This window comes from Amaranthus tricolor, chromosome 1, assembly GCF_026212465.1.
Source record: "Amaranthus tricolor cultivar Red isolate AtriRed21 chromosome 1, ASM2621246v1, whole genome shotgun sequence".
Classification (NCBI taxonomy): domain Eukaryota; kingdom Viridiplantae; phylum Streptophyta; class Magnoliopsida; order Caryophyllales; family Amaranthaceae; genus Amaranthus; species Amaranthus tricolor.
Window position 1 is genome coordinate 37938485 of NC_080047.1, and position 65116 is coordinate 38003600.

The window sequence follows — 65116 nt, forward strand, 5'->3', positions numbered from 1 at the left end:
TGCCCATTACATACCTCTATCAATAAAGAAAGACATGTAATTATCCCTTTCATATATGCATTACATGCATATGAAAGCACATGAATCTACAAAATAAAATGTTGCATCACAAACACCTAAAACAAGTTCTAGAAGCTTTAGCGAAATAGAGCAATGCTCAACTGAAAAGCTCACCTAAAAAACTAGCCTATTAAATAAGAGAGCCTATTTGCCTATAAACCTCACACCAATTGCACTTTACAACTGATATGAGACAAGTTCTATACCTTGCAATGGACTATAACAATTGACCCCCCATAAGGCCAACGTCCTCGTTGGTCACGGCTGACTCTTCCAGTCCACCCAATCCGCAAGCCGCTCACTCTGCCTCTCCGAGTCCGGCTCTGATACCATTATTATTGGGACAAACAGGAGAGCTCACCTAAAAGACTAGCCTATTAGGTGAGCGAGCCCATTTGCCTATAAATTCCACACCAATTGCAATTTACAACCGATGTGGACAAGTCTCATACCTTATAATAGACCATAACTCATACAAACCATGGAGGCGCTCGAACGAGTGCACCACTCCTTGAATATATTGAAAAATGTCTCTTGATACTGTCATATACTAATACCATATCGCAAGATAAAACAATATACAAATCAAGAAATATACTGCATGTAAAGGCTAGATACAAATATTACTTGTAAACTATTTACAAATATGCATATGTCCAGATCTCCAAGAGCAATCTGTGTGAAACCTATGAGCAAATGCTTGAAAAGTAGTGGGAAAATGGAAGAAGAACTAGACAAAGCGATAACATTTTTCGTTCAAATCTTTGCTTAATCTGCAGCATCTTCAACTCGTTGTAGGAACTCTAACAGACTCAAAGCTTTTTTTTTGGCTCTATCAGTGCCATTCTCCGAGAGTTCTCGCAGTGCTTGTTCGGCATTCAGCTCCTTTGCAAGTTTCAAATGCTTGAGATCACCCATACACAGCGACCAAAGTATAGCAGCCGCATTCTCTCTGTTACGAAGAGATCCGGTTCTTATTAACTCGAGCAACTGAGGTATTGGCTCGGCCTTTCCAATCGAGACTTTTCCCTCCGGATGGCTTGCAAGCACTGCTAGTATTGCTAGTGCCTCATCAAACATTCCACTATCAACTTCCATGATAAATCTCATTAGAGGGTCCACGATTCCTGCCCTCACGGCCCGCACCTTGTTGCCTTGGTAAATCGAAAGGTTGAAAATTGCAGTAGCGGCATCTTTCTTTCCTCTTGGAGTACCCTGGATAAGTAAATCAATCAGAGCCGGGATTGCCCCGGCTGATCCTATTGCCACTTTGTTCTCATCCACAACCGACAAGCTGAATAGTGTAGCAGCAGCATTTTCTCTTGCCTCCATGCTACCATTCTTCAAGACATTTACTATATCTCGTATTGCACCAGCGTTCACAATAATACCTTTGTTCGTATCATTAATCGAAAGATTAAGAAGTGCTGTGACAGCATGTTCTTGCGTCCGAGGATCAGATGAAGACAACAGTGCTACTAGAAGTGGTATGGCTCCAGCCTCCGCAATAGATACTCTATTGTCTGCGTTCCTTTTTCCCAACAGCCGGAGCTCCCCAGCAGCAGCTCGTTTCTCTTCTATGTTTCCATTGGCTAGCTTATTTAACAACGAACCAATATCTGGTTTGTCACAGTTGGAAGCAGGATTTCCAGTTTTCCTGTTTGCGCTTGCTCCTTGCGTTATTGGCAAGTCCACCCCATTAGTCTCACACCACAAAGTAATAAGACTCTTCAAACCATAATTTGGTGTTAATGTTGTATCCAACAGTGTCTGTTGTGTCTTGGGACATGTCTTGTGACCAGCATCAATCCATTTCTGGATGCACGATCTTTCATACGTCTGCACAAAAAAATATCAACAAAAATCACATGTATTTGACTCTTGTTGAACAGTCCTCAAGGCACTGCTTCACGACCAACAGAGGCCGTCTACAGAAATTAGATGGTCTCAATAACCAAGACAAACTAAAATCCCATTAATGAATTTTTAAATCAACAATCACGATTCATAGACAAAAACACAAATTAGATATTAACTACTATTAAAAGAAAGGAGGCCTAACCTGCCCGGTTGAGACAATAACAGGAACTCTCATTAGCTCAAGTGAAATAGGGCAACGGAACTCATCTGGTATAACAGGAGATCTGTGCTTTATCGTGTCCTTATCAATATCATACATGTCAATTTCTGGATTCACAGTTAGCAGATAGTCATTAAGCTTCTTAAATAGGGTGGAGATCATCGCAAATGAATCACCAAGATCACTACTGCTTGTAATGATCATTTCATGAAAGGCAAGTGATTCTTTCCGCAGATCATCCATAGTCAGAAGATATAGGTTTCGTGAAAATCTTTTAAGAATTGCAGCATCAGGTTCTGGTTTTTCCAGCACCGCTTTTATGTCCGTCTCTAATTGTAGATCAGAGGATTCTGCTTTAGCTTTTGATCGTCGAAGTTGAGCATGAACAAGGTCAATCTAGATGAAACCAGATCATTCCACTCATAAGCTTCTTAGGTGTATGATACTCACTATTATAGCTTTCACATAAAAACATTTGCATCAACAAAATTACCTGTTCAAGAATTTCCTCTGATAAATCAAGCCTATGATAAGAAACCTTACTTAGTGCTTCTTCAATTTGTCCTGTTATGTGAAGAAACTCCATTGAGATTTTTTCCTTTTGCACAGCCTAAATACATTCAAAAAGTTGTTCTAATTAATCAACATTGTAGTTGTAGGGCATAATGCTAGAATACAATGATGCAAGAACTTGCTTTGAATGGTGACAAAGATAAATAATGGCTATGAAGAGATTTTCCTACCAAAATTACTCTAACTGATAATCAAAAATAAATTTTATCAAGAAAATGTGATGATTAAAGTAGAGCAAGCACTACCATTAAGCTTGTGAAAAAATTAACTTTTCATAACCATTCTCACCATTTAATGACAAAAACCAAACAGACTTAAGTGCTATAATATATTAAAAATCAAAGTGAGAACATTTCACTGATTTATTCTTGTTAGCTTTTATATTATTTAATTTAATTCTTATTTGACGCTACAGATATAACACACATCAATAAAAGATAGTCTTAGAATTCAAAGTCTAAGTTGTGTTTGCTTTACGTGTTATTTTCCATTAGTTCACACCAAGAACACAATCATACAACTCTAAAATGACCATAACCAGAAAGCTAAGTCACTCAAGTTCGAGTCATGCATGATGAGGATATTGGTATAGATTCCCTACCTAACACTTGTTGATCAAAAAATAAATTCATAACATCATATATTAGTGAGCAAACCCTATTTTATTTCAGGTAGGACTCTTGTATTTTTAATGCTTGGAATAACTAGGGTCAATGTTTTGGAGGATCATAAGTGTGCACAAGCAATGATATTATGCAGTATTCTCATTTGTTGTGTCGTGTCATGGGCAACAGAATCATACCTCATCTTTACCTTGACAATCAATCTTATTCAGATCCTTATTCAGATTTGTCAAGGAACTCAACCAAAATCTTAAGCTATGGTTGAGGTCCCATTATATACTCTAACACGCCTCCACACACGAGAGCCTTTTGGGCTAGAAGTGTGGATCCAACACAAGTCCTCCTCAAACCAGGCGTTGAATATTCCACTATAAATGAGGGGTTGTTGAAATTCGAACCCGTGACCTTTTGTCACGTTGGCTTCTGATACCATGTCAAGGAACCAACTCAACTAAAAGCTTAAACGGATGGTTGAGGCCTCATGTGTTATATACACTAACAACACTTGTTCCCATGTGTTCCTTACTCTACATGCATGAGCCTTTCACAACATTTGAGTAATAATTATTGAGTGCAGCCTCTTGATCACTCTCCAATTTGGGAGGAATCATAAAGGATTGAAATGTAATAAATTCGATTCAACATCTTCAATTAGTTCTTTTCCACCATGGCTATTGAACAGAGTATATTTGGTAGTAAAATGTAATTAGTTATAAATGGGTGTTTGTGATAGTCTTAGTAGTATAGAAGGGGACATAATGTTGTATTAGAATTGATGAAATAAAAATGAAGTAAAACAATCTTCTCCTCTTCTAAATTTCTCGTCTTCTCCCTCTTTTCCCTATTCACATGGCTGCTTGAGATTCAACAACCATAACATTGGTATCAAGAGTCATTCTTTCCTTGGCACTAATATTTCTCTTCTATTCTTTTTCTTTCTCTATCCTATTGAAACATTCATTTCTTGACATTAAATACTACAATTAAATTGCATACAACCTATTTGTGAAAAGAATTGCCATGGTCATTTGAGTTCTTGGAGTTTTTCCCTAAACTAGAGATTTTTTTTTTAGTGGTTGCAAAGATGAAAAGTGAAGAGTTTTACAAAACCATACAATTTGAAGAACCAATAATCCCACAACTTGAAGAAGCCTAACAAAAGAAGGTTATTGAATCTTTTAAAAAACTTTTGAAAGATGAATGTTTTGATAGTTGGGATAAATGATTGTGTGAATGGTGTAATGAACCAATTCTTGATCATAATTGCCAAGATAATAGTGAGAATTGGGGATTTATTGTAGTATATGACGAAGCAAATGGTTATGTGATTGCATTAGAGATATTCGATAGCATGATTGAAGTAAATACCATTCAAGAATTAGCAACGTGTGATTTAAAAATTGATACTCAAGAATCTTTAAATGTTGATCATATGAATTCATGTGCAAAAAGTAAGTTGGGTTCCAAAGGCTTTGTTCATATGGATGGTGATTTGGTTAATTGTGTGATTAGTGAACATGATTTAGATAAAAATCATGAATGTTTTGTGGCAATTGAACCTGAAAGTTTATTTTCTACATCTGGGAAAATTTTTGAAGTTCATTCAATTGAAAGAAGATACGAGATGTACAAGAAAAAGAGAAAAATTTGGGCAGAATATACTAAAATAGTGCTTGACCCACCTTGGTCGTTAAAAATCAAGAAACGAAAGATTTCTATGCATGTTTTTAGTTTTATTCATGAAGTGGTGAATAAGTAAAATAAAAAGGCCTTGTTACTTGATTATTATCAACAATCCGAGTCTCAAAACCACAATTTTACTCTTAAAATTCAAGCAAGTGTTGGGGAAAATAAAAGTACTGTAGCACAATTTTCAACGCATATGATGCTGCTTGCTCATATATTGGTAAAGAAGATTCGACTAATAATGAGTTTCAAATTTGGTGCTCGAACTCATTTTGCATGGAATCAGAAATTACCAATATTAATCTTACTTTATTTCTCACTATTTTGGGCATTTTTTATAGTGTTTAGTTTTAGTTAAAAGTTGTCTTGTATTTTTGTTTAGATCTCTTAACATAGACTTAGGACAAGTCTCTTGAATGGGAAAGTATGTTATAGGTATATTTGATAGTAAAATGTAATAAGTTATAAATGGGTGTTTGTGATAGTCTTAGTAGTATAAAAGGGACATAATGTTATATTAGAGTTGATGAAATAAAAATGAAATAAAACAATCTTCTCCTCTTCTAAATTTCTTCTATTCTCCCTCTTCTCCCCCATTTACATGGTTACTTGAGATTCAACGACCATAACATAGTACCTGTATCATCTTTCGATTACATCATATACTATTACAGTTATTGCTCTTGAATTATCATTTCACCCAAAACCAAATCATGAAGCATTCTTTGTTTTGACCGGTGACACTCAGCTTTATTTTAAGTATGTCTACAAGGGTTGCGTTTCAAAAATCACTCAACATACTAACCCTAAGAACAATCGGAAATCTAAGTTGAAATCATTATAAATTGTTCACAAGAAAAGAAGCCATAAAATCAAAAGTAAACAAAACAAGAAAAAAAACCCTAACCTGATAGAGTTTGCTGGATTCCAGAATCCATTTGAGCAGCTGTTTGGCTGAAATTAAGGCAGTTAGAAGAGATTGAAATGCTTGAAGCTGATCAAGAGTGAGTAATTGGAGTTGTTGATCATCTCTATCAAGCAATTCATCAAAAAGAGGGCTCAAAAGCTTAATTCTCCGCCTCAAATTAGAGTACATAAGCTTAGAAGTATGTTTACATTCAGAAAATGAAGAAATTTGTTTGATTATCTGATTTGTCTGGGTTAATGTTAGTGTAATACTGTTCTTGGTTGAATTTGGTAATGGAGGCAGAGCCATGCTAGAAATTTGATATGAGAAATTCGGAATGGAGTTGAAGAATTAGCAGTAAAAATCGCAGGGAATTTGGAATTTGGAATTTGGAATTTGAGGAAGAGAATAAAAAGTCTTTACATTTGAATTTGATTAAGAATTTCAAACGCCGTGTTTAAATTTAAATGTAAAGATAAATAAACTAAAATTGTATGTCGTCGGTCAACTGAAAGCTGCACACAATGGTATTCTTTGGCTTGCTGTCATGCGAGGTGGTTTTTTTTTTTTTTTTAATTTTTTTTTTTTTTTTATTTTTTAAACTTTTTATGTTGAGTGTGTTTGTCAAATTAGCTTAAATAAATTCTTATTTGAGACTGTCTTTATAGAAAACGCATCTCAAATAGGCTAGCTCATTATTACTAAAAACAACTACCAAAAAAAAGCACGTTGTATAACCTTATTTTGTGTTTGTGTTATAACCTATTGAAGTTGGTATTATAATCTATTAGAGTTGGTATTATAATCTATAAAGTTGGTATTTAAAAATGGTGTTATAACCCATACAATTTGGTATTTGGAGTTGATATTATAATCTATTTCGAGTTGGTGTTATAACCTATTGAAGTTGGTATTATAATCTATTAGAGTTGGTAATTAACCAATTAGAGTTGGTTATAATACCAACTCTAATAGGTTATAATAGGTTAATAGGTTAAAATGCCAACTCTAAATACCAACTCTAAATACCAACTTTAGTAGGTTATAATACCAACTCTAATAAGTTATAATACCAACTTCAATAGGTTATAATACCAACTATAGTAGGTTATAATACTAACTCTAATAAGTTATAATACCAACTTCAATAGGTTATAACACCAACTCTAAATACCAACTTTAGTAGGTTATAATACCAACTCTAATAAGTTATAATACCAACTTCAATAGGTTATAATACCAACTCTGAATAGATTATAATACCAACTCTAAATACCAACTTTAATAGGTTATAACACCAACTCTAAATAACAACTTTAATAGATTTTAATACCAACTTCAATAAATTATAACACCAACTTCAAATAGGGTCAAACGTGCACGTCAGTTTATAAGTTTTTCTCTTTTTTAATTGTTGGGCTTGGGCCTGAACCTGGAGAGACGTCTCTTATAAAAACGGTCCCTTAGGGGAGGCGTTGATCAACTTGTTAGGCAATTTAGCTAGTCAGGATGCAAATAGAGGGTTGGGTGGTTAAACAATCTAATGTTAGTATTTGGTAAACATTCTCCTTAAATTGTTTTTGATGGATGATAAGTTTTCTCCCGAGTTTTTACAACCACCAAGTCATCAGTCTCAAAAATATTGTGAGAAATTCTAAATTAAATAAAATAGAAAAATGACTCACAGACCATATAGTAGAGGATTAAGAAAAATGACCCGAAAAGCTTTGGCTAGCTTAAGCTTTACTTATACCAGAAATTCCATTTTGATGACTATCTTTTGTCTTTAGGAAATGCAACGTGCAGAATGTCCAACCCTATATTCATACCTACTTAAAATTTTTATTTCCAGTTATTAGGTCATTTATGTTTCGGATGGCTTAATTGCTACTTCCTCCGTTCCATTATACTTGCTACTAATTGATATTTTTTCACACAACATATCACAATCGGATGTGAGTATTACACAATGAAGGAAGTATGTACATGGACCATGGTTGTACGATCATAAAGGTGGCCAATGGCCTATGCAAAGCAAGGAATGTTCATAAGGTGCGTAGTTGGAACTTGCAATGATCGATAACCGAAGTTTGCTCAGCTTCAAAAAGAGGTCGAAATTGGCGTTGCTTCGCATCCAAGGACAAGCTTTAAGCTATTCTTTTGAGAAATTTGTTTTGTAACAAAATCAAAATTACATCCACGTACGCCGTACTATAATAGGCAAAAGTCCTTTACATAATTGCTTCAACATATGGACAGAAAAGAATGAGAAGAATTACAAATTTTCAGCTATTCATCTATATTTACATTCGGATTTCGGAAACAAATACTTCAAGAGACAAAAGTATAATCGGTTGTCGAGAATTACTAGGGATCAAGTTCAACTCCATTTGAACTTGGTTCTTCATTTTCATGTTTAGGATTTTCTTCTCCATTATAAGCACTCTGTTCCGTGAAAATGTAAAAATTCCAGGATGAGATGATCGGAAAAGGATAGGAGTATTATTTAATAGGAAAAGGGAAAGGTTTTTTACTGGATGCTTACCTCTCTAGGCGGATCGACTGGAAACAAGTTTATTTTGCTAGGATTGAATGGTAATCCACTGCACAACACATTGGCCAGCGTCGATTACTATCATATACTAGTACATAGATAAGTGAATGAAATCCATACATACAGTCGAATCCTATATGAGGGATATTACTTATTAGATGCTCACGGATTTCACATTCAACAGGCCTTCATAAGGGTAGTATATTGGCAATTATTTTACTTCCAATTCTTCATTTGCGTTTCTTATTTATGTGTATGCAATCAGGGATCAAATGGTCAATCGAAAACAACCTTTCTCATTACAAGGGCAAGCTTGCGTAAATGCGCCCCTAAACCCCACTAAGGTGGGAGCCACTTGGCATTGGGGTAACGGTATGTTGTGTGTATATTTCCTTTTGACATTGTTATACATCATTATATAATTTTCATGATATGAGTCATGAAAGGCAGATAATAACACTCAACAGTCAACACTCTGACTCAATCAAATGAGCGGCTAAAACTTGCTATGCAAATTCAAATGTAGCATCTTTTTGCAACTTAAAGAAAGAGTCAGCTCAGTTTCAACAAAACAATTAATACTTAGGAAAATTATGCTGATTTCCTTCTCACTTTTCCAATTTCCCTCAGCACGAAAAGTAAGTTGCAACAATATCAAAGGATGAGTTGGAACATACCAGTTAGCTATAGCAAGCTGCCACACATATGGAATAAAGAATTCTTCAGGATGATTTTCTTGTTCATATGTGAAGCGCAATTGGGTGAACATCTGGAGAAAGAAAATAAATGCAAGAGATGAAAGGTAGGTATGCATAAATGGGTTTCCTAAGATGCATATAAAATAAATATATAATAAAAACAAGCACGCAGAAATGTTAGTTAATAGACCTTCATTCCTTCCCCACGCCACAATCTGCAGTTGTTGGTTATAACATGAAGCACCTTTTCCACAGACCACTCACCAGCTAACTCTTGAGCATCCATTCGACTGTTGAAGAAATCTAAAACCTACATTTCAAGGAAAAACACAAGTCCTCGTTTAAGAACCCAAGAAAAAATTCATCCAAATTGATTTATTGAATATAGAGACGAAGATATAAGTTATTTGCAACAGCAAAAGATTCAACTTCAGTAATCATCAAATCTTTAAACTTACAGTAAAAATGTTTTCAAGCAGTTCATTAAATCGTGGATGATTCCTGAATGGCTGAAATACCTCCTGTCTGTGCATCACAGCATATACAACCTGAAGAACGTAATTAGCAAAGATTAGAAAAATAATATTTGTACTGTACATGATTTAAAAAAAAAGTAACAGATGATACCTCTGGATTCCGGGGTAGAGCATAGGTCAGAATTGCATTTATTATTTCCAGAACAATCCGTAAGAAGTCTGTATAAACATGCAACTCCATGGACTGCAACAAACATTTACTCTCTTAGAAAATATACATGATAAAGTTGACTTGCTAATCCATAACTCAGAAGTTACAGAACAATATACAAGAAAATTACCACATCTTCCAGAACATTGTCACCTTCTACAGAATTCACTTTATCTAACGGTGTCCTGTCATTTTGTACTTCTGTTAACTTGGTGTACCTGGTTGAATTTCATATGTCAATAAAGCATAGAACTAACACCACTAATGTCAATTTACAGAAAAAAATTAAATAAAGAATGGAAGAAAGCAAGATAGCATACTTGCGAGAAAGCATATGAAAGAGGCTGACTAATCTTTGAGATGCATATGCATCCAAACGGTGAACATGAGGAGCCATATTCGCCAATGTTGCCAGACAATTTGTGTGAAGATAAACATCCTGCAAGCAAACCAAGCAAATAAATTTAGACAAGAAGAAAATCCAAGGTATTTGTGGATTGTAGACATGACACATCACTTGATGATAACAATTTTCTCTTCTTTGACCTTGAAAATTTATAAGTGAAATGAGGGAAACCACAAGCACAAAATTATGCACCAGAAGAACCATTGATTGTCCTTTAAAAGATTAAGAGAATGCCAATCATGCAAGACATTCAAAAGTCAAATCATGGGGTTTTTGCCAACTACAACCTTTTATAACTTTTGTTGATTAGGAAGTTTTTTATTAATAAAGAAATATCGTCATACATCCATGGGATTAGAAATCCTGAAAAACAAATAAAGATATATACAGTATCACATTCCAATTACTTCTACGTAAATCATTAAGAGACCAATGATGAAATAATCCGTGCACCTTAGCCAAAAGTGACGCCAAAAAGACCTTCTCCCATAGCACGTCTACTTGTAGAAATCGACCATTGAAATATTCCATTCTAACCATATACACCATAGAATGGCAAAAGAACAAATCACCCACTCCTTTTTAAGATCATTATCCTTTCTCATACCACAATAGTTAATTAGAAGAATATCTCTAAACAAGCTTTACCATAGCTTTCTCACCATCTTGCAATGAAGGAATAAATGATCATTATCTTTTCCATTCTCGCAAAAAAAAACACCAATAAGGGTTTAATGCCTTGTACGGTCTTTTTAATTGAAGGTTCTCCATCGTGTTAAACTTCCCTTTGGCTACTAATCACAAAAAAGCATTTGGGACCTTAACTTTCCAACTTCGTTTAGCCAAAGGAAAATAAGGAAATCTATATGGACGGGAAACCACGTTTGCATAAACACTAAACCGACCACTATATTCACCAACTTCAAATCCCTCCCTAATGGCTCATGCCTAATAGATAGATTTCAGGCAATCTGACCATTACCCCCCACCCAAGAATAAAATTCCATAATCGAGGTGTTATGTTTTAATGGAAAATGATATAATCTAGGGAAAAGTTCTTTGAAAGAATGTGCCTCTAACCAAACATCCTCCCAAAATATGATAATACTACCCATCCTAGCTTTAAAAGAAGTAAAAGATAATATAAAGGAAATACCTATGAAATTTACTTCCAAGGACTAAGATAAATGGACAAGCTTTCACTTCCAACTAGTAAGCTTTCACCAAGGAAGAAGTAGCAGAACCAAATTTACTTCGCATAATCCTAAACTTCGATCTAACTAGTAAAGTTAGTCATATCCAAATATTTTAGACTAATAACAAATTAAATCGTTAGAACTCCTTTTACCATTTGCATCATTCCCTTATGTATCTTTGAGTATTCAGATGGCCGAGTTGGACTTGTGGGCTCGCATGAAACCCAACAGCTAACACTCTCATGGCGGGTGAGGGCGTGATGCACAAAATTTTTATCTCATGAAAAAGAAAGCATTTGTTTATAACTATTTATGAGATGTCAGCATCAAAAGCACATACAATAAAGGTCATGCAAAAATCAGAAAGAAGCAGTTAAAATTCAACACCAACAATGAAACCAAAGGAGCATCAACAGTTAAGTGCTCGATAAAAGTTCAACAGTGTTGAAATGTAAGCTTGATCGTATGGTTCCACAATTATGCATCCTTAAACATATGACATGCTGTTAAAAAGTTTCCTAGAGAGTTATAGATGAAGCCGAGACAACAAAGAAATTTTGCTTATAATTTCACGGCCTTTCAGCTACAAGTTTATAGACCCACGAAAAAGCAAAGCATTTGTTTATAATTTTACATGGGATGTCTATGGGAATTCCATAACACTGCAATTCCACCAGCAACAAGTTCATTTTGACAAACCAATAATTGCCTACCTACAAACAGCAATAGCAAATTGCGAACAGACTCAATACTAGGGGCATCCACACTGCGGACATTCTTCGGCTATAACCAGTGATATGGGCAACAACTAACATCAAAAATTAACTCAACATGAAACAATCATAAGGGCATTGTTACAAAGTTCTTTGCAGAAAATCAAACCAGTATGATGCGACAGTTGAGTGAAAAACACAACTCTGCCAAGAATAAACTAGAGAAAACTTTCACAAAATTTTTCTCAATTGCTTGAAGATTACCGAAATTACAAGTGATTAACTCGAATTTTGATCAAAACAGTGTTGAAGTAATTGGCCAAGCTTATGCTTTGTTTATAACATATTTTACGATCCAGTTCCAACTTGGAAACTCCTAAAAAAACATTATCCAACCAGCAATTGGATTCTTAATTTAAAGTGACACTGATTAGGATAAGGAAACTAACTAATCTTTGAACTAAAAGGTCATGCCAACCAGCTCACGCCTAAAAACACTCTTAAATCAACATACTTGGACGTCAACTTAAAATATCATCCCTAAATAGAGCCACTGAGTAACAACTTAAAGTGAACAAGCATGTCCAGAAGGAGATAAACAATAATTAATACAAGATAGTGCCTTGTGCAAATGCTTCTATTAACAAATACACAAAATTATAACAGCTATGAATATGTACCTGCAACCGGCATAAATTATATTTCACAGTCCTAATTAGAATAACCACCATCAAAGATCCCAGCGATGTATGGTTAAGGCGCCGTTCCTTGTACCAAGGTACACTTGGTAGCATCTTCACCAACCAATATACAGAAAAGGGAAAAGAAAGAAACAAACATTTAAAGTTAGGACTGCAGGAAGAAATAAAACATATAGTCAAGACGACAATACTGCTAGAAGAAAAAGTTGGAGACAGCAGGGCCAAGACAGGGATTCTTACCAATTTGTGAACGCTAGCATTGAAAGTAGAATCCTGACTGAGAATAAGAAGAATGATCAATAGCATGTAAATCTGATTTGATGTCCTCTTTGGAGTGTTGTACAATATTTCCAAGATGGGCATCAACTGTCAAGTCATTAGAAAAAAAAATAAATTAAAAGCAAAACATTGGACGCACAGTTAATCTATCTGCTGTAATTAATAAGCAAGATCACAATTTACTCAATATAGTTTGAGTTATAATATACTAGCATATGTTTAATGTAAAAGTGAAACTTGTATCACACAATCATAAAGCACATGATTAAAACAATCAAATGACATAGCGTATGAGCACAATAATCAAATTCTAAAAAGTAAAGCATATCGCCATAACGTTTGTGAGGCTCTAAATATGATAAATTATGCAGTTCCAGATGCACATCATACCAGAGTATCAAGATCAGTCCGTACTAGCAAATATTCGAGGAAGTCTGCATTCCCATGCACCAAGGAATAAAGTAACAAAACTGCAGCTTCATCAGCTAAGCACCTGAAACGAAAACAAAGAAAGCAGAAGATCAACTAATGACATCTGCTGAGAGAAGAGCTTGAAGCTTTCAAACTCTGCTCAAACCGAATAAGTTTTTAAAAAGATAAGGAGAATGTTCTCAATTTTGAAAAAAATTTCCACAGCCTTGAGGTTTGACTTTGGTTCCCTCTAGTTTCTCTAATTCTATATTGGAGTCAATTAACTCTATTAAGTAACTGATCTAAGGTAATGTACCTTCTTGTGAGCTAGTGTATGTGCATCATATTGTTTTTAGTCCAAATTGAACCCAAATCCACGCCTACCATTTTAGAAACATAAGGATGTTGAGGAGAACTGGAAGAAACCATAATCAAATCCAAATCCAACATGAAATCAATTATAAACCATGTTATTACTCCTTTTGGCCAAAAGGTAAAATATTTGAAGAGTAAGTTAAGGTGCTCATTTCAGGTTCCAGAACAAATCCAAACTACCACCACCATAAGACCTTTTTGTTAAAGCATATACAGTCCGGTGACAAGAACACAATGTTACAACATTAATCCATTGTGTTGAAAGAGGCTCTTGCTAAATATAGAGCAAGGCAAATTGAACATATGCAGCAATAACAAATACCACGTATAGTTCTTTCATACAATTGCTTGAGAAGAGTTCAAAAACAAAAGGGAAAGAAGTTTCAACTAGAGAGAAGGTAAGCTATGGAAAGACAGAGACACTCACATTCCTAAAGTATCATAGAGGGAGGCAAAGGGTACCCTCACACATGGGCCGCTATGAGCATTCCCCTCAATATCGCCTCGATCAACTGTAAGCAAATGACTAAATAAATCAAATCACAAAAACATGTTTGATGAATGAAAAGAAAATATTTTGAACCACTTACATTCAACATCCTTTGCATTTTCTAAAGCCTTACAAAATGGATTTTCACAAAAAAGTATCTTCTCCTTAACCAAATTATCTGAAGTAGCATTGACATCTTTTTCACCATTGAGAAGCTCATCAGTAACAAGACATTTGCGAAAATGAACAAGAATAAGAAGTACATGAAGACTGCTCCTGGCCAACACAATTCTTGAGCCTTCATTGTTTGAACCAACAATAAGATTTAGCGGCAATAACACCAAGTTCGCTGCAATTGCAAGGCCAAAAAGTCAGCAAAAAAAAAGGATACAAACAGAGTAGAATGTCACATACACTACAGTTTAAATGGGGTTGTACCCCATCTAATATAGAAGACTAACCCAACCAACTGAGCTACTATCAATCTTAATTTTTTTATTCAATGTAAAAGTTATCTATTTTTTCCCCAAAATAAGGATAGCACTAGCTACTTCTTGCTACAATGTAACATCACCAATGAACACGTGTGGTGGGGCCATAGAGTAGCAAGAATATGGGTGATCAACTTATATTGTTGGTGGTGTCAAAGTCCATTATGCAATTAGGTGAGTAAAATGTAACATAAGGGAAAGAGCGACAAATTTGAGTCTTTTTAAGAACCACCGACTCAGACATACAATGGAGCGACAAATTTAAAAGAAAAAGATTGTATTGCAATAGTTAACCACGATTACAGAAAAAGTGTTGCTATTAGAAAAATGAGAAGATCAATTCAGAACAACCCACAGTATAAAGTGAAAAGATCAAGTAAAACTGAAGGTGGTATAAATTATAGAATCATCCTCTTTATCTTATCGTTTTACTTGTCCATTCTTATCGTTTAGAACTTATTGATATCTAGATTCTACACCTAACAAACAGGTCATTAGGGCTGCGTTTGCTGATTTCTAGAACATGTTCAAATGGAATGAGATCTAAATGTGTTTCAAGTCATCTCACATTGGGTATGTTTTCGGATAGGTTCAATGTTAACTTCTAAAAATATTGTTAGATTAAATTAGTTTCTATAGTAATTTGTCACAAACAATGATTAAGAGAAACATAAAATTAGATATAAATAAATGTTCTATGATAACCTTTTGAAGAAAACACATTATATTTACACAACCCAATTGGACTAGAATTTTCAAGTTAGATATTCTTTTACTAGTAATTTTTAGCTAACATGAATAACGTTTTAAAAAAATCACAGTTATGTAGAATCAATGCAAATTGTAAATGGTAGTTAGTATTTATATTACATAAACCTCATTTAATAAAATTGAATTAGATTGTTTATTTGACATCCCCGACTCGAGTACACTTCAGTCTTTAGTCATAATTTAGCCCATATAATTATAAATAGGTAAAAATAACCTACTCCTTCCTATTCACTTCAGTGTACTATTAATACTACACGTTTTCCAATGCACTAATCCAAACCTTAATATCATTGATTGTAAATAATTAAAATTATAAAAAGTAGTTATGAATCAAAAAAGATCTCACTTGACTATGTTTTCGCTTATAGATTAAGAATAAAATACAAACTAAGCGTAATTGCCTAATTGGTGCATGGTGCAAAATCCTAAATGAGACATTTAAAGCGAATTGGAGGGAGTATTATATAATTACAGAAGGATTTATTTTTTCAAGAAAAATAGAATGGTGCAAAATTAAAATATTTTGAGATATAAGATGAGTGATATTTGCTTATTATTACTAGATATATTTAAGAAAATTCCGTTGTTTAATTGTATGAATCAATTTTCATTTCTCCAACTAAATTGACAACAATATTTATAATGTGGAAGTATTTGCACATATGATGAAATAGGAGAAGTTAAAGTACAAGCTTTTTGGAAACTTCACAAAACCATATCATAAGTGAATCTTGATTTAAATAACTTTCAAGACGATTTTCCAATGTTTGAGATGACAGGTTATGATATGACTATTGGCATATTATTAGTAAGTTAATCAAAACAATGTGAGTTGTTTGTGTAAGATATAAGTTTTGTAGATAACAAGAACCAAACCCCATCACAAGGGTTGGAAAAGAGAGGCTTCAACCACTACGCTAACCCATGATTCATTCTCTTTGATGATATAATTTTGTAAATTTCAAGCAATTCAAAAAAAACTCCTCTTTGAAAGTGAAAAACCTTCCTTTCCATCTAATAGTTCCATGAAAAATCATATGTTTTCTCCCTAAAAACACAAAAGGTGCACAAAAACACGTGCCTTGTATAGCTCCACCCAAAATAAGAAAAACAATTTCGTAACGCCTATCTTTAAAGCAAGTTGAAAGAGCAAAGAAGATATCAAAATGAAGAAATAAGGAGATAATTTCGTGCACACTTTTAAAAGCTACATTTAAGTGAAATGTTTGGATAAAGAGATAATTGGGAGACAAGTCAGGGAAGAATCAAACATTAAAAGGCAGTGAGAATGTGGAAAAAAACAAAAGAGGCAAAAAGTTGAAAGAGCAAAGAAGATATCAAAATGAAAAATAAGAAAAGCTTTAGGGAACAGATAGTAATCAATAAATCCGTTTGAACTTTGAACTCATGATTCGATGGAATCATGTATTGGTTGCAGTTTTTAGGTCATAATGATTGATAGTTAAATAACATGTCTATGATAAAAAGAAAAAAACAAAGAATTGCAAATTGTATCCCAAATTACTCTTATAGAATGAAATTTGAAAATCATTATAAGAACCTGACAATCAATATTTCAATACCATCAGGATCATAAGATCTTTATGAATATTAAAATTCTACTAAGGATTAGGATTAGTGGCATACTTCAGGATCATACGTTAGTAAAATCCTAATGAAGAATATACCATGCATCCAAAAAGAATTTGAAGTTATTTTCATATCATAGAAATCAATCATAATTACCTAGTTCCCAAATTACCGTCTACCCAAGGGTTCCATTAACTGAATAACAATGAGATGGGAAATATGCAACTAAGCAATCATTACCAGCAGCAGATCCAACTTTTTGTAAGACTCCAGATTGAATCCCTTCTGGATTAGAGTAGGATGCACCACTGAAAGTACTTTGTTGTTGTGAAATATAATTTAGCAGCAGCTTAGAGACCACCAGTGCAACCAGAGAAGGTTCCTGAAATTATAGACATCAATTACATGATATATTATTGGAGAGTTGGAGACTTGATCAATTACAATGATAAGCAAGAAGCAATTGATTGTCACCATCACCTGGGACATAAAGGCATTAAGAAAAGGATGGAAATCTTTTGGTCCAGGGGATGGCCCACAGAGAAGCTGAGTCGACATGGTGAGCATCATGAAGTTTAGTAGTTCACAATGAAGCAAATATGTGGAAGGACTTGCATAACAAGAGCAGCCATATCAGGATAATGATGAATACAATTGAAAAAGAACGCAAATTTACTTGCATACCTAGTCTCAAATGTGCAAATAAAGCTAAGAGCACTGTGGATGACAATTTGTTCAATACTTTGATCTGCATTCACAAGAAGAAAAACTGCATGAAGCATGCTATGTCTTTTTCCCCAAGCCCCAAATCCCAGCAAGAGAATAGCATCAATTTTACTTTAAACATCTTAGACATAAAAACATTCTACAAAAGATAACAAAGTGAAAGCCACAATCTATGTTTATTTTCCAGCCTAATCCTACATAAATTCCTTTTTCCAATTTATTTATTAACAGCTGGCATGGAAAATCTAATAGAGACCAAATCAAATTCATTGCTCAATACTAGTAGAGATAACCAAAAAATCATAGTCCTTCACACACATATATAAGATTGTGCTAAGTCGATGCAAGAACACAAAAGCATCCTCACTCAACCTGTTCCGCCAAGGTATAGGTCAAAGGTAAGACCAAAGTGCTTCAAAGCATTATATCCAAGTCAAACTCAAGTCCGCAATATTTTCAGTTAAATTTGCCAAGACGTGATCTTGAAATGCAATTCCAAGGCTCAAGTGATCTTTCTAAGGCAAAGACATAATTAACTTAATAGAAAATTTCTTAGTATGATTAGCTTAAGCCTTAATCACAGCATGAATGTGCTGATAACCGTGAAATTCTTTTTTTGGTTGTAAACTGCCTTTAAACTGCAGGGATGTTGGTTAAAGAGTAAACAACCTAATCTATCGCTCACCCTCCTCCTTCATTTGGGCTAGCGCATAGTGTTAAAAAAGACCGCATCACATCACATCGGATCGGTTACATTGGAAAGGTTTTCAAAATAAAAGAAACCAATATTTTTTGTATAACAAAGGTGTAAAAAACCCGCGTTTTAAGCCGTATCAAGGGATATCTTATGGTTTCAACCGATATTTTGGTGTTACGATAATTGCATCACTCCCGCTACCGCATCATCATTCCACTGCCGCGATCGCGACCGTTAGCGCATTTTTACACTATGGGCTAGCGTTAAGCGATAAGTTAAAATGGCATTATATCATTGTGCATGTATTTAACTAGTACAAACACTGCATAGATCGTTACGTAAGCGATAAGTGAAATGGCGTCAAGCGAGAAAATATTATACGAAAATTTAATTCTAATATCTTCCTAAATTGTAGAAAAAGGTTAATTCAACTACGTGTACTCTAAATAATGTTCATGTCTTATAACTAAAATCAATTGAGACTTTAATCATTAATATTCCTATATAAATCATCGTTAAAAATATTTCTATTAAAAATCACACAAGAAATCACACTTCAAAAATGATTTTTCTCAAAGGAGGGGCAGAGAGGGGGCAAATCACCCTAGAATATACCTGAGTAAAGAACAAAATCATTTACAAAATAAGACTGAAATCACACTAATAGTTAACAAGCTTAATGCATGAGCCGATCACCCATATGAAATTGCAATATAAGCACATTAAAATATACCTTTAGGAAATCTACTTGGGAGCTCACTATCATTCAAAGCAAGGTTCAATTCCTCTATGCTTCCAGTCTTGCTATTTTCTATTAAATGTGTCAAAAATATTGAAGACAAGTATGTTGCATTCAAAGCCTTTGTATAAGTGATGGATGGAGCATCCGAGCTCATACAATCTTGCAAACAGATTGCAAAGTGGAGCAAAAGCTTCACAAGATGCCTTGTATCATGATTGTTTTGCGCTGCATGAGAATCAAAAAGAAAATGAGCCTGTAAGCATTCATTTTTGCCCTAAGCTGTCAGATACTTGTGTAAGGTAATTAAATCATGCTAAATATTGTGACTACAACAACAATAGTTACACCTGCACATAATAGATGCGTGTTTCATTAAATAACTTGCTAGGTCTAAAGGATAGCTGAATAGCAATTCATGCGACAAAAGCAACCTATCAAGAGAGATTGTCGAGAAGTATACTTCCACAACGCAAAACTGCAACTACGAGATCACAACAGTAATAAAACCCTTCTTTTAGATGGAAAAAACTTAGAGCATTTATGGTATTAAGCAAGCATGACAAAGACCGAAACTAGATAAATGTGAAAAAAAAAGTCAATGGTCCTCTAAGAATTAATTATGTTTACCTAATATCAAGGTAAATATTTTCATTAATGGTTCCACATAAAATTCACTTGGAGACGATTCTTTAATTGAACAAGCGAGTGTCATATATGTTAATTACCAAAAACAAATTTTAAACCCTCCACTCGGTTATGTACTTATGTAGGAGGCTTTCTTATGAAAACGAAGGCAGCAACAAGCGCCCATGCATTACCAATGTGTAAAGTGACCATTGTAGCAACATGTGAGATAACGGTTAAAGTTTGCGTCAACTGTAAAGCTGTTTGTTCATGAAGCAACATTGTAGGCACAACAAACTACAAAGCATTTCAACATTGCACAAATAACACAAGACTAAGATCTAATAAAGGTCCTATAAATGATAGAGTAGGGCCGTAAACTTGGGGTCAGTCTAGAATCTAGTGTCAAATGTAAAACAGTGTTGATAAATTTATTTGAAAAGCTTTTTACTGTCATTTGACCGCCACGTGCTCAACTCACACTATGGCATAATGATATTGCAAGAATAGCGAGGATGTCGAGAAAGGGAAAGAGAAAAGCAAGTAAGTAGAATTATGTATCAACAACTCTTGAAATCCTACTTTTAGAAGGAATGTAATGGTCAATTAACTGTTGTGGAGACAAAAGGAAACTTCAAGAAAGTTTTATCAAAATAAAAGTAGGGAAGTTGGAGTCTCTCTTAGCAACAAGAGATATAATAGCTCCTAATAGTATCCAACTATTTCAATAAATTGGAGTCTCTCTTAGCAACCAGAGATATAATAACTCCTAATAGTATCCAGCTATTTTAGTATCCAACCAATGTACTTAATAGACACTTGTCCAACAATGACGCATCTGCTCCTTCAGCGTGCTATTTTGTCTATTAAAATTGTATCCTTTTTTCATTTAACTATTAATTTTGTCTTATAAACCATAATAATATCTTTGCAACACTTCAAAAACCTTTAAACCAATTACAATTGAATTTATAAGCAAGCTTTAACCATATGTGACCATGTCCACATGATTGCATGACAGTCTTTCCACAAGATAGTAAAACACGCTAGAAGCAAGCAAATAAGTGAAAGTTGTCCTTTTCAAGCTTAGCTGGTTTGAACAATTGGAAAATGTTCAGAAGTGAATATTACTCTTCAAGTTAAAACAGGCTAGATAAGACTTTATTGCAAAATAGCAAGATTTAGCATTCATTGAAAATTTGATTATTCCTATGAATCTTTATCTACCAGTGGTGATTGTTAAACATATATACTCCTAGTGATGAACCTAGATGAACCCTTACTTTAGAATTCATGATCATGCATGAATAAAAACCTCTAAATTTTCTATTAGTGGAAGTGATTGTCAATCCTTGAAATCTTAAGGGTGTTGTTGACACTTGAAAGCTTTGAAGACCATAATAAGGGATCACTTGGTATACACGGTGGAAATGGAATGGGATGAGATGGGAAAACTTAAAGAAGAGAAAGGGCAATGATAAGTTTTGATTAAAAAAGGAGGGTCAGGGCATAGGCCGTTAGCAAGAGGATAACAAATATATAAGTGGTAAAGCTTCAAAAGGAGAGGAAAACGAAATCATATCACAGGTTCAGAAGAGGTAACAAACCGGGTCTTTAGTTACCCTCTTGAAACATGAACAATCATTCCACACTCACAGCAAACAGATTGTCACATAAATGCTTATCTGATTGCATTTTCAACACATTAAAAACTCAATGCAAAAAAAGGCCTTAATTTAACCCCATTCAATTTTGAAAACCAAAAAAACTACCTCTCATTTAATGAGTTATAAGAAAGTTTTGTCATCTTGGAAAAATACTACTCCACCCTAATTCACAAATTCACCACTTCACTAATTCACTAGCACACTGCGAACCAAAACAAGTAAACAGGGTGCAATTTGAGCTACATTTACAGAATCGGGAATTCATAAACGATCACGCTAGTGAATTAAGCGACATTGTCTTGGAAACTGCTACAAACTTTCCCTCAACTCTCCAGTACACAATTACAACGAGCGACTTACAATCCTCTAACCACAGAATAGATACATGGCATTACCTAATTTTGAGAGTTCACCGACCAGCCAAATATTGTCATCAAATGAGCATAACCACCCTTATTGGTAATCTTACATAACTCAAAAACCTAACATCAGAAGCCAGATGTTGTAATCACATGAGCATTATAATTCCTGATACCAATCGATCAAAAGAAACTCTACAACCCTTCTCGTATTGACAACCGGAAGAAAACCCTATCAAATTTCCTATAAATACTATCAAATTAATCCGTAAAACAGTAACAAATTCAGAAAACAGCATCACAAATAATGTGATAAGCAAATCAATGGAAAATGTATTACCCAAAGAGTTGCAAGCTTGACGAACACGGTCAGGAGACCAATGGAAATGGAGAGGAAGCTCCAGTAATTGATTCCAAAATTCAGATGTGATAGGAAATGATTTCTCGCCGACAAAAGTACCAATGATATATTCTGCCGTTTCTTGGGGAATTCGCGGGGTTGATGGCACAGAACCCATTTGATTGATTGATTGATTGATCGATCGAAATCTAGAAGGAAGTAAGTGCAAGTTACTAGTAATGCATTGCAAGAGGAAGAGAGAGGAGTGAACGTATGAGTTATGAGTTTGGACAAGATCAGAGAAAGGGGGAGAAAATTGAGAGAGATTGATCAACTACGTCAAAACGAAGGAATTGAGGAGAAAAAGAGGAGAGTGCTTGGAAGTAAGGTATTACTCCATGTCTCCACGTGTCCCTCTCAAAATGCACCGTTAATTTTTTTTGGCGAAAATTAATAAAAACGAAAATTGAATTGGAGATTAATAAGAATATTTATAAATATGAGTTGTCAGGACGGAAGGATCATCAGTTTGTGAAATTATTGACAAAAAGAAATATATATAAAATTAATAAAACAAATTAAAATAAAAATTAATGCTAATTGTGACTGATAGAAGAGTATTAATAATACTTGTGTAATGCGTAAATTTGGAGCAATGGTCGATAATCCCACTAGGCACCAACCAAGTACGTGTTGAACTTTGATTATGAATGAGAGGGTTGTCACAGATGAAGGAGAATAATTATATGGCGTTGAATTTGAAATTAGGAGTTCAGTTTAGTCATGTTATCTCGCGTTAATTAGTATATAATAAATTCCTTCGCTCTAAGCTGATAACGCCCCAGTGACACTCAATGTGTGTTTGACATTGCTTCCCCACGTAAATTACAACGCTCGCCTAATGAAAAGCAAGATATTATCATCATAAGTACCAAGCATATTTTTCATTCTTTCAAATTTTGTGTCACCTTTTAAGACACCAAACTCTCACAAAATACAAAGTAAGATTCTAGTGTTATCCCTAACTCCTAGAGTGTCGTCCATCGACCAATGTGGTGATAGAAGTTTTGTTTTACAAATATGTTGATTCTTACTCTAACGATCTGTTTGGTAAGTGGTAATAAGGTGGTAATGGGAATGGAAAATTAGTGTAATTTTAGTTGAAAAATTTCTTTGGTATCTTGATGGTCAACTTCAATCAGCTTATTTTCTTTATAAAATTCATTCCAATGCATTATCATTGAAAGAGATGGTGATGAAAATTTGTAAATAATTCTTTTTTTTTTATAAAAGCTTCATTATCATTGTAGGTTGACCATCCCTACATGTGCAACGTATTATATAAACAAGAAAATCCAAACATAATGACAAAACTTATGAAAGAATCTACATTAAAGAGAAATACCTTTCTCACTCCTACTTTGTTGTGATTAATTATTATAATTTATATTAGTTAGTTATGGAAATATTAAATGGTCTCCTTTTTCAGTTGAATATTTCTAATAACAAATTGCGTCTTCTTTATTTCTCCTCTTCAGTTTCTGTAACCATGGAGACTTCGAACATGGTAACAGAACCAAAAGACATAATTCCGCTGCATCTTTTCATTCTTTCTTAAAAAAGTTTTTATTTTTTTTTTACTTCCCTTTCAAGCCAATTTATACATCTTACACATAAGGTGTTTGTAGAAAATACTCCTTTTACAAAAACTTTTCGTGTACAGATTTCTTGATTCTTTTTTTTTTGTTTTCCATGCAAATAAATGGTGGTTCTTACACTGATGTAACACAAAATCCAATCCAAATGAACAAGCAAATTACAAATTGGTTTCCACGCAGTATTAAATGGGTGTTCAAGGTCAAGTTCAAAAGCCGTTGGATCCCTTGAACGGTACAAGGCAAGTTTAGTGGCCAAAAGGTGCACTCAAAAATATGACAATGATTATTAATAAATATTTTCTCCGTTGTCAAGATGACGACCATAAGATGTCTTTTAGCTATTGCTTTTAGAAAAATTGGTATGTTTGCCAGTTTGATGTGAATAACGCTTTTTTCCACGGTGATCTTCACGAGGAATTCTATATGAAACTTCTTAAAGCTATTCCTCAATAAGGTGTGTAGATTGAAGAAGTCTTTATACAAATTAAAATAAGCTTCTACACAGTGATTTGCTAGGCTTGTGAACTAAGTTAGTTCATCAAGGTTTTAAGCAATATATAACAATTATTCTTTCACATGGAAGGTTGTATTACTAATATCGTGGCTACATATGTGGATAATATCATTTTGAGTGAAGATTGTATTCAACAAATGAACAATTGAAAGCTCATTTACACAAGGTATTTAGTACCAAAGACTTAGGTATTTTAAATTTCTTTCTTGGGATTAAGGTAATTTATTTGAAGAAAGGTATTGCTCATAGTCAGAAGAAGTGCATTATTCGGTTATTACGAGATTACGATTACGCCTGTATTTGACCAAGGGCGGTGGGGCAAAGGTCTAGGGCTTCATATTTTAAAAATTTAACAGGTTTGAATTTAAATATAAAAAAATAAAAAGATAATGAATTAAGAGTGGTAGTGGGATTTTTATTGGCAAAGAAATTAATTGTCTGATAAGTACATTAAATAAGAAAGACTTTTACACATCTTTCTCCAAAAACAATTAGAAACTATTTCATCTCTTAAAATTTGAAATTGAAATTTTAATTTGTTTTATAATATTTAAAAGGGCAATAAGAGCTCCTATTTCTAACCTTGCCCTTAGGCCACCAAAAGTTCAGAAATGGGCCTAGTTGTGGTGTTTAGTCCTTTAAGCATGTTGTTACCCCCTTTCCACTCAATTTAAATTTACGTCATGATTCTTCTATGCCTTATCATGACCCTAATTTGTACAGAAGTTTGATTGGAAAACTCAATTTCTTCACTCACACAAAAACCTGACATTGCTTTTATAATTCAAGCGTTAAGTCAGTTTATGTAGTCCCCTTATTGATCATTATAATGCTCTTCTTCATATCTTAAGTATGCTTAAACAACCATTGGTCATGGTATTCTTTTGAGAGCCATTGACCAATTATCTCTTCAAGCTTTTTTGGACTTGGATTGAGATTCATGTCCTAACTCACAGAAGTCTATCACTACCACTGGGTATGTCTTATTGTTGGAAGGCTTACCGTTCGGTTGAAAGTCCAAGAAAAAGGCTAGAGTGTCTAGGTCCTCTTCAGAAGCCGAATATAGAGCATCAGTTGCAGCATCTTCTAACGTAACATGGGTTGTTCGAATTTTGTAAGAGCTTGGATTATCTACACTTAAATCAGTGTCTCTCCACTGCGATAATTAGTTAGCTATTCAAATCACTCATAATCTCGTGTTTTACACGAGCACATCAAAAACATATAGATTGATATGCACTTCAAGTGGGACAAGGTCTTATGCAACTTATATATTTACCTACTTCATCATAGATTGTTGATGTCGTGACAAAGATCTTGCCCTCTTCTCATTTCCAACAGCTTTTGTCCAACTTGGGCACTTGAAAGTCAACTCCAAGCTTGAGAAGGGGTTGTTAAGACTACTTAATTTAGTTATAATTTTTATCCATCAGTTATGGAAATATTAAGTGATAAGCTTGTGTGACATCATATGAGGACCACACTCGTGTTGTATATATATATATTAAGCTATCCTGTTAAATACTTTTCAATTGCACATTTCTAATAATACAAAATTGCTTTTTCGTTTCCTCGTCCTCAGTTTCTGTAACCATGAATAATACATTTATACTTCTAACATACTTAGCTAAAATCACTTTGAAAAAATGTTTTCTTTAACACCCTAAAACCTTTATCCTATCAATACATACTCATCTTATGATGTTAAACCATCAATTATTGTCAAAAATGCAAAAACTCTTCCTCCATTCCTACTCCATTTCGAACTCTCCACCCACATTGCTTTTCACATTTATTTTTCGATTTCCCTTTCTCTCCTTTCCCTTTCCTCCTAAACAAATAAGAGTTTCTTGCTTTCCAATTTCCTTCCTTTTCTTTCCCTTTCCTCTACTTCCCTTCATTTTATGTTTCTTTTTAAAGTTGCTAATTAAACATAGCGTTAATGGCTGTTTAACAAAAAAACCAAAATGCTAAACCAAAAAAAAAAAAAAAAAAAAAAAAAAATTGTCAAACACCAAACTCTGACATGGATCAAACGTAACATGTTCAAGCTTCCGATCTAATGGTTTCAACGAATGTAAGAGCACAATGTTTTCCTCCATATATATATATATATATATATATATATATATATATATATATAACAAATAAAAGGCTCTTCCTATTAGAAGCTAAAATGTTGATACCGACAAATGAATGTGGGACATAGGTCGTAAATACATACACAAACAATTACACAATTGCCCAACATCTCCCAGTAGTTAGTGTCAGTTCCCTAAAAATTTTTTACGGGCTCCAATCACTAAAGCTTTCCTTAAAACCCCAGAGTTAAGTCCACAAACAACAGCCACGGTTCCTCCTATTATAACCCATTTCCAGCCTATGCCATGCTTTCTACACATTTGAGAATCTACACTCTTAATTTGTTCTTCACCAAATACTCCCTCGGAAACAGATTCGCCATCGACTGAAATCTTGGTGGTTATATTCGCCATCGAAGCGCACCTAGAAAGGGATGCCCCTTGTTTCCTAGCATTTTGGTAAGCTCTCATCCCAGCATGTAATTTCTTAACAGTTCCCCACATACCGTGCCTGACACCCAGTTTTGCCACATCTTTAGGGATACCCATGTCCTCGTAATGAACAAGGGTTACTTCACACGCTGTCATTGATCCATCTCCTTTACGAGATTTCACTGCAATACGTAAGACCATCAATATGTCTGCATTAGATAAATATAATGGTATGAAGTTTTTGCAAGAACTTATAGTACAACTTACCAGGCTTTATCGCCCAGCTAGAAAAATACTGTTCCACGCGTCTTGGCTTGTCATGCTTGGGTAAGCTTGGATATGGGACCCCCTATAAGTTTTGCATCAAGCAAATAGTTATCATTATTCAAATAGTTTCATGCATGTAATTTAATTTGAGATGCTATAATTTACCAAGGTGAATATAATTTAAACTTGATTTAGTATACATTGTTGACATTCCATAATTTTAAAACACATTTCAACAATATTGATTTCCTCTCAAAGTGAATCTTGGAGAATTTTGGTAACTTAAGGTTTGCCAAAAAGAACCCTCCGAAACTAGCCCTATTAGTAGCTCTTTAAGATAGTGCCAATTAGCAGCTCTCTAAGATAGTGCGAGGATTAGGGAGAAAGAGCACTCAAATTCATCCTAAACCACTAAAAACATCATTAATTTTCAGTAGCACTTCACTCAAACAACATTATCATGATAGTTCGCAATAACCTTGAAGAAACTTAGGCATCTGTTTCTTGAAAGGGATTAAAAGGTAATGAACTCACATATTCAAAATACTAGTCATCTTCTCTTAAGCATAGTGTTTTTCAATATAGCTTTATACATTTATACATCAAAGATATAGTTTCTTCCATAATGTAGTTCTAAATTTCTTTATACCACAAAAATATATGTAAAGGTATAATGCTAAAATAAACCATACCTTCGTAATACAATAATATGCTTTTCCAGACTCCCAAATTCTTCTACCAATAATATATTCTCGATCACTACAGAAAAAAGGGAACTGCGAAGACAAGACATCAATTCAAGGTTTAGACTATCACAAACTTCTTTAAAATAGGGTATTGAAAGATAAGAACAAAAATTAAAACCTTTTTAATCCAGTGAACAATCATTGTTCCAGTATGTGAGCATTCCTCCAATATCTTAAAATACGTAAGCATAGGATCCCATTTAGGACGAAATTCATCATCCCAAAAAAAATCTTTCACCTCCTCAGCAGTTGCATCCTCAAACACTGTTCGACTACAATATACAGTGGGGCCATTCTGACAAACATCAAACACTTACAACGATTCACATAATCTGTCTCCATATTTGAAGACAAAAATATTTCTTCAAAACTTTAAAAAGAAATTAATAGAAATTAAAACCAGAAAACCTAATGAGCACCAATCAAACAATTGCATCATATTGCATGGATGCAAGGGTTCAAATAAATTATTATAGTTTTATTTTTATCATGCATAACATTTGGTTGTGGTTCATACTCTAGGTGTGCCAAAATATTTTGAATTATTTGAGCCAGTATCAACAACCAAATTCAAACTATGGGTGTGCAAAAACCACTTTCCTCGATCTTCTCAAAAGTCTCACCTTTCACTTCATTAAATATATATAACTGAATTCTTTATAAATCCTTACTATAATTTGTAAGTGGTCATAACTCATAAGGGCATATATTGAATATTCAATTGTCTTTAAATGAAAGGCATGATTTTCTATAGGATGAAGTTAGGAATAGTTGAATTATTATTAACTAAATAACACTTGAGAATTTTTTAGAAAAATAGCAAAAAGATCGATTTCTTTAAATTGATTTTTCCAAGAAAATATATTATTAATAGTTCTAAATGTTCTTTAACATGAATCCATAACTTTTGTCTTTCCTCGTCTAAATTTAAGCATTTTCAACTTGACGATCCATTATTGACCTTCTAAGGGGATAAGAATCCAAAAACTAAAAACATACTATTTGGTTGTCCTCCTCCCACACCCTTCCTTGGAATATTAGGAAGGAAAAAGACCCCTTAAATAATAATTGGATAAACTGAGGAAGCATATTTTCCAACAATGTCTAATATTCAAACAAGAGGTTTTTTTTGATTTATGTAATGATATAGACAACTTTCTCATTCTTAAAAGTAGGTGAAAGATTATTAACCTCACTTGATGCAAAGCTATTTATGGAGTCTAGGATAAAATTATGTTAGCATTGGAAAGGTTTTCCTGTTAAGGATGTTCTTCACTAATCGTTCATTATAGTATTATTTACCTCAGGATCAAGACGCCATGCTTGGTATGACATATTTGAAGTCGTGCGTTCCATCATGCTTTGCCAAGAGACTTCACCATCCTTTCTCTCAAGTATATGCAATAGGTGTTTTAGGTCACTCTCAGTGACAACATCATGTTCGGCCTCTGAAGATTGGTCACGGTCACTGCAAGTTAAGACAACATAGTGAGAAAATAGATGAACACTATCAAAAATATGTCATGAATGGGAAATTTACTAAGGGAAAGAGGGAAATAATAGAAATGTAAAAGAATTCTCTAGAAGGACTTTTATTATCTAGGTTTGTTATGAGTTAATTATTTCATGCCAAAGAAGGCAGACTATATTTTGTATATATAATGAAGAGGGTTAGAGTAATATAATGCTTGTATAGAGAAATTATTGTGTCTACACCTTGGGAGTTAAGCTACTTGAAAAACTCTTCTATTATGTAATATACAGTGAAGCATATTTTTTTTAATTCCATTGTTCTTTCTATTACATTGTTCATTTTCTGAATATGACTTCACAATAATCCCACACTCAACCTCTTCCTAAGCCTATACACAGTCATATCACCATATACCATCTCTGAATCTACCACTGAATTACAAATGATTTCATCAACACCAAAAAAAATCAAACATGAATCGGACATTACATTGAACATGATCAAAGAAATGTTACTTGGTACTTATATTGCGATTGATTTGAATGAAATACCACATTTATAATAAATATAGCAATGTTTCACTCATCATCAATTTGATTAAAACCTCAAATACATATGCGTCCAACCTGAAATTCGGAAAAGATGGTGTGAAACATGACTTAAGAGCACAAGGTGATAAAATGGTTAGGGAAAAACGATTTGATCCAAAAAAATAGAACTTTGAGAAAAATTCTAATAAAAGTTCTCTAGATAATGATGTATAGGTGGTCAATGCTACATGATATATAATACAAGCAACAATCAGCATCATAATTCATTTGGTTTCTTTATATATTATATGATGCCCTTCAAATTAAAGTGTTTTTCAGTTATGTGGCGATCTCGTGATAAAAAAGCAGCACAGATAAGCAAACAAAATGATGAAATGAAGCAAGTAGCTTGAGAAAAATATCATTCAAATCAAACAACAGTGCAATTGATAGGCATATATTTGATCCTTTGGTCCCAAAACTCTTCTTTTCACAAAATACAGAAACTTATCACGTTAGATTTTAGACCAGCTACATAAAGAGACCAGGACTCTCACACCTATGTTCTCCTCATGAAAGGTATTAACTTGAAAGAGAAAACAAGAACAAGAATCCACACATATATAATGTGAGTTCTGAGGGACATATGCAACTTATTTCGAATGTTTCAAATGAAATTTTCAAGAATTATCAAGAAGAAAGCCATATTTATGGTGTTGGCCTCACATCAAAGAAAAAGAGGAGATACAAACATGTGAGGGTTTAGTGGGGAAGCAAGCTAGACCGGTTATGTGAGCATATCCATCATTTTTTCTTCTTTTTAACCATAGACATTGCTATGTTTGCACTCATAACTATTTGATAGCTTATAATATTTATTCCATCATGTCACTTAGATTGAATGAGTTACCTAATTTAAGATTGATTTGCCACTTTAAAATCAATAAAAACAAAATTAATAATCATGATATAGATTCCTTTAGAAGTTGTAACTTAAAATCATAAAAGATACTTCCTAATATAGTATTAATTTGGTAATTCATGACAAAATCACATCAATTAGTGCAATAAGTGTTTATTTAATGCGTCAACAATCCACCTACATTAGCAGCGTTGTTTCAACTTCTTAAGAAAAAGAAACTTATTTTGAGTAATCTTCTTATAGGTAACCATATAAGTGCCTTTCAAATTCTTTATCTTATTCTTGCATTCTCAAACTACAAATCTGTGACAAGGATGGAATTAACACCATGAGAAGGCATATCAAGTAACAAGTTTGGCAAAACATAACTTTAAAAAATCAATTGCGAAAAGGATATCATTTATATCTATATTGTGCTTATTTTTCAATTTCTATATTGTGCTAAACCAGTAACTTGTATGCACAGTTGTAACACTTGTCTATTTATCTTAATTCCTAAAAGAAAAGTATCTTGGAAGGGGCAGCCGTGCAGAGTGCATCAAGAATTAGCTAAGATCTAGAGTATCAGATTTTGTATTGCATTTCTACATCCAAGTAACTCACTTCCTAACTTGTAGAGTTTCTTCGAAATTTGACAACTCAATGTAGTATCGATTCCTTGAACCACTGATATTATGATCACATTTAAATTGGCACGGCAATTCACTTCAGAACATTATCCTCAGACAAAGCTATATTACTTCCGCTTAAGCATCCGCCATTGTTCAAGGAACTTTTTTAAATTTTCCATGGGATTATTGTGTTCGTAGAATAAAACTTGATAAAAATCAAAAGAAGATCTGGCAATGCATACACAGCTTATTTTTAATCATGCCTTAAAAACACACAGAAACTCAACAATGTGTCTTGAAGACTGAACATGTAGAATATGGTTTGAGCATACTAGCTCTCTCACACATGCATCATTTAGTGACTTCAATCAAGTCCAGTAACTAATTTGTCCAATGTTTGTAATTAGCAGCTCTCTATGTGTCAATTAGCCACATTACCTCAATCCCCAATCCTTCAAATTATATTTCAAAATATTGCACCTGATAGTTGCAGAACTCTAATAATCTCTCAGTCACTTATTTAAGAAGTAGAATACTGAGTAGCTCAACCATTATTACATCTCTAACTTTCTCCCGAAGTTTCCCTCAAACTCCATCATTTCTCAAAAAGATTTGTTGCACACAAGATCCTTCACGCGTTCCGGATTCTCAAACCACCGAGCACATTATAATAACAAACAAGTATTATCTGATTTAAAGATGGAACACAGGCTACAAATTTATTTCTAACAAACTACAACATGTTTAATAAACAAGATTTCAAAAGCAGACAAACATGGATGAAAAATTAATAATTAAGTATCAACGACAAGAAAAATCTCCTATTGATAAAATAATCAAGTAGCGTACAAAAAATCAAAAGGGGAAAAGAAAAACAAACCAAGAAATTTCGCACCCTAAATCAGGCAAAGAGGCAGAATCATTTGAAGAAGTAGCAAGTTGTTTATTATTCCCGCGTACAGAAGACCAAAGCGATCGAAGAACAGAGAAAGCAGAAAGAGCAGTAAAAGCTAGCCAAAGACGACGAGCACCGAATCCAGGAGGAGCAGTCCAAAGGAAACGGAATTTGCTTCGAAACCCAATGTAAATCAGCCCAGTCCAACGAGGCCGCCATGACCAACCAATTAGCAAGCCGATCATCACGGCAAGCCAAATCGGAACTGCACATAGCAAAATGTCGACGAATGTTTCAATAATTGCAGGTTGTTTCATGAATCGTATCAGATTATGGAGGCCATATTCGTCCTCCATGTAAATCGAACACCGCAGACGAATTGAGATTTTGAATAAGTGAATTGAATTGATTTCTTCAGATTCTGATTGAGCAAATGGAGTTCAGTTGAGATGATTTAGGGAATTCCCTTGTCGGACATTGGTGATCCAACAACTGGATTTAAAAGGAGAGAGAGTTTTTACATTTGTCTTTTCACAACAGGAGTCGGCGAGTCGCCAGATATGTTCTCATATTTTCAACGAGCAAATGTCTTAATTTGCCCCCATTTTTAACTTAATTTATTCCTCTGCATAAAGTTGTTTTTATTTACTTCCTCCTAATTCTTCTTTTGTGTCCTATTTAATTTTAGAATACTATTTATCCATCATTTTAAATTATATTTTATCATTAATTTATAAGTTAAAATATAGTTATGTGGGATCTTATTTGATTCATTCTAATGTAAAGTTTATTAATATTAATTTTTTATAATTTTTAATTATACATAATTAAATATATTATAAATTGAATAAGTGCATTAGATAGAGTACATAAAATAAATAAGACACTTAAGATGAATAGAAGAGTATTATTTTTTCTTATTTTATTTGTGATTTTAATTGAAATTTTTTAAAATTGTATCAAAAATTTTAAATATAAATAACTCTATCATTCATATTTTAATATATAATAGTGCTTGCAGTTTTCATATTTATTCACTAATTTTATTTTAATATTTTTTATATTGCTTGTATTTTCGATATGTTTTTAATTAACTTTATTTAAATATTTTTTAATAGTCATGGTCCCTATATTTTTTTTCACTAATTTTATTCTAATAATTTTTTAATGCTTGTAGTATCTTTTTTTTCCATTAAATTTATTTATTCAGTAAAATAATATATATATATATATATATATATATATATATATATATATATATATATATATATATATATATATATATATATATATATATTTGTCATCCAAATAATTTTATTTTATTTTTCTTAATTCTTTTGAACATTACCTTTGATGAATGGAGAGAATAATAAATTTACTCAATTTTTATTTTTAAATATGACTTTACCAATTTTTCATTTTATGTTCTATTTCATATTTTTAAATTTAAATATTATACTATTTTAAACTATTATACTCTATTTTAATCTCCGTGTTTAAAGTAAATGGAGTAAAATGTCTAAAATGGGTGGACTATATGGTTAAGTAGTCAATTGGTAGTATTCTAGATCATCGTCACTCATCGCTCATGATCATGCCATTTCAAGAATTGCGTTTGTAATATATAAGAATTTTATGGTTGTCATAAAAAATAATATTTTTTTTCTTGTTAATTTTCAAAGTATTTGATTATACCGTTGGTTAACCATATAAAAAAATTTATAATAAATACGAAAATTTTCGTTCCTATTAAATGTTATTATGTTCACGGAAATTAAGAAAAGTTGAATTTTATAGATACAAGAGATATTATTTTATTGAATAATAAAATAATAGGATTGAGACCATAAGTATTGAAAAAATATATAAAATAAAGTTAGTTGAAAAAATATACAAACTACGAACATTAAAAAATATTAGAATAAAGTTAGTGAGAAATATATGAAAACCAAAAACAACGCATTATAAACATGTTAAAATAAAATTAGTAAAAAATATATAGTGATAATAAGTATTAAAAATATTAAAACTAGGATGAATAAGTTTACGTATATCAGAAAAATATAATGTAAATGAAAAGATTTTTTAGAAAAATAACAAATAAAACTGCCTAAAATAAAAAAAATCAAATACAAACCAAAATAATAAATTACCAAGGGAAACATCATCGTTGAATTCCGACATTTCATAACAATTTTCTTATACTTGTTTTTTTTTTTTTTTTTTTCGTGCTTTTATTTTTGTTAAACTTAACAAAAACAAATTCAATATAATTTTTTCTAGGAATTTGTATCTTCTAGAAAAATAAGAATTCCAACCAAACAACCTCTTAGAACAACTAATAACATTAGCGATTTAAGATAAATTTTCTGATAAAAATGCTTGTTTTTACTTGTTTTGATTTTATATGATAAGAAAATTTTGTACTATCACTAAATGTTATTTGTATATAACTCGTTGATGATGGCACTTTTATATTAGAATTTAATGACAAGCGTATATTTAATTTACAATATACGCGAAATAATATTAAAGCTAAATTTAATTTTATTTGATGTGAAAATATAAACCTATCATTTGACTTAGTTATTGTTTATTCTTTTACTCTATTTATTTTACCTCATTTCAAATTGTAATTTGAAAATTTTTCATATTAATGTTGCAAAATGGGTGAGGAAGAGTAGTATTGATGATGCTATTCATGCCACCATACTATGGGCTTGTTTGGTATAAAATTTTGGCTCTTCGATAATGGAATCAATTAAAGCTATTCCTTACCAATTGTTTGGTTTGATGTACAGATAACATAATCTGTTTATGGAGATTAACTCATTTCCTTACTTTGTTACCACTAACATGTGAGTGGAAACAGAAGATATTTTCTTTTCAATGTTTCTCTTATGAGTCATGACCTTCTCCACTCCAATTATCTCTCCATCACCTACTCAATTCAACTTATTCATCTTCAGAAGACATTTTTTCAATTTCATTTTGATTTTTTATTGTAATGAATAATGGATATATATAAGAGAAAGCAACTATAGAGTGACTCTAGAATTTATTGTTGATCAGTGATGATGATTTCTGAATTTTATATTTTTAGTTTTTTTTGATTAATTGATAATTTCTGAATTTTTTTATTCAATTATTTTGAATTTTTATGGTGAATACATAAACAAAGAAAGATACTCAAGGAGAGAATTGATAATGGGTAGGAACATCATTTGTTATTAGTCATTCCATTACCTTTTCAAACCAAACAAGTGATAACAATAACACTTTTCATTACGTTTTCCTTCCTTAACAAATACCATTTCATTACATTTCCGCTAAGCATACCAAACGTCCCCTATAAGTCTATGAGTATCTTATTAGGAGTACTCCATTTCTTGCCAATATAATACATCCCATCGTAGGCTATGTTTAGTTCACCCAATTTTTACTTATCAACTAATTTTTATTTTAAGTGATTTTTATTAATCAAAAAACTGATTTTTGCTAGTTGTAGTTGATTTTTAGTTATAACTATAACTAAAGGTCAGGTCCGTTCACCTAATTTTTACTGAGTCAATTGATTTTTACGGATTTTAGTTGATTTTTACTGATTAAAACGGATTTTTATTGATATTGTAATAGAAAAAAACTATTTTTTGCTGATTGTAACTTGTTTTTAGTTAAAAATTAAAATCAATTTTTAAAGATTGAAACTAATTTTTTCTGATTATAATTAATTTTTACGTATTAAAATTGATCTTTACTTATTGTAATTGATTTTTGTGTATTAAAACTGAGTTTTACTAATTATAACTTATATTAAGTAATTAATTATTTTTTTAAGATTCACTAAATTTGACCCAAGTTTTACTGATTGAAACTGATTTTGATTATAACTGATTTTTAGTTATATAACTGATTTTTACCGATTAAGACTGACATTTACTAATTATAACTTATTTTTAATAATTACTTAACAACCAGGGCTAACAACAACAAGATAGTCGAGACCTAAAATGACTTACAAGGCTGCAACATGCTAGCAAGAAAAGTTTAGGGCAGTTTTGGGTTAGGTAAGGAGTGCCGCCACCCAGGGCCCAAGTTCCAACATAGATAGGGGCCTAGTTTAGTTTCAGTGTATTCCGTGAGTTCATAATAGATATTTTTAGAAAAAAGCCATGTTGGAGAGAGGATAAAGAAGATGAATCTTGAAAGAAAATAATTTATTTCAGTATAAAGGGATTTGTCATTATTATTTTTTCAAATACTTATCAAAGAATATAAACGATTTTTTATAAAAAGGATACATATCTAATATTTTGCCTAGGATCTACAAAATATTTGGAACGGCACTGAAAAATTATACATCGAATGTGTTATGGATGCAAAATGAAGTATTTGTATAGACATGTATATTAGATGTTGCTGCATTAAGCCATTAACTAGGCAAAATGCAATACGTACTTGTGTGCAGATTAATTGGTCGAGCAGAGTACACTTTGTAGTGTTCAATCCCTACTAACCAGTCAAGACATGCATTAAAGGTCGTAATTCTATACACCCTTTTATTGATTTGTATATTATTACGCATGTGATCTAGGGATAGATATTAAAGTAATTGTTAATTTCACTGCTAAATGTATCAAGAGGACTATAATTGAGTCGTTTATCTTTTCCGTACTAGCATATATGGAATAATTCAATATATTTTGACCAACTAAAGGGACTTCAAATGAAGTTCTAAATTGTTGCCACTCGAAGAGATCGATATACAAATAATACTTAGAAGTATTCATTCCCTATCAACCAGTCAAATCATGTATCAACAGATGTAATTATTACCTTTATAATAATTCATATTATGATATGCTTGTAATTTTGTTATTGACCGTGTTAGAATTATTATCTAAAATTTCACTTATCACACCTAATAAAATCCTACAATGTACCCCGTATTTTTCCTATTATATGCTAGTACTAACGATAAGAGGACAAACCCTATTTAACATGTTAAAGTGTCCATTGATGGAATTTTAAAATAGGGGATTCTTATTTTGAAATGAAGAAAAAAATTATCACTTATTTTATGTTGATGATCTTTCCTTACAAGATGAGACTCCCATCTGAAATTGAACTACATGTCAATTGAAATCAAAATGTGACTTGGTGTAACAAGTTTAATTCCCTTGGAATTTAATTATTATTTAGGAGTCATCATTAGTCCAAATAACCTTAATTAAAATTGTTTACACTATGGGATCGCTTGGATTGAGAGTAAATATTCAAGAGAAGAAAAAAAGTCTAATTATTGTAACAAAGTTAATTAAAGATGCAAATAATGTTATTGAAATAATTGTGATAGAGGTAGAATGAAAGTAGATTAAAAAAGATAAATAAAAAAAGAGGTTGATTTCCATCAGTTGGAGGTAAAGAATTCCCTCACCCCTCCTAGGGTAAATTTATACCTCAAAATAAGGGAACTAATTGTTATTTTCTTCATTTTTCATTACATTCTAATTAACTCTTGGAAAATTTCATATGGTAGCGTCAAACTTTCATGAAACGCTAGTGGTAGCACTTTTGTAAGATTTTTCCACATGGTAACATCCAAATTATGCCTTACCTAACCATCATAGCATTTTCCATTGAACTGTTGTCAATTTCTGTTTAATTCTCTATTTTGACGTTTCTACCCTTATTAAGTGTTTGCTGTTGTCTTTTTAATTTGTTATAAACCATTTTTATACTCTCAAATGTTTAATTCACCATTTTGACATTTAATTCACCATTTAATCCATCAATGCTCTCAAATATTTAGGGCAGATTATAAAGACAACAATCAACACTTAATAAGGGTAGAAACGTCAAAATTGTGAATTAAACGGAAATTGATAAAAATTTAATGGAAAATGTTACGACAGTTAGATAAGGCATAAACTAGATGCTACAAAGTAGAAAAATCTTATAAAAGTGTTATCACTAGCGTTTCATGAAAATTCGATGCTACCATGTGAAATTTCTCTTAATTTTTCCACCCCTCTAACAATCAAATTCCTTTGATCATCTGTCTTTTTCTAGTTTAACTTTTAATTACCCTTTAAATGTTTACCCTCAATCCAAGCGACCTCCATAGCTTAATCTATTAATCTAATGTAATGTTTGTGTTAGTAAGTGTTTAAACTTCTTTATGTAATAGCATCTTGCTATAAGAGATAGAACGCCATCTAAAACAACAATTAACTATATAAGACCGTCATTTGATATTAAACAACTAAATATTTCACTTATCATAGTTTGTTGAGTAATTTGTGTCATTCGAAAAGATCTTTTACTCTATTTCACTTAGCATAAAAAGAAAAAAGAAATTGAAATTTCATGACAATCTACTTGCATATAATCTCTCAAAGATAATTTCATCAAGCACAATGTAAACATAAGATCATGTTTGTTAAGTTTTTTTTGGTACTTTTCTTTTTTAATATAAAAATAATACTTGAAAAAGAAAAGATAAGACCTACAAAAGCATATAGAAAGCCTTTTAATAAAATTCTTTTTTTTAGAGATGAGCTTATATTCTTCTGTAAGTATCAGGAGGTCCAGCCCATAAAAATTAATTAATTAAAATAAATTCAAATTAATGGTCTTTTAAACATATAACAAGTGGGGATTTAGGGTATACCAAATAGGAATTTGATATATATTAAGTCGGAATTGGGATATACCAAGTAGGAATTTAAGATATACCAATAGGTATTTGGGGTTGTTAAAGGGTTTAAGGTATATCAAGGGTTTGAGATATACAAACCTTGTGGGGTATACTAAGTAAGTATTTAGGATATACCAATTAGGTATTTAGGATATACCAAACAGGTATTTGAGGTATGTCAGTTAGGAATTTGAGATATATCAAGTAGGTATTTAGAGGTATAGCAGGTAACTAGGGTAGTCAAGTATGTGTTTTTGTAGCTTTTCAAAACGAGGGAAGAAGTAAAAAGGATGTTGTTAAAATGCTAACTTCAATGCATAAAAATACCAATTTCAATATTCTAAAATGGCAACTACAACATTCAATGAAATAAAACACACCAACTTAAACTAGTTAAATTACCAGCTTCAGTGCATAAAAATGCCAACTTCAATATTTTAAAACGGCAACTATAACATTCAAAAAAATTAAAACACACCAACTTAAACTACTTATATTACCAACTTCAGCATGCTAAAATCACGTACTTGATATTCTGTGAATCCATACTTAACGCATCCTAAATGTCTACTTAAAATTTTCTAAAACCGTACTAAATAAGCGTGTAATTACTCTATATTTTTCGTTTTTTGAAAGAATATAATGAATTAGCTAATGAGAGAGGCGCTCTCACAATGTGTATGTTCTTTGATGTGCATGTTTTGGCAAAAATATAAGCCCAAACTTCCTTTCCACTAGAAAAAGACTTGTATTCAATGTTGTTCCTTTAATTTCTCCTGTTGCATATACATCCAGGATATGGATTTGCGTAAAAGCTCTCTTCTAAACGTGGGGTGGGTCCCACTTGCCTATAAGTTGGAGAACCATCCCTTCCTTTGTGCAACTCCTTAACTTTCCAAGAGAAGTCTTTCCATGATATTTGTTTGCTATCCAATAGATCAATAAGCTTAACAAAGTTCTTTCTGTATAAACCACAAAAAAAATATATTACTTAATTGTTAAATGAGTTTATAAAACACAAAGATTAAGTTGGTGATTAGCATACGTACATATCAGGGCTGATAGTCTTATGAAATCCTTTATATAATCTATGTCCTTTAACTGTTTTTGCCATATGTCCATTATAAGTATAAATAAAAATATCGCTATCAAGAGCAACCATATGATCTACAGCTGCAAGTTTATTGGAATGACCTTGAAAAGGTGCAACTTCTTCTTCAATGGATAACGTTTTATGATCATACACGTTTGGATACTTTGCACGTAAGGTTTCAAACCCATTCTGGCCATAAATATCTCCAGCAACTATATAAATTATAGTATCATTCAGAAACCCTAGTGCCTCGAGAAACACAGCAACCTCTCTTGGAGTCATCGGACATGCTCCTTGTTGTCTCTTTTTCTCCCCATTTATTCGTTTTTCCTTCCAGTGTCTTGTACGGCGTCTCATTTTTGTAAGCTCTTGCGCCTCATTTAAAGTTAAATTATGAGTGCAGGCTGTAAATGCTAGCATATCTTTCTCATACCTAACTTCATTTGTATTTTTCATTTCAACTTACATTAGCAATAGTTTGAATACTTTCACAATAATAAAAAAAATATCAAAGCCTTAATCTCAAAAAAAATTAGACTGTGTCTCTGTGAGACGACATCAAATAAAGAGTCAATATTCTCATAGTATGTATTAAATGGCTCGCGTTGAGATTGTCTCATACAAATAATTTTTCATCTACAAATAACATTAATTATTATTAATTTAACTTCAAAAAAATAAAAAAAAATATTATTACCTCAAATGAAGTGCAATATAAGGAGTGTTGTTTCTTCTCAAAATGCTTATAAAATTGTTTGCAAGGCTTTTAATTTCATTTGTGTATTCAAGTGACTCAAACATGGCCCGACATCGTAACCTTTGTATTGAGCCCGAAAGCCCATTGTTAGAGAGGCGTGAATCAGTTTGACTAAAATGAATCACTTTGTATTTCCGTAGTAATTTTGACATCTCCCATTTGTAATAATTAGCCTTGCAAAAATGTCGACAAATCACATTTTCATTATGATACAACACTAATTTTTTCAAACAAAATACATTTTATTTAAATCCCATTCATATACGATATTCAAAAGGTAGGTAGCGTACAAATCATTCTCATACACCTTGGTCCCTTCAAAGAGAGACCAAGAGCATTTTGAAAAGTAAGCTTTGTCCTGTTTGGAGATATTAAATGGTGAGAATGGTAATAAAAATTTTGTGTAATTTGGTAGAAAAAATCTCTAAACAAATTAAATGATCATACTTGTTCTCCTTCAATTAATCACCTCATTTTTTTCACAAAATTAATTTCAATGCATTACCATATGAAAATATGGCATTAAGTGGAAATGAAAAATTGTGAAAAATTTTTTTTTTTTATGATCAAAGTTTCATTACCATGGAAATAACATGATACATTTTATAAAAATTTACACCACAATCATTCTCATTACCATTATTTAGTACCAACAAGGCAACAAACAAACGAGTTGTTAGTGTAATAATCTCAAAAAGTGATATATGTTTAAATTTTATGGATTTAATAATTTTGAAAAATAAATTGATAATTAGTTAGCTTAGTTAGGTAACATGATGTGACTTTTATCGTGGATCTTCCTCGAGTCGAATGGTTTTTTGACCGTATTTTTTTATGGATATATATATCATCTTTTAATCTTATTCACACCCTAATCATATTTATTATGAGCGGTATATATTGGATATGGTGATGATGTGACTCTCTTTTAACTATGCTTAATTACTTGGTATTCATGATTATTATAGTTATTTGAATTCCGATTTTAATCTATGATTTATCGATCCTACGATCTAAAAATAGGCGACAAATTCCGATCAAGGTAGGATTTTAATGTGGTAGAATCGTGCGATCCTACTTAGTTCAAGAATTTAGGTGGTAGGATCAAAACACGATCCTACGATCCAACGATCCGATCCTACAAAGGTAATTTCAATCAATCCAGATTTTACTTTTATATATATATATATATATATATATATATATATATATATATATATATATATATATATATATATATATATATATATATAAAAAGTTTTGTATCAATACCACTATAAAATTTGAGTTTTTCTTGATTTGTAGTTTAAAATAATTATTAAAAGTATTTTTTTCGGAAACTTAATAGATGAAGCCAAATAAGTTCTTACTTACACTTTAAAACTTGAAAAAGAACTAATTAATTGATAACAAGTAATCCAAAGCACATTAATGCACATTTGCTTCTTTAAGGTATAATCCTCATTCTACCGATTTTGATCCTACCTGTTAAACGATTTCAGGTAGAATCTCTATTCTAATAACCTATTAATTAGATTAGTAATAATCTTATAAAATTAGCCTTAATGCTAGAGTTGTTAGTTATAATCTACTATAAATTAATTATATTTTCAAAATGAAAAAAAAGCATACTTCATATTGTAGAAATGGAGTAAAAGGCAAGTTCTATATATCATACCTTTGACCAAGAAATAGGTGCCTTGACTAGAAATTTCCTTCTTTCAAACTCGGGTGGAATAGATTCAACCACATTAATATCTTCTTTAAGAACTTGAGTAAATTTTTTCCAATCATATACATCAGCAAATTCACTATAATAAAGAATATATTGTTAGATTACTACATATATTTAGAAGGTAGTTTTAGGAATTTTTTTTAGAAATAACATTATAATTTTGAGAAACTAAAAATATAACAAGTATGATGAAAAATAATATAGAGTAATAATATATATCAATTTATATATAAGTGATGAGACACATTCTCTTCTAAGATTTCTCTTTTTCTAGATTGTTTTCTGTGTTTGAGATACTTAGAGTATTATTTGAAAAATCTCTAAGATCATGTCAATGGTAAAGTGCTCATCCGAGCAAGATCGTTTAATCAACCAAATTGATTAAAACATAAACAGAAGGTTATAAAAACAAGATGCTCGATCGTTCAACTACCCAAGTGCTCATCAGAGCACGGGTTGGTCATTCAAGAATTTAGTGTCGTCATTTTAATATGTGGTGTTTTAGTGATACAATAACTTGTGGAAGTTGTTGCTCGTTTGAGTAATTTTTATGCTCGTATGAGTAGTCTTATTGATTATAAAATCAATGAGAATGATTTAGTTTCATTTATCCAATAAATAGAGGACATTGGACGTTCATTTGGTAGTTGTTGAATTAATACATATGTAAAACACATAGATTACTCTTACAATTGTGCAATTTTCTTAATACATTGTGTGATGTGTGATTGTTTATCTCATATTTCTCATATTGTACATTTATAATCTACACTGATATATTTGACGAGAGAGAAAAATGCTAAAGAAAGTATATCACATCTACAATTGAATATCTAGTTATCCTTGTACACAAACCATCTTTCTTTATGTGTTAGAGGTTCTATAAGCTAAGCTCTATAGACTCCTAACATTTGTTTAACTTATCAATTTTTATCATGTTAACTCAAATGCATATTACAACTTATCATATATAATACAATCTTTTAATTTTTTTCTACAATAATATCAACTTTTGATAAATTCTGAATATTGTAAATTATACATCAGCCACCCATCCCCCCATCCCTATGCCGACGACCACCCCTATCCCTCCCCCTACCTGTATAAACCCCAAACCTGCAAAGACCCCCTACCATTTTGCTTTCTTCATATTCAGCCACAAAACCCTAGCTCCGGCCACCCATCTACAACATGGATCTATAAACGACAACCACCAATTAAAGTCACCCCTATTAAATATCAACAATTTTTTTTGTGATCGGTTGTTTGCGATCAGCGAGAAAGGGGGAAGGGTTTGCGATTTGCAAGTGGTGGTGCATGAGTGGTGGGCGACTATTTTGGGGATGGGTGGCAGACTGGCAGTGACCAGTAAGTATGTGGTCGGTGGTTGTGTTGGAGAGTGGTGGACTAATGATGGGGGCATGGTGGGGGACGGGGACGGGGTCGGGGTGAGATTGTTGTTTATATTTAAACTATTTATATTTTTTTTATTAAACGACATGTTTTACAGATCGTAGGTAAATTTGATGTTAGAATGTAATACCCTCTTATTTGATATTCATAGTCAATTAAAAATTAGTATGAAAAAAATTAATAAATCATATTACTCATAGTAATTTTTTCAAATTCATACTACCAACCTTTTATCTTTCCAATACGAGTTCTGATCTAGTTTTGGTCGCACTAAAGTTGCATTCATGAGGTATGCTATGGCCACCATGTCACTTATCTGTTGATCAAAAGTTAAAAAAAAAAAAATAAGTAAGAAATATACTTCAACTATTTGAAATTAACGTTTAAAATTCTTACAACATATAAAAGCAAAAACAAAAAAAAAAACATTTTTTTAAAAAAATAAAGTAAAAATTACCATGAATAATACAACTTTTTGTTAAATTTCCTACAATAATACAAACTATTGATTAACCATGAATAATACCAATTTAAACGAGTGTTTTTCTAGAAAATCCTAATATGTTAAAAATCAAATTATAGGTGAACAAAAAAAATTGGTAAATTAGTTAATAAGCTAAAATTGGTATTATTCTAGGAAAATACCCCTTAAGTTGGTATTATTCATGGTTAATTCAAAAAATTAACAAAAAATTATATTATTCACGGTAATTTTTCCAAAGATAAATTAATTCAAACTCTTTCTTATATTATTTGCGAATTTTCACTTGCTCTCACACAAAAAGTGGGTGCAAAGGCCAAAAAAAAATTGTCATTTAAAAATAAAAAGGATAATATAGGTAGAATAATGGTAAATACCCCAGCTCTCATTTGATTAAGTCCACCATTAGCAGTAATCAGAATGTATCCGTCTGTTGCATTATTTGTTCCTAAAATGTATATTAATTATAAGCAAACATGTAACAAATAAAAGTTAGAATATGGTTTTATTTTTAGAAAAAAATTACCGTAAATAATACAAACTTTTATTAATTTTCCTATAATAATACCAGCTTTTAATTAACTATGAATGACATCAACTTAGGGGGTTTTTTCTAGAATAATACCAAATAAAGTTTATTAGCTAATTTACCATTTTTTGTCGTATAATCTCCTATATACTTTGATATTTAACATGTTAGGGATATTCTAGGGAAACACTCTCTAAATTGGTATTATTCATAATTAATTAAAAATTAATATTATTTAAAAAAAATAAGTAAATGATTGTATTATTCCTAGCAATTTTTCCTTATTTTTTATAATAAACAACCTTACTATTTACTAATTTAGAAAGGGAAGTTTAACATACTTATTTCCTTTTTGGTACGCTGGCTACATCTATAATATCGATCTTGAATTGGCTGTTTCCATATTTTGTGAGTCTGCCCCACAAAAAATACAAATAAACATTTACAATTAATCATAGATTATAATAAAAACTAGGAAATTTTCAAGTATAAGTAGAGAGTTTGTCAAATAAAACTTATTTATTAGTTAAAAAATAACATGACATTAATCTTGACGAATATTTAATATTTCTACATTAAAATATCTTTAACTAACATTACTATCTAAATTACTTAATTTAACTATAAATAAATGCTAATTTATTTAATTTATAGTTCTATATATACTCAATTAATAAATGACATAAGAACGTTTACAACAAACAAATAAATATAACTAAAGTAAAACACTCCTAATATCATCTTATATTAAAAGTACAAATGTATCACTATTAAAATAAGGAGTATGGGCTAATAAAGTAATAATATTATGCCATATATTTTGTATAGCCATTTATACATATAATCAATACTCTAAGTTTTCTTATTCCCCATATTACATTCCTTTTCAATTTAAAATTTACACAATGTTTAAATAGTGTATATCCAAACAAAGGATCCTTCATCTCCCAAATCCTTTTCTTTCATTTCCCTCCATTTAAACACACTCTTAATGTTCTATTTAATTTTTTGGTTATTATTAACATTTTACTCTTAATTTGTATTTAATTTTAATCTATAAGTTCAAATATAGTCAAGTGGAATCTTGTTTGATTCATCTCAATATGAACGTTATTAATATCAACTTTTTATAATTTTTAATTGCACACAATTAAAGATATTATAAATGAAATTAATACATTAGCAAATGTGCAAAAAGCAAATGAGACATTAACTCTAAATTGGAGGGAGTATACTCTAGCAGGCTCCCTCACAGTTAGGCTATAAGAGTGAATGCATCACAATTCACCTTATACCTAGAACTGAATATTCCACTGTAAATGATGTGTGATTAAGATTCAAATTTGTAACCTTTTATTACATTGACATCTATACTGTAACAAAAAACTAACAAATCTTAAGCTGATGGTTAAGACTCTATAATATATTATATTTATATCCTCAAATACTCATCCCTAGTAGTATAAGGTTGTAATTTGGTTTGTGAAGGTAATAGAAAGTGCAGCCTTTATTGAACAACCCATACGTATATAGGAGAAAAGAGGTACCTGATGTGGGTCTCATATATGGTAGCAACTAGAGCTGTTCAAAAGTGACCCGACTCGAAAATCCGAACCGAAATTGAAAGTAAACCGACCCGAAAATGTGTTCCTTTTTTAGGTTTATCGAACCGACAGTACCCGAACCGGTTGACAACCGAAAATGGGAAAGCTGAACCCGAGCTGTAACGATTTTTGTAACCAACACATAACCTTTAACCGAGATTTCCCGAACCTAATAATGATCGACCCGAGTCATGCTCGAAACCGAATTCTATCCGGCTAAAACCGACTTAACCCGAACGAATTTTAGATCGAACTGCTGTAAACCCGAACCAATTTTTAACATAGAAGTATGATAGACTCATATTCAATCATCTTATTAGTTAATCTAATAAAGTGTTAGATATTTTAATAAATTAAATTTTATAAATACATGGTTTCATATGTTTAGAGTTAATAATCAATGGTCAATGTTTATTTAACTACTTTTAATCGAATTAGATGAAAATTGATAGAACATTATAATTTTAATTTCCGGTCAAACAAGTAAAAGTAACAAAGTAATAATGATTACTAATTGATTTGCATTTTAACTATTTTGATTTAAGTAAAGGGAATCTTGTCATCAAATAAAAAAATGACCGATATTGATTCGATCAATAGTAGTTAATAATACGTAGCCGAATTCTGTTAAAAAAAAATCCCGAACCCGATCTGTACTCGAAAAACCGAACCAATTAGTAACCGATGACAACCTGAGACCGATTGACACTCGACACGAACTTCAACCGACACCGAACCATGCTAACCCGATAGCTTGAATAACTGATCTCCAACCGAACCGTAACTAACCGACTCGACCCGAGTGTGACACGTTGTAACACACAGCCGAAAAATAACTAGTCCGAAATACAATCGAATCGAATGACACCTGTTCGAAACCAACCCGATCACCCGAATTAACACCTATATTAGCAACTCATATTTCACTTGATGATTAATTAATTATATGTACCTGGAATATAAGATGCATTTAATGAATCTTCAAAGTGATAGAACTAATAAGTTATTTAAACTTTTCCTAATTTTAATTTTAGTCAATTTTTTATCTTAAAAATTATTGTGTATAGTAGGTGTTATTTTCAAATAAATCCTCAAAAGTTGGAGTTTTAGAAGCGGATTAATTAAAAGGTGAGAGTTTTCTTTTTAACTTATAGTAATTTCTCCGATTCAGAGTTAATGTTTTATTTACTTTTTACACTTTTATAAATATACTAATTCAATTTATAATATCTTTAAATCTGCATAATTTTTTTAATTGTGAATAATCAAAAATTATAAAAAGTTGATATTAATAATTTCCACATAAAGACGAATCAAACAAAATCTCACTTGAGTATATTTAAACTTAGACTAAAAATTGGAATGAAATATAACTAATGTTTAAAAAGCAAATAAGACATCAATTCTGAATTGAAGGAGTATTATTAAAGTGCGCCTTATTCTGTTATACATAATTTCACGTGTATTTCATTGTTTGTTAGGAACTTATTATCAATTGTACATATTTTATGTTTGAGAGTTTTGTTTTAAATTTAAAATCAATACTGAACTTTTTTTTTGAAATGAACATAATAATTTATTAGTAATACAATTGATAATATAACAATCTATAATATTAACAATGGATTAAATACACAACAAGTTTAATCAAACAAAATTCTATATAGAAAAGTCACAATTATTATAAAGGAGGTCTAACATTAAGTTTTCCCTCCATCACTTTGCTACTTGATATAATCTCTACCAAGGGGGTCTTTAGATCTGGTGTAGCTTTGAAATAGAAATAAGTTTGATAATATTAATTGTATTAGCCGAACTGATACCCGTAGTGATGTCATAGACCTTTTTACCATCGAATAAATAATAATAAGACTCCAAACTCTCATCATAAGAGACTTTAAAACCCGATATATGGGTAGATCAAATTTAATAAATGGATAGAATAATTCTATAATATAAAAAAAATAAATTTTTATTTGTAACAAAAAACGAAAAAAACAAAAATAAAAAAATTGGAGACTTACCATCAACCATAAGATTGATAGTAGCTCCAAAGTAAACAATTAAAGCTAGGGTTTTTCTGAGAGAAAAAAGGTATATGAGTTCTCCTTAACCTATATTATTCTATTCTTAATCCTAGACCTAAAGACAATTCTTCTTCTCTCTCTCTTCTCTAAGTGTATATGTTTTTGTATGAAATTTTCAGATTGAGATTTTTAATATATATAAATATTTTATCTCACTTCTATCGTTTATAACTATATTAATAGTTAGAAAATTCATTAAAGCCCCCAATCTCCATTTTTCCTCTCTCCTTTTTTTCTTTCAAAAAGACATAACCTTCATTGTTAACTTTGGGCCGGGGCTACTATTAATCTTATGGTTGATGGTAAGCCCTCAATCTCTTTATTTTCTTTTTATTTTTGTTACAAATAAAATATATTTTTTCTATATTATAAAGTTATTCTATCCATTTATTGGATTTGATCTACCTAAGTATTGGGTTTTAAAGTCTTTCATGATGAGAGTTTGAAGTTTTGTTATCAATTCGATGGTAAAAAAGTATATGACATCATTATGGGTGTATCCAATTTTGTAAGATTTTTCCACAGTATCTAGTTTATGCCTTATTTAACTGCCGTAGCATTTTCCGTTAAATTCTTATCAATTTTCGTTTATTTCACCATTTTGGCGTTTTTACCCTTACTAAGCGTTGATTCTTGTCTTGATAATTTGCCTAAACATATGAGAGCGTTCATAAATTAAAGGTGAATTAAACATTTGAGAGCATAAAAATAGTTTAAGGCAAATTATAAAGACAACAACCAACACTTAATAGGGTAGAAACGTTAAAATGGTGAATTAAAAGGAAATTGACAAGAATTTAACGGAAAATACTACGGCAGTTAAATAAGGCATAAATTGGATATTACCATGTGGAAAAATCTTACAAAAGTGCTACCACTGGCGTTTTATGAAAGTTCAATAGTATCATGTAAAATTTCCTAATAACTTTTAATGATTAAAGTTTTATTAATATGGGAATAATATGATATACATCATGAAAATTTACTCAATTAATCATTTTCATACTACCATTTATGACAGATAACCATACGAACCCTTAAATTTCAACGACTAAACTACATTCAAATTTTTTATAGTTAACAGAAGTCACTCGTCAAAACTTAAGATTCACCATTGGAAGGTACTAGAAACTAAACTAAGTAGAATCTATGGGTAACAATTTTTTTCAAGCATGATCAATGTTTATAGTTTATTTTGTATTTTTGCTTTGCAATTGCTAGCATTATAAAATTAATATAATATTCCTAATTATTATACTTTCCATCAGTGTAAACTGTATAAATTCACTCTAAAAATATTATAATTCCCAAGTGACTTATAGAATCAATTTTTATTAGAAATAGGAAAATTGCACGCAACATGTTCAACTTTGACAAAAACAGTTTGTGGTTAAAATAAAGGGGTTTAAAATAGATTCGATATTCACTCACTTTGTAACCGAATCCGATTTGATCTGATTTAAAAATTGATTTAGATTTATGTAAAATCAATGTGGACACAACACTCGATTTTAAACAGATGCAAAATATCTAACCCTAAATCAATCCGATGACCCGACTGAACATCTTTATGTCCAACTATAAGTATTATGTTCTTTAAAATGAACTTTAAAAGAAAAAATTGTCTAGAATAATCCTACCTATTGTCTATATGTTGTGAATAATCTCTACTATTGATTATTTCTAAATCATCTAATCTTTGTATATTATTTGAGTGATAGCATTCCTTTTCAAATTTTAACCGGCTATTATAGGTCTCTACCACCAATTGAGGAGTAAGGTAAAACCAACGAAGAAGCACAATGGAGAACAAGAAGTGAGTGTATCGGCTAATAGGTACATATAGTAGCCGATTAAAATATAGAATGAAGTGCTGTCAGCAAATAATATACAAATATATTAGATTATTTAAAAATAATCAATAATAGAGATTATTCACAACAAACATGCAATAAATGAGATTATTTTAGAAAATGTTCAAATTTTATTTTTCATCAAGCATGTTTTTTTTACTGCTTACCAATTGGATTCTCAAGAATTGTACAATAGAAAATCAATATCTCACCCGGACAAAAACCCAAAACTAAATAGAAAAAATTGACATTAATAATTCAACCTTTTACTTATTCGCTGTGAATAATTCAACTTTTTGATTATTTTCTAATAATTCAATGTTTATCCCTAGTTCACTGTGAATAATTCAACCTTTATTTTAGTTTGCTAGTAACATACCCTATTATTACCTATTATTAGTAATACGGTATGTTATGGGCTAATTTATCACAAAGGTTGGATTATTTGCAAATAATCCAAAGATGAAATTATTCATAGCAGATGGGTGAAAGGTTTAATTATTAATGTCAATTTTTCAAACTAAATATTCAAATACTCAATATTACACCTTTCACAAATTTTTAAATGTGCGGTCTTGTGATAAGACGATATTTATTAGGTTAGCCCATGTATATTTAATGTATTAAAGTGATCATAATTTTTAGGAAAAATTACCGCGAATAATACAATCTTTTATTAATTTCCCTACAATAATATCAACTATTAATTAAACATGAATAATACCAACTTAGAAAATCCCGAACATGTTAAAAATCAAACTATGGTGATTATAAGACAAAAAAATTAGTAAATTAGTTAATAAACTAAAGTTGGTATTATTTTAGGAAAATACCCTATAAGTTGGTATTATTTATGATTAATGAATAGTTAATATTATTGTAGGAAATTAACAAAAGATTTTATTATTCACAGTAATTTCTTTTAATATTTAAGTAATCAATTAAAAAATAAGCTAATAATATAAATTTGTCTGGACAAGCTACGAGTTTTATAGCTTTAGCCTTTAACTATCTCTTATGTTTTTGATTCCACATAAGGGAACATTCTCACAAGCAACAGACGAACCCATAATACTCAATAATCTCATACTTCAATTCATGATTAATAATTAAGAAATCCAATATATTAATCGTAAACATAAAACCATTTAACAAAACAAAAATAAAATGAAAAAATTAATTTTAACTACATGAAGAAATATAATTTAAAAGAAAATCTAAAAATACATAGAATAAAATAATTTACAAAGAATGTACCTGGGATTTATTGAAAATGGTTACTTTCTCTTGAATTTCATTTAGATGTGTCTCATTAACCACCATAAGAGAAGAAGAAAATCCATTTTCTTTAATAGGAAAATAATAAAAAAGATAAATCTTTGATGCCATTGTAACAAAAAATAATAATCCTAAAACTTTTAATAACCAAGTGGTAAAATTGTTCCTTTGAGGGTAACAATTCTCGATAAATCTTGTAAAATTTTTCTTTATGATTTTCTCTTTGAATAATTCATATTTAATTGTATTTTTTAATTGATTTTTTTTCATTTCTTCATTGTAATTGTTTATAGATCCTCTATTAGATCTAGCTTTCGCCTCAAAAAACATATTTTTCATGGAAGATTTAAATTTATTTGATCATGTATTTTTGATACAAACAAATAAATATATTGTTTACAAATTATAATAATGTTTCCTCTTTTGTTTTTGTATTTGCCTTTTTCTACCAGATTAGAAGATGCGACATTGTAGGCGTGAACTAGTATTTTTAACATTGTAGACGTGAACTAGTCTTTATAAGTACTTTTTTCTACATTATTTATATTTTTTGGATTAGAGGGTTGACTGGATAAAATAATGCAACATTATATAATATTTAATATCAAAATCTTATGATAATATAATGATATAATGAAATATAATTGTTTTTCAGAGGAATATACTTTTTATTTCCTATGTAATATTGCATTTAATACAATAATTAAATAGATAAATTTATGGCGGTGAAATTATTTTTTTTCGTTTAACATGGGTTAATATTTATTCATTATCTGCAAAATAGACATGGCTCAATAGTTTTCTTTTAGCTTGTATATCGATTATTTGTAACCTAAAATTATTAAAGAAAATTCAATACGAGTTATCCGAACAAATATAATGTTAATCGAATTGGATGGTAACCCAAAAGATCAAATATTTATTGAAAGATAATTGATTTTTATATTACCCAAATTGATATAAAGCCAAATTATATTAGCTAATAACCAAATTATATCCAAAGATAATTAAATCGAATATGAATTGAAACCAATTAAAAACCTAATAAATTGGGATGGAATTAGTAACTCAAGATTTGCATTTACAAGTAGTATTGAAATTGTTACCATAACAATTCCAAATAAATTAATTATTTACAAAACTATAATAATTTTTTTTCATATTTATTCAAAATTATAATAGTTTTATATTCTTTCTTTTAGCATTTGACTTTTTTTATTAGATAAAATGCGACATTGTAGACGTGAACTAGTTTTATAAATATTTTTTTTGTTTTTTTAATATTATTATTTTTTTTTATTACATGGTTAACTGGGTGAAAGAAAGAGTTAGATGATCTTATCTGAGATTGAGACAACATTCAATACTGTTAACATTAATTTGGGAATAAAATGGATAAATTTTTAAAATAAATATTTTATAACATTTATGATAATATAAGAAAATATAATTGTTTTCCCAATCAGTATTTTTTAATTCTTATCTAATTTTGTAATTAATACGATAATTCGATAAATAAAATATAACTGTGAAATTATGTTTTTCAGTTTAATATTAGTTAATATTTATTGGTCTACACGATGAACATGACCCAAATTTTCTTTTAACTTGTTATCCGAACTGATTGATAATCTGAATGGTGACTCAAAAGGTTGGATATTCTAATTAAAATATAATTCATATTTAATATACTGAAATTGATATAAATGGGAATTATAGTGCTCCATTAATAACCCAAACTCAAATTATATGCAAAGCTAATCAAATTAAACCCAAGTTGGACCAATAAAAAACCCATGGTTTTAATGGAATCAGTGATTCAAAAATTGTAATTTTTTTTCTTCAAAATTGTTACTATAATTCGTGCAACAATTATATCATATCATAAAATATTATAAAAGGACTGAAAAATTTTAAATGGTGCTTTTATAGAGCTTTGCTAAATTGAACATTTTTACATGTTAAAATGTATGTGATTGTGTAACATTTAAAAATATTTATTTTATTAATTATAATTTTAAGTATTAAAGGTAAGTTTTCAAAAAGATTTCATCAATTAGATCATGTGGGTAAAACTAATCATAATTTTTTGAAAACTTTACTTTATCTAACATTGCATATTTTTAATTCCCTCCGTTCTCTTTTGTTATTCTCATATTCCACACTTGTTTTATTTTAGTAAACATGTAGTAACCCTATAATTAATCTATACCAAAATAAGAATGTTCAATTAATTTCATTACATTATTTATTTAAATATATAGTGTTTATATACTTTTTTTAAACAAAAAAATATATATTTTTTATTGTTATTTGAACATTCTATTTATATATGTCTTTATATTAAACTCTGTGCATTGCACGGGATTTAAACTGATTCCATATAAATAATAATTTTATATCCTTTATTTTTGCATTTGCCCTTTCTATTAAAATAGAAGATGTCACATTTTAGCCGTGAACTAGTTTTTGCAAGTATATTTTTTAACATAATTAATAGGAAATTTTGCTCAAAATAATCTCAACTATCACTAGTTGGTCAAAATTAGTTCTAACTATCAATCATTTTTTAATAATCCCAACTATTATAATAATTTGTTGATAACATACCTCTCCCCCTTGTTACCTGCTGCAACAGGTAATCATTGTGCCGTTAGGACCCATCCCCTCCATCTACTTAAATCCTTCGTCTTCTTCCTTCCCATTACTCCTACCTCTATTGATTAACCCTAAATCCCAAAAAATCAAATTGAAACAAATCCTCCAAAATCTTCAAGTTCCTGCAAACTATGATATTAATCCCCCAAAACTAATGAATTCAGCTTGTTCTTCTAAGTTTTCAAACCCCAAATCTAGAGGTCCACTTTATGGAGGAAGCTTGACATGCTACCATGGTCTTCCTGCACAACTAAGGATTGCCAAACGAGGTACTAGGCCGAGAAACAAATTCTATAGTTGTGCTAAGTGGCCTGTAAGTGCTCAAAATTCTGAAATTTTTTTCAATTTGATTTTTTCCCCAAATATGTATCATACCTGATTGTTTCTTTCTATGGTTGTGCTAGGATACCAACTTTAAGTTTTTTTAAGTGGGAAGATGATGTTGAAAAATCAACTAACGAGATCGACAAGCATGAACAATTAGAAGTTGAAATTGGACCTTTAGTTAACAAAATTCTGAAATTAAAGCATAAGAAGAGGACTATGGAAGAGGTTGTTACATCACTCAAAGTTGAAAATGCAAAGCTTAATAGCATAGTGAAGGTCTTAGGAATTATGCTTGTGTTCTCATGGTTCATCTATTTTGTGATTGTATTTCTTCTTACTTAGCATTGTACAAGTTTGTTCAATGTAATTGGAAGCAATGTACTACAATGCATTATCAATATGAATATCAACATTTCATTACTACCATAAGTTAATGTATATCATGACATAAGTGTTTTGATTAATGCAAATCATAGAAACTGCCCTTATAAAATGTTACTCATTGTACATGATTTTGGGGAAGGAAGAGATTAGGGAAGGATTTAGGTGTAAAGTTATGGAGGAATTAAATGGGGATGTAGTTGAGTGAGTTATGAATTGAAGGGGAAGACTGGTTTGAAGAGTTAAGTAAAAAAAAATGGAAAAAAAAATTAAAATTTATGGTTATCAATTGCCGCCGGTAACAAGGGGGAAGAGTATGTTATCATCAAATTATGATAATAGTTAGGATTATTAAAAAATAATTGATAGTTGAGATTAATTTTGGCCAATGGCTGATAGTTTGTTGGGATTATTTTGAGCAAATTTTCCTAATTAATATTGTTTTGGAAGGGGAAAATTAGATAATATTCAAGCTTTTGATCTTACCCAAAAGATAGTAATTGCTTTAATTGAGACAACTCTTAATTCTCTTAACATTAAGTCGGAAATAAAATAGATAAATTTTCTACATAAATTTTTATAGTTGTTATGATAATATGAAGAAATATCATATTTTTGTGATTGATATGAATAATATTTATTGGCGGAACATAGCCCAAGTTTTCTTTTAACTAGTATATCGACTATATATAATCCAAAAACTACTAAAAAAATAACTCAATACGAGTCATCAAAACTGATGTGATGAATGAAATAATAACCTATAAGGTTGGATATACGAATTGAATGATAATTGATATTTAGATTACCGAAATACTCGAATTATAGTAACTAATAACTCGAATTCAAATTATATCCAATACTAATCAAATCAAATCCGAGTTCAACCAATTAAAAAACCCAATAAGTTATAATGAAATTAGCAATTCAAAATTTGCATTTGAAAGTTGTAATAAAATTGTAACTTACCTAATCACTAAGCAACTTTAAGTAAGTCTAACCCATTAAATAACCAGCTTAAATATAAATAAAATCGATGTTAAACCAACATGAAAACTGAATGATGACACTATAATTCATAACCATTTCAACAAATTTTATTTTGCCTTGAAATAAGAGAAAAAAAAAAGGTGGTGATCACATAAAGTCTACAATTTATGTTCTTGTAAGTCCCAAGTATTCTAATGAATTAAATCATGTCATGGTTATTGCTCAAAACATGTCCAAGTTTAGACATCATTATCTATCACTTTATTATATTAGTTACTTTGTGGCATCGTTTTTCGGTTATACAACTTTATATTAAGATATTTAATTATAATTTTGTGCAATTATAATGAATACTAGAAATGTCAAAGTTTGAATTGCATCATCTACAATTTTAATTTTAGTTTTAAACTTACTAACAAAAAAGTGTCTCGAAGATATTTCATGTCATGGTTATTACTATTGCTAACTTTAACATTTTGGTGTTTATTTTCTGGCATAAATTCTTATATGAAATAATTTCATTGTGAGATGCACATCATATATGGCTTAAATAGCTCAATATTACAGATTTGTAGCACATAAATGTCTTGATTTAAGGTCATCTCATCAAGAAAAGATCTCTTATAATGGTATCTCAGAGGCCCAATCACCTTACAGTATTTGATATGCATTGATTATCTCTATTAATGTCATATTTTTATTATATTTCCCCCGAATTGGTCCTTGATAATTGATATAATGATTTTGTTGTGTTTCCAATAGTTTTTACTTTTTACACTATTGACATGATTTCGTGTGTTTAAGGTTTTTGTAGGTATTTTAGATAAAACCAATTAAATTTAGATAAAATCATTAGATTTCTTTTGCAAAATTTAATTTTGATTTTATGTCACATATACATGAAGTAGAAATAATTGCATATGAAAATATTGACAAATGGCACTTTAAAATACCATACATACATAATAAATTTCTAAACCAATATTCTCCATTCATTACAATTGAAGAAAAAAATTGAGTTGTCAATCTTAATAAATCTTTTAAAAGAAAATGAACGAGGATATAGGAGCTCTAAATTAAATAATTTTCTAAAAAAAGATCTTTTAAAGTCTAATAACAACTTGTTTTCTAATTTAATTCCTCAAATGATCAACAATAGTTTGCTCCCTAAACCTGACCTTTCTCTTTTGCCTGCCCTCTCTGAATGGTTGTTCATTTGTGACAGGATGGCCTTGTGGAACTCTTCCTCCCCTCTTCCACTGATTGGCCTCCTGTCGTTCCTCCTCCTCCGCCCCATGACAACCACCATTGGGATACGCATAGGAGTCATTAGGCGGCCCTCAACCGATGCGCCAATCTTCCGAGAAGCAGCATCGTACGTAAATGCCCAAGAATGTGGGTCTTATGACATTGACAAAATCCATATTTCCATGACCTTGGATGCAAATTACCTACGAGGAACGATGGCTGCAGTTTTGTCGATCCTACAACATTCCATTTGCCCCGAGAATTTTGTTTTCCATTTCCTTTCTGCAAGACATGAGCCAGAAATTTATGCACATATAACATCCACATTCCCCTACCTAAATTTCAAAATCTATGGTTTTGATTCAAATCGAGTTAGAGGAAAGATATCAAAATCTATTAGGCAAGCGTTAGATCAACCATTGAATTACGCAAGGATATATCTAGCCGATATTCTTCCATGTGAGGTGAATCGAGTCATATACTTGGATTCCGACATAATTGTGGTGGACGATATATCAAAATTATGGGAGGTGGATTTGGGTGACAAAGTTGTGGCAGCACCAGAGTATTGTCATGCAAATTTCACTACATATTTCACAGATTCATTTTGGTCAGACCAGAAAATGTCAAATACATTTCAAGGGAGAAAGCCATGTTATTTTAATACTGGGGTGATGGTGTTAGATGTGAACCGGTGGAAGAAACAAGGATATACACAGAAGGTAGAAGAATGGATGGTGATACAAAAGCTTAAGAGAATATATCATTTAGGATCATTGCCTCCTTTTTTGCTGATCTTTGCAGGGAATATAAAAGCAGTTGATCATAGATGGAACCAACATGGTCTTGGTGGTGACAATTTTGAAGGCAAATGCAGGACACTTCATCCGGGACCAATCAGCTTGCTTCATTGGAGCGGAAAAGGGAAACCATGGCTTAGGTTAGACTCAAGAAAGCCGTGTCCCATTGATCATTTATGGGCGCCTTATGACCTATATCGTTCGTCAAGAACATGGCTCGAAGACTGATGACTCGTCACACCATAGATAATGACTCACAATATTAAGCGTTTTCATGTTATGTTTGGATGAGAGAAAATGACGGAAAAGGAAGGGGACGGAAATGGAGGAAGGTGAGGCTGTGAGGGAATCGAGGGATGGAAATTAGAAGGGAAAAGTCCTTTACATTTTGTACAAAACAATTTCTTCCAACATCGGTAATATATATTTGGAAGGAAACACATCAATCTTCCCTTCCCTACCCTTCCCTCCCCTTCTTTTCCTTTTTAAAATGTTATCCAAACACGCTCCTAAACAAACAAACAATAGAGGATGCATTTTATTAAATGAGGGCTAGCCAGCGGCCAGAGCCACACCCCGCAATGGATCCCATTGACAACTTGGGGATTCTATTTTGTGAGTATCCTCCAACAATTATACTATAGAATCTGTGGAAACACTTCATAAGAAAGGCGTGGAGAAGGAATGGAACTATCCCATTGGACAATATAATCCTTAATTCTTACACTATGGCTTCCTCAAAAGTGTATTTTGATACACCAAACACAGGGTATGAGTCTCTCAGGCGATGTCTCCCCCTAAAATCAACACAACACCCTGATTTTATCATCCAAATCCATTGGAGCACTAGCTCTTCTTCTCCCTTCGCATCCTCTTCCCCCTCGAATTTAAGTTTTCTACTAATGTAATTTGTTTAGTACATAATTATTTTTTTTGGAATTATACAATTTAGCATGTTCATTATTGGTTAATACTTTTAATATTTTGTCTATTCCTACTTAATTCTCCTATTGTGGCTTGGACTTTGAAGAAACACTAACCAATCAATAACAAAAAAAAGAGGAAACTATTTCTCTAAACACTAAAATACTAACTACATTGTACCCATAATTGGATATGGTGAATAGAAGAAATAATGAACAGGATAACGATACTTTGTGCAAAAAGATCAGGAAACTAGAAGTAATGAACAGGATAACAATAATTTGATTACAATCAATTGATTCATATAATTGTTCCTACATTTGCATAGTGGACACTATTCATTAAACAGCATTGTATCACATCTGATTTTTCATTCACTGAATATAAAAGCCATAGTCAAGTGTGATCTTGTGATTCATGGTAATGCATATATTCATAATATTATTTTTTTCATGATTTAAAATTATGTGCAATTATGATGCTTTGGATACGGTGAATGAATAGCGTGAAAACAAAGGATGAAGTAACTATAAAATCTAGAGGATGTGAGAATCAAGTCTCAGCTGGAGCAATTACCGTAGTTTCCGAACAAGGTTCTGGTGCACCCAACTCTTGCCTTGGCCTACCTTATAAATAAAAAAGATATCTATTTTTGTAACAACCCAAAAAGTAAAGTAGTTCATTCCCAAATTCCCTATTTCCCATTTCCTGAACAATGTTATACCATAGACAACAAGAAAGGTAATTGAATAGTTAAATTAGACCTAGTTAAGATGAAACGACAGTAAGATCATACTAAAGAACAAGCAAATAATAATCCCTAACAAGATTCATTCACCAAAATACAGAAGCAGTAACGCGAATAATCATTCGGTTATACATACGCAACTACAACCAATTCACATAGAAAATGTAAAGAAGAAAATGATTTGATTACCTGAAGTGAACAGCAATTTAGCAGAGTATTAATGAGGGATACGCATTTTCTGTAAATTTAGAGGAAACGATACTGATATTCCGAAAGAATGAAGTTTCGATTAAGATTTAGAAAAATAGAAAAACATCTGAAGCTAAATTCCATTGAAATAGAGATAAAACTGGGTAGAAGTAGAACACAAATTATGGTGAAATCGAAAAAGGGACTGAATTGAAGGACTGAATTGAATTACCCTGTTCTTCTCCTTATAAATTAAATACCCTCATGCCCTCACAAACCCTCTAACAACATTTTACTTCTCTAAAAATTTCTATAATTTACGCTAAAACTTTCTTCATTTCAAAGCTTATAAACAAAAAATTAAACACATAAACCCATAATTCGAGATAATTACTAATCAAATCTTCTTAAACTTAAATTAAAAAATTAATCGGGGCCAGTCGTACAGAATGTGCGACCTAGTCTAGGACAAGTCACACTATTTGTGCAATTGTACAATTATTTTATTAATGTTAATTTTTATTAATATAAATTTTTTAAGTTTTTAAATTTTGAATTTCTTAAATTTTTTGTTATAATTAATTAATTATTGATTCTTTTCAAAAAAAAAGTAATTAGTGATTACATTTATTAATTGTGTAATTTTATGTTAATTAATAATTAATTATTGTTAGTTTATTATAAATTATGTTGTAATATGATTGGTAATCATGGTAGATATAAGAGTTTCTTTAGAGGTCTATTATCTGTCAACAACTCTACACATAGGCTTAATTCTTAGTGGAGACCCTCAAAAGAGAGATGTTATTGGGTTCGTCCGTCATGCTAGGTCGGAGCAGATTTATCTTAGAACAGGTGCATACACATATAGATGACCTATGAGCACACGTAGCTACTCAGGGTCTAGTGACGAGAAGGAGAGACATAGTGTGGACAATGAGCATATGGGAAAGCATATAGATTGGATGGTTACACGAGGATAGAGGGGCAAGTTTGTGTGCACATACTAAAAGTAGTGATCATTTCAAACTCATATCTTCACTTACTCAAAGTAAGTGCAAATAAGGTCAAGTAACCATGATAAGCTCTACAAGAATCTAATCTCATAAGGTTCTTTACACTAGTAGAAAAAAATCTCATTTGTTGCGGTTTTTTGACCATAATATGCTGCGATTTAGACCCCAAGCATTAGTGATAGCAGCAGATGACTTATTTTAAATGCTGCGGTTTAAAACCGCAGCAAATAAAAAAGACTACATGTTGCATTTTTTTAGGAACCGCAACATATAGTGTAAGACTATATGTTGCGGTTCCCCCAAAACCGCAACATATAGTCTTTTTTTTAAATCAAAAATACACTACATGTTACGGTTTTGGGAAAACCGCAGCATATAGCATATATTTTTTTTTTGCTTTTTTTGTTTAATATTAATAAATAATCCAATGATTAATGTATAATGGAATAAACAATGATTAATGTACAATGTAATAATCTAATGATAATCACCAATTATCACCAATAATCACCAACTAATATATATATATATACATACACTCTCGATCATATATATAATAATATGTACATATACAAATTAAAGTCCTAAATCTAAACTAATTACATTATTTACCAAGAACAAAAATTAACAAGATACGCGGCAATCTTGTCTTTCAATTCGCGCATTTCCCCATCTCTCAAAGGACGTGTTTCCGTTGGAGTGTCGTATAAAATCTATAATATAATATTAAATTAAATGATACATAAACATTAGATTTTACTAATAGTAAATATATAATATTATAATTTAAGAACGTAACAAATACTTACGGCATCAATGTTTTCGACTCCAACCTCCTTCACGGATTGTAAGATATCGTCCATGTATTTGAGAGTGTAGTAGCCACAATCAACGGTATTATAAACTTGTCGAAAGCACTAAGAGAAAATAGATGTTATTGCCAAAAAAACTTAAAGAACCCTTAAAATCGCAACTTAGCACGTAATTTCAAGCATATGACAATGATTTTCAATTCTAACCACTTTAACACAATAATATATATCAAATAGTGTTGTGTGCCAAGTTTCGTGCAAAACAAACCAAGTTTGAGATACTTTATGCGCGAAAGTGCCAAAAACACTTAAAAACCTTTAAAATCGCAACTTAGCACGTAATTTCTAGCATATGACTATGATTTTCAATTCAAACCACTCCAACACAATAATATATACCAAATAGTGTTGTGTGCCAAGTTTCGTGCAAAAAAAACCATGTTTGAGCTACTTTATGCGCGAAAGTGCCAAAAACACTTAAATGAAACGTATTTGGAGTAGTGTTGTGTACCTTTACTGCTGTCCATTTCGGAAATGTGGCTCTGGATATAAATCTCATTTCTCCACGCACTTTCTTCATTGTGCTGAAACACATGGGAAAAGTAAAACTATTTATATATCAATGCATGTAATAATATTAATGTAATACTATTTATATATATACTTATAACACTTAATTAAATGAAATTGATAAAATTTATAAAATTACGCATTAAACAAGGTTTTGAATTTTGTGTTGCGAGGCTGGCTTTGAGCTTTTTGTAATGAGTCGAAAACGTGCACAGTATTCGTGAAAGGACATATGACCAAAAGTTGAAAACTACAAACGCAAATTTAAAATCAACAAATTAGAGATTATGTGAACTTAAAAAAATCAAAAGATAAGTTCAATTTCAAAAATAAAACTTACTTTTCCACATATGGAGCCATAATGAACGTGTGTTTAGATGCAAGGGAATTATTCAAAGCAGTCTCAAGTATGCTTTGACGTCATCTGGATCATTTACGCTTTTAGTACTCGAAATCGATTTAGGACAAAACCATCCAATTTTTATTGGAGGTTCACAAGAATTTAGCTCCTCGTAAGCCGCACTAAACTCACGAATAAGAAAATTTTGTCAGTAATTCGGTTATTAAAACAATTAAACAATAATGCCTAAATTGTAAGATAATGAACATCACCTCGTGTAGATATGGATAAGAGCTACATTCAACATTTCTCCTCTCAAAAATTGCCCAATGTCGCTAGGACCAATAATTACAAAAGGGCTCTCAACAAAGCAGAATTGTTCCTTCACGCATGCGAGATGCACATGTGTGCAGCCATTTGCAATCTTAAGAGAGATCTTTTAGCTCCGCATCAGTCAAAATTGGAGTGATTGCCATCGACTTTGACCCAGTCGACACCTTTGATGAGGAACCGATCTCTCTCCTAAAGCCCTTTGGACGCTTTTGCTATTTCAATTTATACAATTAAATTAGTGTAAGCATGCAATTAAAAAAAAATAAATAAGATACAAATGATTATTACCATGGTAGTGAATCGGACCCAAACATATGGCCATGTGACGAAACTACCTAGGGCGTCTGATAGTTTCTCAAGGCACCATTCTGGCATTGGAACCGGGAGTGAGAAATCTTCAAACCCCTTTAGAATAGTTTCTACGGTCACACTGATGTGGCCACTTGTAATAGGCGTGGAATGCACTGTTTGGCCCTCTTTGGTTGGCTGTGCCACACCAAATGCAACCTCAGCTAAGTCGCCATCATTAGCGACACCTAACTGGCAGCAAAAGAGAACAAGGAGTCGCCTCCTGAAAATTGTGTCGTTTAGTGTAATAAGCATCATAATAAAATATTAAAACACGTTGCAATTTTAATTAATAAGTGCTTATATATTTAAAAACTATGTACCTTTACCACTAGCTCGGGAGTTGGCTCCGGATTTTAAGCAACGGAGTTCATGGTCTCCGGTGTAGGATTTTGCCCTTCGAGGGTAGTAATGGGCTGGGGTGCTACAGGGGTAATGGGCTCGGGTGTTGGCTTGGCTGAAGCCTTAGGATCCCCATGTTGACTTTGCTGATCCTCAACAATCAGATTTGTCAAGTCTATAGTGGGTGCTCCCATCTTCTGCAACATAAATGCCACTTTGGCGAGAATGTCCTTTGTAATTTCTGCTCTGAGGGTTTCTACTTCATTAGGTGGCATCGTTCTGGATTGAGTAGCAACACACTCTTTGCCGAATGTCGTCTTTAACCCCACGCGGACGCCTCCTTTTCCGTCTACCCGTCCTCTATGGTCTTTCCCTAAGACCATATGCAATGCATCAACATTACCTCTTGGTTGAACTCCTCCATAGCTTCTTTTTCCTTCCAGCCCATCTGTTCAAATAAAAAGTAAATCAAAGCCAAAAAATACAAAACAAATCAAGAATATACTTATAATTTCAAAACTCACCGCAGTATTAGCAATCTTCTTCGTTCCCGGATCAGTAATGGTAAATTTACCACTTGCATCTCGGGTATGAAGTCTGCAATACCAATCTCGCACCCGATCTCCAGCAGAAATATTCACGGATGCAGAGGTAGTCGTAGATGAGGTCTTGTCTGGACTTTGATTGGGGTATAAACCCGCATCCACCCACTCTTTCGGGCCTCATCGTATGTTTTTGGGCCCAAGCGATGGTAAAACTTCCTTTTGCTTGCTGATTCAGAAGTTTTACCACGTTTTTCCTAATTGATCAATAGAAATCAAATGTCATATATTCATTTAATGATTGAATCAAAAGAAGTAAAATTAAATCAAAAGCTATAATATAATATGGAATATTTAAAACTTCAATGGGAGTTGTTCTTTTGGCAACAAAAGTCTCCCATTCATTCTTCGATATGTGACCCCATATTTCATAGGGCATCTT

General features: G+C 31.5%; 5 protein-coding genes across 6 annotated transcripts; 1 reads left to right on the forward strand and 4 right to left on the reverse strand.

Moving 5' to 3' along the window:
• Positions 1 to 530: 530 nt before the first annotated feature.
• On the reverse strand, positions 531 to 6451 carry LOC130816932 (U-box domain-containing protein 14-like). Its single transcript, XM_057682881.1, has 4 exons — positions 5930 to 6451; positions 2634 to 2750; positions 2123 to 2536; positions 531 to 1899 (listed from the first exon to the last, which is right to left on the reverse strand). Exons 1-4 carry the CDS (start codon positions 6236 to 6238, stop codon positions 829 to 831), a joined length of 1911 nt encoding a protein of 636 aa, XP_057538864.1. The 5' UTR covers positions 6239 to 6451; the 3' UTR covers positions 531 to 828.
• A 1611-nt stretch (positions 6452 to 8062) lies between these two features.
• Positions 8063 to 22797, reverse strand: LOC130816948 (uncharacterized). Its single transcript, XM_057682882.1, has 18 exons — positions 22447 to 22797; positions 19448 to 19681; positions 17976 to 18039; positions 17772 to 17901; positions 17532 to 17673; positions 14540 to 14788; positions 14377 to 14461; positions 13554 to 13656; positions 13125 to 13250; positions 12864 to 12977; positions 10189 to 10307; positions 9999 to 10086; positions 9809 to 9901; positions 9640 to 9729; positions 9372 to 9491; positions 9161 to 9252; positions 8475 to 8532; positions 8063 to 8374 (listed from the first exon to the last, which is right to left on the reverse strand). The coding sequence occupies exons 1-18, from the start codon at positions 22622 to 22624 to the stop codon at positions 8297 to 8299; spliced, it is 2163 nt and encodes a 720-aa protein (XP_057538865.1). The 5' UTR covers positions 22625 to 22797; the 3' UTR covers positions 8063 to 8296.
• A 3843-nt stretch (positions 22798 to 26640) lies between these two features.
• LOC130816964 (uncharacterized) lies at positions 26641 to 33170 on the reverse strand. Of its 2 annotated transcripts, none has more exons than XM_057682884.1 (6): positions 32577 to 33170; positions 29447 to 29612; positions 28263 to 28439; positions 28091 to 28174; positions 27399 to 27480; positions 26641 to 27313 (listed from the first exon to the last, which is right to left on the reverse strand). In XM_057682884.1, exons 1-6 carry the CDS (start codon positions 32930 to 32932, stop codon positions 26886 to 26888), a joined length of 1293 nt encoding a protein of 430 aa, XP_057538867.1. In that variant the 5' UTR covers positions 32933 to 33170; the 3' UTR covers positions 26641 to 26885. The 2 variants fall into 2 exon arrangements, with proteins under 2 accessions (XP_057538867.1, XP_057538866.1); XM_057682883.1 differs by having other exon boundaries at positions 26643 to 27313; positions 32562 to 33169.
• Positions 33171 to 39987: 6817 nt separating this feature from the next.
• On the reverse strand, positions 39988 to 52445 carry LOC130810437 (O-fucosyltransferase 19-like). The gene is made up of 11 exons (XM_057676503.1): positions 52086 to 52445; positions 50616 to 50848; positions 48913 to 48968; positions 47739 to 47791; positions 45626 to 45698; positions 45133 to 45203; positions 44502 to 44590; positions 42805 to 42937; positions 41067 to 41299; positions 40326 to 40802; positions 39988 to 40238 (listed from the first exon to the last, which is right to left on the reverse strand). The coding sequence occupies exons 1-11, from the start codon at positions 52443 to 52445 to the stop codon at positions 40043 to 40045; spliced, it is 1974 nt and encodes a 657-aa protein (XP_057532486.1). The 3' UTR covers positions 39988 to 40042.
• Positions 52446 to 57399: 4954 nt separating this feature from the next.
• LOC130816990 (probable galacturonosyltransferase-like 4) lies at positions 57400 to 59137 on the forward strand. The gene has a single exon (XM_057682885.1). It carries the CDS (start codon positions 57608 to 57610, stop codon positions 58736 to 58738), a length of 1131 nt encoding a protein of 376 aa, XP_057538868.1. The 5' UTR covers positions 57400 to 57607; the 3' UTR covers positions 58739 to 59137.
• Positions 59138 to 65116: the final 5979 nt, after the last annotated feature.

Coding starts and splice junctions, on each gene's coding strand:
- LOC130816932 (XM_057682881.1), bottom strand. CDS start 6,238: ATGGCTCTGCCTCCATTACCAAATTCAACCAAGAACAGTATTACACTA. Junction 2,751..5,929: donor AATCCAGCAAACTCTATCAG/GTTAGGGTTTTT, acceptor GAATGTATTTAG/GCTGTGCAAAAGGAAAAAAT. Junction 2,537..2,633: donor CAGAGGAAATTCTTGAACAG/GTAATTTTGTTG, acceptor GGTTTCATCTAG/ATTGACCTTGTTCATGCTCA.
- LOC130816948 (XM_057682882.1), bottom strand. CDS start 22,624: ATGGGTTCTGTGCCATCAACCCCGCGAATTCCCCAAGAAACGGCAGAA. Junction 17,902..17,975: donor ATTTGCACATTTGAGACTAG/GTATGCAAGTAA, acceptor TTGTTATGCAAG/TCCTTCCACATATTTGCTTC. Junction 13,657..14,376: donor CTCTATGATACTTTAGGAAT/GTGAGTGTCTCT, acceptor TTTTCGTTTCAG/GTGCTTAGCTGATGAAGCTG.
- LOC130816964 (XM_057682883.1), bottom strand. CDS start 32,932: ATGGAGGACGAATATGGCCTCCATAATCTGATACGATTCATGAAACAA. Junction 28,175..28,262: donor TTGTTCACTGGATTAAAAAG/GTTTTAATTTTT, acceptor TTGTCTTCGCAG/TTCCCTTTTTTCTGTAGTGA. Junction 27,481..28,090: donor CATATTATTGTATTACGAAG/GTATGGTTTATT, acceptor CAAAACTTATAG/GGGGTCCCATATCCAAGCTT.
- LOC130810437 (XM_057676503.1), bottom strand. CDS start 52,445: ATGAAAAATATGTTTTTTGAGGCGAAAGCTAGATCTAATAGAGGATCT. Junction 41,300..42,804: donor CACCTATTTCTTGGTCAAAG/GTATGATATATA, acceptor CATTTTTGCAAG/GCTAATTATTACAAATGGGA. Junction 40,239..40,325: donor AAGACTATCAGCCCTGATAT/GTACGTATGCTA, acceptor TGGTTTATACAG/AAAGAACTTTGTTAAGCTTA.
- LOC130816990 (XM_057682885.1), top strand. CDS start 57,608: ATGATCAACAATAGTTTGCTCCCTAAACCTGACCTTTCTCTTTTGCCT.